Source organism: Clinocottus analis, unplaced genomic scaffold, assembly GCF_023055335.1.
Source record: "Clinocottus analis isolate CAN_PGR_092001 unplaced genomic scaffold, fCliAna1.0.p SCAF_1, whole genome shotgun sequence".
Taxonomy (NCBI): Eukaryota; Metazoa; Chordata; class Actinopteri; order Perciformes; family Cottidae; genus Clinocottus; species Clinocottus analis.
The window spans coordinates 5282945-5355033 of record NW_027175820.1 but is presented as its reverse complement, the minus strand read 5'-3'; the positions used below and the strand labels follow the sequence as shown (position 1 = coordinate 5355033).

At 43.4% G+C, this 72089-nt stretch overlaps 1 protein-coding gene across 1 annotated transcript; it reads right to left on the bottom strand.

Annotated features, from left to right (window-relative positions):
- Window positions 1-32206: 32206 nt before the first annotated feature.
- Window positions 32207-71499, bottom strand: kcna4 (potassium voltage-gated channel, shaker-related subfamily, member 4). Its single transcript, XM_068577456.1, has 2 exons — window positions 67698-71499; window positions 32207-32909 (listed from the first exon to the last, which is right to left on the bottom strand). The coding sequence occupies exon 1, from the start codon at window positions 70916-70918 to the stop codon at window positions 68867-68869; it is 2052 nt and encodes a 683-aa protein (XP_068433557.1). The 5' UTR covers window positions 70919-71499; the 3' UTR covers window positions 32207-32909; window positions 67698-68866.
- Between the last annotated feature and the right edge of the window lie 590 nt (window positions 71500-72089).

The window sequence follows — 72089 nt, the reverse complement described above, 5'->3', positions numbered from 1 at the left end:
TGGAACTTTAGGATTGTTTGGTGAATCTAGAAGAAACACCTTTGTGATGACAAAGATTTGCGTTCTACCTCAAGTGATCTACAAGAAATGGACTCAAATATGCAAAAGAAATCGTACGGTCCATTTATTTTTATAATGCAAGAACAAATGGACCAAAGACGGATACAAAATCACTCATTGACCGTCCAAGAGCATTACAGAACCACTTTGAATGTATTTATTAACTCTCTTTGCAATCAGAAGTCTGGTTCTGATTATGAGGAATACTGAGATTTGCTTTATTGATCGCCTCACAAGCGTCTTTGAAATGTTGCAGGTATTCAGACGAAAAGTAATGAGAGCATGATACGTAAACACGTAACTGAAACAGAAGACGGAGTCGGCGTTTAGTTTCATCAAATCTCCACTTTGAGACATGAGTCCGTTCTAAGACGACCTGTGGGGGTTCTGAGATGCTTGTCAGATGACGCTGCTCGCACGTTGATGAAGCTTCTCACTGGCGGACATCCTCCTCCTCTCGATGAAGTGCCTCGCCTTCTCCTCGCCGACCACGTGGGGTCGAACCTCATGTCAAACACAATGTTACAGCCCCATTACAGCCCGATGGACCATTTTTATCCCGCTGTGATCAAATTAATCTGGATGGGCCCCGAAACAATGAGTGATGATATAACAATCTGGGCGCCGGCCACTTGTACGTTCCAAAAATCAATTGGTCTTTGGCCAGAACAAACGCCTGCACAGAGAATCCAATGTGGTGTGACGGGACACTTCTGAGTGAGCGAGCTACCGAAGCAGCGAAGAAAATAGTGTTGACTGTAGTTTTGTGTTTTTAAAAGGACTTCGCGAGATTTTATGGACATGTGACATGTTTGCAGTTCATGGGTTTAACGGTGGCATTCACTCAATTTTCAATTCAATTCAGTTTATTTTCTACAGCCTAAAATCACAAATACAAGATTTTCCCCGTTGGGCTTTACAATCTGTACACATAACATCCCTGTCCCAGGACCTCACGTCGGATCAGGCAAAACTCCCCCAAATAAAGATAGTAAAAACCCTTTTGCAGGAAAAAAAAACAGTCCATTGTAGCATGCAGGTCCAGCTCCAGACAGCCATGATCCATGGAAACTTGGGGCGAGGAAGCACAGCGGCTCCTGGAAAGGAGTAGAGTTAGTAATGTGCATTGAAAGACCATAATTTATCCAGAAGGAGAGAAAAAAAAAGAGGAGAAAGCAGAAGGGAGATGAGAAAAAGAAGAGGAGACGAGGAGCCCAGTGTATCCTAAGATGTCCCCCAGCAGTCTATGATGTGATGCATCTTGCAATTTTTGGACATTTGGAGCTTTTCACAAAGGATGACTGCAACGCATAGATGCAGCTGTTCATAAGTACATGTGAGTGTGAAATCCTCCACTCAGGTCTAACAGTAACCAGATCCAGTGTTGTCCCCCCCCCCCCTCTCCACCCCCTCCAGCTTCCCGTCTCCTCAGCTGATGAGCACTGACTTGTGCTGAGTTACACGCGTGTTTAGTTATAATTTTAGGTGAATGTTTTTTTTTCTTATGCGCGCTGACTCACAGTGTCTGAGGGGGGAAGTGTGAGTGTTTTGTGCAGCATTTCTCCAAAGCCTCTTCGGCTTTCTGATTGTTCCGACAGTTCTAACCTATTTACATGTCGCGAGAACGCAAAACATGAGAATGAACGCGTGTTCCATTTTTACAGTTGCTATTTCTAGATCACAGCGGTGGAGGCATTGGTTGTTTTTTTTACTCTTTTCTTCGTTTTTCACTTGTGTATGGCAAAGAGCACACATAGGTGTATTGACTGCCCATTACAATGACGGGTAGGGCATGACTTTGTCTGTCAAGTTCCCTATACGTCCGGTTCTTGCATTACTGTAGAAAAAACGAGTGCCGCCAAGAGTTTTTGCATCGACTTGGTACTGAAGTGTTGTTTCCGCTGACATCTCCACTGCAGTTCACTTTTGCTCAGATTTGTCTCAAATCGCGTCCACATTTTTTGCAAATTCCCCTATATTCCATATTTTGTTGCCGATTACATTTTTGGCATCAAATCCCGTGGTGTTTTTTCTTCTTCTCGCATCACGACAAACCACAGTGTCCCGAGGTAAGGTCCTTGCGCCACAAATACATCAATGTCTGGGAAGCACGAAAGTTAATCCTCCTGGTTTATTTCAAATTTGCCAAACCCTAATTTCATCTAATCTAATCTGAGATTCAGGATACTAAACAAATTGGAGCATTTACTTTATAGATGCAAAGCTCTTGGCCCACTGCACCGCTTTGTTTGTGTCTGCAAAAACGGACTTTTGGGGTAGAAAAAGCCACAGTGCTGAGGCTGCCGCATAAAGTTTGCAGAATGAAAGAGGAAGGGCTGCTTCGTGACTTGTCTCTGAGACACCGGCAGCTGGAGGGGGCTGTGTGACGGCGTCGTGACGGAAAATGTCCGTCCTCTCTTTCGGGCCGGGCGGGCCGTGACGGATAAGTGACCGGACGCAGTTAGTGGCTCGCCACGCCGATTCCGGGGGCCGTGCAGGAACACCTCCAGCACTTTAATGCGACACGAGTCGGCTCCAGACTTGGCGAACGTTTCCAATTTGACCGAAACCCTACGGGGAACCACTTGTTTTCGAGCAAGTTGCAAGAATCTGTGCCACGTTTTGACCCCGGCATCGTCATATCCAGACACTCTTCATCTTTAAGCTGTTTTTTTTTTCTTCTTCCCTGCGGTAAATCCTCACTTTGTGTGCTTTCGGATCAATATTTTCTTCAGGGTGTTTATACTTTTTGTTTTGGACTTCATTAATCCAGATTTCATGAAACATCTAGCTGTACCTCAGCTTTAACGTCATCATCTGTCACTTAATGGACTGTGTGCAGATCAGCTGTCAGCTCTCCAGCTGGTTGCTCCCCTTTTTTTTTTTTACCTTTCGTTTCTAAGTGTTGAAAGCCATCGGCTTCATTCCTGAGCGTGCAACCAGATCGGGCAAAGAGCCAAACCTCAGCTGCCAGAGTGAACAAACTTCCGAGCACTGTCACAATTCATTGTGCATGTGAGCTATTTGGGGCGTTTTTACAGCATTTGGAGCGTTTTTACAGCATTTGGAGTGGTTTTGTTTGCGTGAGGAAAAGTTGCAGCAGTGCATTCACATGTTTACAGATGTGGCTGAATGACGTCAAACTACCGTCACCCCCCCACCCCCACCCCACACACCCCCAAACACACACACACACACACACAACTACGACTGAAAAAGAAAATGTATTTTTCTATTTGTATTCCGTAAACTTTGAATTCATCAGACTTCTCTAATCTGTGACGTATCTGTGCAGCAGACACTTCAAAGCTGTGATGCTGCATTTCAAAGTATGATTTGATTTGCTGAGGGATGGATCGTGTTTGTGTGCGTGTGTGTGTGTGTGTGTTACCGAGATTTTAATAGTTATTTTTGTTAAATGGCTGTAGACAAATGAAAACATCCACCCCTGCATCTGTTGTCATTTTAGGAGCTTTGCTTTTTACATGTCACCCACACATAGAGCCAAAAGATAAGGAAGGGGGTCGGGGGGGCGGGGGAAGGGGGAAGCGTTACAACCAGCCGCAGGCGAACCCTCAATCATCCCACTGTCACTATACACTAGTTTCTTTGGTGTTTCTTTTCTTTCTGTTTGTTCAAAACAGCACACGAATGCTGATATTGTTGTAGTTCGGGGGTCTTAGTCACGCTGCAGAAGAAGCCCCTCAGGGGGACTCCACTTCATCCAACAGGCAGTCGGCTTCAGTGTGTTAAGAGATGAGGAGATTGAGTAACTTTGATGGGCTTTCACAGTAAATTCCTTTTAGTTCTCTTTCTGCAAATATATCCTCAAAACATTTAGTTTATGTCCAACTCTTCGGTAAACCTTTTCCCGGCTTTGTGCCAGAGATCCGGCACCCCGACGTTACGAAGAGCCAAGTGGAACCAGAACTTGTGAGGATCAGGAAGCAAGAAAAACCTCAATTTAAAATCCCACTGACATAACCTTCGTACGGTGTTCTGGTCTGTGCAACCCGTTTTCATTTTTTAGCAAAGCAAAAATAATATGATTTATTATTTTTTCAAACATAGACTCATTGGCCTCGGCTCATATTTTGCGAAGAACATATATCAGATAAAATTTTCATCGACCGCACACTGTAACCCTCCCTACACATTTGCATTACAGACAAGGTGCTCGGGTCCAAATTGTGTACCTGAATTAAATTATTAACCATATTTGCTGTTTCTATTGCTTCTAATTGGGATAAACAAAACATCTGTTGAGTATTTTAACATACAATTGTTTGATTGTGTTGAATTAAAACCCCCAAAATACAGCGGGTCCAACAGACCCACAACACATTCTAAGTAAAAAAAAAAAAAGAACATACGAGGGTTAATAATGAAAAAAATAAAGCCATGGACCATATAGTAGCTGTTTGCCTCCACGTGGGACGCTAATGAAGAAAATCTAATACCATTGATGAAATATTAAGGCCATCAGTTTGATTATCTTATAAGATTTTGCATGAATATAAATATTCTCACAATTGTAAGGAGATAACTATAGCCGGGCTCTTGTAATATCACTCTTAAAATGATTTAGAGTTAAGTCAAATTCTGAATAATGGATATGTTTTGTCAAATGCATAAATTGATTAATATCCTTGAATTTAAATCTAAAGACAGCAAACAGAAAAGTTCATGAGCAAATCGTTGAATCCGGCTCTTTATATTGAACACGGTCAAAATTGAACATTCTGGGTCACCCTGAGAAGATTATTGGAGATACAAGATGTACTCTACTGAACATCAGCATAAGTTTGAGTTTTCTTTCAGGTTGGATAGAAAGTCTTAATCTGCAAACTGATGCGATGAATGCAGTAAAAGTAAAAGTCTTTCCTCAATGGAAATGTAGACACGTGTACTACTTCCCTCTTCCCTCCCGGCTCACATCCAAAAGCCTCCACTTCACTTCATTCCACCTCCATTCACCGATCCAGTTGTTGTTTCCACCACGTTGAAAGTGGCGGCCGTCAGAGTCGTTTTGCCCCGACGAGTCGGCGAGCTCGCCGGCCTCGGTCCAGCCGGGGAGGCGGGTCCATCCATCACCGGCTGCTGCAGTTTCGCTCAGCAGATGAAACATTGGCAGCTGACAGATGTGGGTCAGCCTCATCGGCCAGAACGATAATTGCCGTCTGCGACACTATGAATCTGACGTTGGGGGGACGACTGAAGAACGGGCCCCCTCGGTGCTGAGGCCCCGCCCCCGAATCAAAGTCACATTGTATAGATAGTAACCGAGGAGCCTCATATCTCTTAACAATAGGCCCCTTCAGACATTTTGACATATTAATATATGTTATTTTCAAAAATAACATTAACGATGCTTTTGTTCTTGGTTCATCCCCTCCTCTGACACATTAAAATGTCTGCCGCTTTGTTAACGGCTATTCTTCAATAAAATAACAGCCTATGCCAATGCTGTAGGGAGGACAAGTACGAGCAGCGTATATAACGGGGGACCTTTATTCTGCCGAATATAGAAAATGAAATATTTTTTTCCAGCTGCTCATCTGACCGCTGGAGTCACGGCCAAGGTTGTAAACCTTCTGGCCGGTAGCGGACGGCTAACGGATGCTTTTAGACCAAAATAATTCCCCCACCCTGACAGGAAGACGCAGAGCAGTGATGAGCGGCAAAGGGATGGAGGATCGTGAACATATTTCATCGTCAACAGATCTTCCATCGCACATGGCTAGGATGGCAGGATGATGTCATTTAAGCTTTCAGGTGATGTCGAGGAAGCTGAGTTGTCAAGTTTATTTAATTTGGACAAACCGTTGGTCATTCTGAAGACAAAATGTAATCAAAGGGTTCCACGTTACCACGAGCAAAGCTGAATGTGGATATTTGTTTCTTTTTTGATCTGCACATTCAAAAAAAATAGATGCAATTCTTACTTTGTGGGTGGGTTTATTAATAATATTAAAACAAAGTTTTTAAAAACTATTTAATTGGACCGACAAAACAAAACAAGGAAATATAACAGAAAAACAAACAAACCTGATTACACAGTAAAATCAAAACCAATAGATACTATTAGAACAAACTGAGAAATACACAGTAAAAAAGACGACATCACATAGACAACAATCTGTAAAAAGAATGTGTCTTAAGTGATCCATAAGAGATTACCGATTGTGCCACGATTCTGTCGCGGGAGCATTATTTAATGAGGAATATCAGTCTGAGGTCGGCGGTGTCGGCGCGTTGGCCTCAACATGTTCTGGTCGGGTGAGCGCTGGAGGTTTGCCGGTGGGTTCTGAGCGAATGAGCAAGGGGAGGTTTTGCGGTGTGGACAAGCACGGAGGGAGAACGGGCGCCGTTCAGCTGCATTTAGCACCCACACTGCGGTGACACACAGCTGGTTGGCAACCTTTCCCCTCAAACACTTAGCGGACAGACAACTGTATGGCTTTCTGACCAGCTACAAGGGCAAACATATTTATTATCAAAACATGCAGCCTGACTCATTGCAATGAGCATGACTCAGTTGAGAAATAGGGAGTGGAAATAAACTTTAAAGAATGTGGTTCACTTTCTGGGAAGAATAAGGTATTTTTGACCGGTTAAAAAAGAAAAACCATGCAGCAAATTTAAAACCAAAGTTAAGGAAATGATTGTCGGCCATTTTGTTGTTGGACATTTTGTAGAAGCCCGGGGAGCTAGATTTAGTTATTTCAATAAAATAAAGTTCAATTTAGCTCACATTGTTGCTCGTTCCGACCATTTTACCTGCCTTTCTATTGCCTCGCCACTGGGAAGGAGCTGCTGTTCCGTGTTGCGCGTCGGGCTGCAGTGAGTTGATGATGTCAGACGTAACAGAGACTGATGAGCAGCACTGATGGAGTTCAGAGTTTGGTTTGCGTCCCGGGTTGGCTAACAGTTCTGTTCTGTTTGGTTTCACTTAGCGCTTGTAAATTCACAGAATATTTTGTTTAATTTTATGCATTTTGAGCTGCAACTTTAGAGGCCTTTAGAGGTATCTTTTTTTTTTTTTTAATCACACAGAGGATGTGGATGTTGACTTCTACAACAATAAAGGCTGTGCTGTATATTGATACATTTTCTGCTGGATGAAGTGACGTCAACGTTTGTGTGGGAAAGCCGGGCCATTCCAACCCAAACTTAAAAGCCTATTAGTGATGTCACATTTCCCCCATTGGCAAGTTCTGGCTCTTGTTAACTGCAACTAATTAATCTTTTGTGTGCCGGCCAAAGACAAGCAAGTAGGCAACGTACACAATGCTCCCAGATTATCCCTCATTTACACAGGATAACATGTCTCTTTACACCCCCCCAAAAGCCCTTACTGAGGGATTTGATGGAGGACTATGGGTTTTTTTTCAGTTTCAGAAAAGTTGTTCCGTATTGGCCTTGAACAAATGAAGAAGGGAACATTTATAAAAGCAAACGTACGTGTGCGAACCAGCCAGCAGCCTTCACAAAGGTTTGTGAGTCAGACTATTTACTGAGCAGCTTCATAGAGTCTGCTTGTATTGTAGGAGGTGGAGGAGGTTCTTTGGATGCAGAGGGATGTAGAGTATATGCCTGGACTTAGACATGACGCAACCTTGAAACTCAGTGAGTGCTGCTTTGAAAAAAAGACAACATTCCAGATTTATATTCACATGATTCTGTGACGGAGATGTTTGAGATGTGAAACACAAGGATTTTAATGGCCTTGGTAATACAAAGAGGGGATGAATCGTCTGGTCCGATCCTCCGTGTGCTGGAGCGAGGCCGCAAAGTGAATGTCCGCTGTGGGTTATGACTGATGAGTTAGCGCCATGGCAGGGTTATTACACTCACTGCTTAATGCTCCCTTGAGAATTGAGGCGTCAAAAGAGCTGAGCAGCATTTCGGTATGACAAAAGTCTTCATTTACCCGGCGTTCATTGCAAAGGCCTGATTAGAATTGTCAACTCGACACAGTTCTGTGCACTGGATGCATTTTACTTCATTGTGACGCGTTCGTAACTTGGGTTAGCTCAAAAACAGAAACATTAGCTCCTGTTGCCGTGTCAATGCTCGTTCTGCTGGTTACCGGAGGATAACTGAGTAGCTTGCAAATTAGATATATAGATATACAAAGTGCATTATGTAACTCTGTGGCACACAATGAGTTTATGGTGTCCAGTTAAAAAGAAGCAGGGCGAGGCCCACTGGGAGTTTTGCCTGAAAGCATCATAAGGAGGATTTATTTGACCATAACTCTCTTTTTTTCCGTCTATTTTCAATGAAATGGCTCAAAGGCAAAATTTTATAAACTATATTTCCGAGCTTATTTTGCGGGTGTGGTGGCGTTGGCTTCTCAATGCAGGAAAAAGGACGCTGTTTAAGGAAATGGGCCCATTTTAGACCTGCTGCACCGCTCGGCCTGATCCACAACGGTAGTTTAAAATGTGCAGTCCAAAGTACTTTACGTACACCATTTCCATTTCCATTGTGTACAATGTGCAGTCCAAAGTACTTTACATATACCGTAAGCCTTCTCATTGTTTAAAATGTGCAGTCCAAAGTACTTTACGTATACCATATGCCTTTTCATTGTGTGAAATGTGCAGTCCAAAGTGATTTATGTACACCGTGCCACACTTTATCATACAGTTTAAATTAAATATATCATACTTATTGCTTGTGCACCACTGTAAGTGCATTTTACCCCCAATCATTTAATACTTCAATGTTTTTATGACTTACCTATTTAATAAAATGTACTACACAGTATATCAGAAGTCTCTGGCGTGTGCTCTATTATTACCAGATGAAGCATTGCAATTTGAATTGTGAGCAGTCACGCACACCAGGTGAGAAGGCAACAAAAAGCTGAAGCTTCGAGCACATACAGAACTTTTACGAGCAGACCCGGTCCAGAACTCATTAGAATGAAGCAGCGGAGACGTTGACTCTTCTGGTGAGCCGGTCCGGGGTCCTGGACCGGCTCACCAGCTCTACATCCTGCCAGCCCGGCTCCTCTGATGATCAATAGCGGGGGACAGAAGGCAGCTGGAGGCTCGCTCCTCAGAACGGTTGCAGCGTGCCAGCTCATTTCAGTTGGCACTGCTCGATTAGTCTTTAATCTCGCTGGCCTTCGCTAAAGCCTATTCATCGTTGATCAAGTAAACTGTCAGCTGAGAGACGTTAAGCCTGCACAAAAACAACCCCGGACACTGTGGAGGCCTCTGCAGGTTGTTTATACTTAAATGCAGAAATACAGCTTAAGGAGTCTAAAGCACGCAGGCTGGTGTGGTCAGGTGCTTTATTTCTGGTCGGTGTTTTTAAACAAAGGGCAAAATTATTGTTTAATTTGAGTGTGTTTGTGTTACAATTGTATGCAAAAAGACATCTCATGTCCCCATATGGTGGTATTAAAGATAACAGATAAAACATAATTACATCATGGGTGATAATGTGTTCATAATCGAGGGCCTCTCCAATCACACTTTGTCACAGTGAAGGAAACTCATATTTTTTTTGTTTGAATTAGTTTGAATTTATAAAAGGCAAAAGATGAATTTGACTGACAGCATTATTGTTTGTTTGTTTGTTCTGTTTGTCTCGAAATTGCAATAATATTGTTAATATTAATTCTTTTTTTAACTAGTACAAACCTCAGTATACAACATTCTGTTATTTTTGTTTAAATTTATTCATTGTATTCACAATGAAGGAGCATAATCAGACTAGTGTTTCCCAAACTTTTTTTTTCTTTTTTTTATACTTGGAACCCACTTTTTATAAATGACAAACCATTAACAACAAGCCTCATCTATAAATCACAAGAAGAGAGAATTTATAAGTTTCTCACCATCTTTATTGCCATTCCTGCAACAGCTGTATAACATCTAGAATGTAGTCATTTAGGAGAGATGTATGTTGGATGAATGACAACTTTGTTTAAAGCTGGCGTTATTGAACACCTGCAGTCCCGTCCGTGTCTAGTAATGGAGGATTATAAAGAGCGTTTAGGGGCTCAGCCTGCAGGTCCAGATGTGAGCTGTGTAACAGGAAGACGCTCGCCACTTGTTCTGCCGCTGAAACGTCATCTAAACAGATTGTATATGTAGAAATTAGCATAACGATAAATATAAGCCCCGCGTTTGCCACTTTTGCAGTAGCTCCGGTTATATATATGTATATATATATATATATATATATATATATATATATATATATATATATATATATATATATATATATATGTATTAGTGCTGTCATATTAGCGCGTTATTATCGACGTTGACGTAAACCAATTTTAATGCCGTCAATTTTAATGCCGTCAATTTTATTAACGGTGTTAACGCATTTTCATTTTTCAACGGCGGCTGTAGCTCAACCGGAAGCAAAACAATAGGCACGCGGTTTGCTCTTGGAAGCTAGGCTAACGTTACGGTTTGAAGTGAATGAATGGTGAGCGCGATACAGTAAAATGAATGATAAGACGCTAATAAATGGAAAGTTTACTTTCAAAGAGTTGTCAGACGGTTCCCTTGACAAGACCAAAGTGGTATGAGCCGTTTGTCACTGTGAACTGAGCTATCATCGTAGCTATCCAGTCTGAAATACCACTCGATGGCCGAGCACACAGCTGATGCTAGCTCTGCGCCCCCTCGTCATAGCCAGACACGAACGGATGACTTCAGACAGAAACACATGGACCCCACAACGAAGAACAAACTCACTGCAGCCAAAGCTAAATGGATGCTACTGCGTGTAGCCTGTTAGCGTTATGGAGGACGAGGATCTAGCTGATATAATACACATAGCATCCAACGACAGGACCTGAGAAGCCTGATCTCTCTCTCTCTCTCTCTCTCTCTCTCTCTCTCTCTCTCTCTCTCCCTCATTGGCAAGAATGTTGCAACAACAATATCGCCAAAGCATCAAAACACATCAGAAAAACATGGAAATATAAAACTTATACAGATCACAAAAATAACAACAATGATAATAATACCTCTCGCTCACCCTTGTTTACCTGAAGTGTGCACTTTATAATTCTATTTTGAACCGCCCTGTTTGGCAGTTGTTTTTCATTAAAGTAAAACATTTACATGAAGCAAGCCAATCCACTTTCTCATGTTAAGAGCATTAAAATGAAAAAAAATTAATTGCAATTTATCGCAAGTTAACTATGACAAAAATGCATATATATATATATATATATATATATATATATATATATATATATATATATGTATATATATATATATATATATATATATATATGTATATATATATATATATATATATATATATATATATATATGTATATATATATATATATATATATATATATATATATATATATATATACATCCATATACGGTATATCCGTTTCCCCGGCCTCACAATCATCGTGTCTTTTTGTTTTGCCCCCGCTCACGAATTCATAAAAGATAAGATGAGATGAAACTTTATTGATCCCTGTGGGGAAATTCTGTCACTGCAGCAGCAGAGAAACGGCTTTCAGCGAGTGGGGAAAGAAAAGGAGACAGAACTCGACAAGAACGCAACTCGAATATATATAAACGAGTAAGTAAAACGATGAAAACCAATTGAGAATTCATGAAGAGAACATACACTCGTGGGGTTATGAAAACATACTCTGCCATTTTAACAGCCTCTTACAGTGGGACGTATAGGTGAGAGAGACGGATATATTTTTAGTTGATCCAGAAGCCTGTCTGCTGACAGAAATAATGATTCGTTTGAAATAAAAGATTTATTTAAGAGACATTTCTTTTCAGACATTTTGTTCCTACTGTTAAATCAAGTTCCCCATATAAAAAAACTTTCATTAGAGTTTGACAGCCTTGTAAAAAAGGGCACAAATGCTGTGAGGAATAAAGAATAATAAAATAAATATGCACTCTGCAAGAAGATCCTAGCGTCGCCCGACAACCAGTGAATGAACCATTTGTCTTTGTGCATGATTTAAAGCTTCCAGGCAGCGGGAACTTGGTGTGTACTGGTGTTTGCTTTTGTCTAGACGGGGAGGGTCACGTTGGCTGCAGGCGCACAGCTCACTGCAACACCCCCTCCATCTCCGCCTGTCTCACTGCTTCCGTCTTGTCTGTCTCTCTCTCTGTTTCGCAACACTGTCTGAACAAGGGGAGGATGACTGAGTACGCCACCTTCTCTCGGCCTGTGTTATCTCTTTGGGGAAAAGAAAGCTCTGTATCACATGCCGACGTTGAAGTGACACACTGAGCTTAATGAAAGCTGTGAAGGAGCGGACGTGTTTGTTTTCCAGGACTCTGTGGTGACCGGAGACGTGTTCATGGGGCTTTGGCTGCAAACTCTGGATCCTCATCCTGTGTAGGGCTCTCCTCTTAGAAAATAAAGGCAGATCCCATTGTCATGTGCTTTTATTGCAGTTTGGGAGTTGGCTGGAGCCCAACAGGTGCTGGATTTCGATACTGATTTTGAGTTTTTGTCAGTCGGAATACATCAGCACTGCTGTTTGTGCTTGAGTTTAATACCAATGAATCCTCATACAAAGATTTTTTGTCAATTTCCGTTCGTTACAAGGATGCGGTAAAAATAGCTTTATTGGGAACCACTTAGTTAGGTTGAGACAACAAATAAACTTAGTTAGGTTAAGACAACAAACGTACTTAGTTAGGTTAAGACAACAAACGTACTTAGTTAGGTTAAGACAACAACCGTACTTAGTTAGGTTGAGACAACAAATAAACTCAGTTAGGTTAAGACAACAAACGTACTTAGTTAGGTTAAGACAACAAACGTACTTAGTTAGGTTAAGACAACAAACGTACTTAGTTAGGTTGAGACAACAAATAAACTCAGTTAGGTTAAGACAACAAACATACTTAGTTAGGTTAAGACAACAAATGTACTTAGTTAGGTTGAGACGACAAACAAAACTTAGGTAGGTTAAGACAACAAACATACTTAGGTAGGTTAAGACAACAAACGTACTTAGTTAGGTTAAAACAACAAACGTACTTAGTTAGGTTAAGACAACAAACGTACTTAGTTAGGTTGAGACGACAAACAAAACTTAGTTACGTTTTTAATTTTCTAAGTATAGCCGCAAATCAGTGGCAGCTGGTGGAATTGTTTTAGGTAGAGCCATCTCATTAGGTTAAGACAACAAACGTACTTAGTTAGGTTAAGACAACAACCGTACTTAGTTAGGTTGAGACAACAAATAAACTCAGTTAGGTTAAGACAACAAACGTACTTAGTTAGGTTAAGACAACAAACGTACTTAGTTAGGTTAAGACAACAAACGTACTTAGTTAGGTTGAGACAACAAATAAACTCAGTTAGGTTAAGACAACAAACATACTTAGTTAGGTTAAGACAACAAATGTACTTAGTTAGGTTGAGACGACAAACAAAACTTAGGTAGGTTAAGACAACAAACATACTTAGGTAGGTTAAGACAACAAACGTACTTAGTTAGGTTAAGACAACAAACGTACTTAGTTAGGTTAAGACAACAAACGTACTTAGTTAGGTTGAGACGACAAACAAAACTTAGTTACGTTTTTAATTTTCTAAGTATAGCCGCAAATCAGTGGCAGCTGGTGGAATTGTTTTAGGTAGAGCCATCTCATTAATTTTAGCAAACATCCCAGTATGATTTATTGCCAAACATTAGTATCAAAATACTACTTTGCAGTTAAATATTTAACACTTATTCCAACACTTTGACATAATGAGGACATCTTGTGAATATAATTCAGCATATTAATATGTATATATACATATATATCATTTGGCATATAGATATGTGGTCCTGCACTTGACTGATGATTTCAAATGTATTGATAAATTCCCAAAACCAACGTAAGAGCTGTGTACAAAAACACAAAAACAATATTTATATTTGCTTTCTCTTTGTTTGCATTTATAAAATACACAAACAGCGCCAATACTCACGCAAATTTAAAATATACATAGGTATTATATTTATTATAACTTTAACTAACCGTGTGCCTCTTCGGGGGAGTGCTAGTACTATACTGTTTATAATTTGTATACAAAATTGAACATATTTGCCGTACAATGCCACTTCCTTTCTAAGTTTGCGAGCCGCCTTCAAAAATAAAAGCATCTCATCTTAAAACACGAGAGACAAGAACGTGCATCTTTGGGCCAAATCATTTTTGACCCCAAGCTGAATCTATTTTAGGGTGTATGTCACTCATTTATATCTTTAATCAGTATTTGGCTAAACTGCTTCTTCGACCCGCCTCTTTTGGGCCAAAACAGACAGGTGGAGAGGACGTGCAGGAAAAGCATATATTTTGTGCAGATATCCTATTTAACAAATATTACTGGGTATTTTCAATATTTCAAAAACACATATATTGACCATTTGTTTAATGTATTATTATTATAATAGTATTAATGTTGTTATTATTATTTTTTGTGGCTCAAGATGGGCCCAGGGCCCCATGGCCCTCTATTGGCCGGCCGCCACTATCGCGAATGCTGGAGGAGAACAGCCTGATGATATTTGCCAGGCCAGTTGGACGTTTGCACTTGTTCTGCTAAGTTAAAGAAGGACTTTAATGAAGAGGTCGGCTGACCCTGGACTCCATGTTTGTGTCAGGCTTTGTTTTGACCTGACTAGCAGTGTTTGGGGACAGGCGGTGCATTGAACAAGTGTTCTGTTTCTCTCTCTCTCAAACCTCTCAGCATCCATATTCACATAGCCACTGTTCAACGGCTCTCTGCAGCACCTCCTGCATTAGTAATTTGGTACACAGTGGATCACTTGTAAACATTAAAATTTCAGAACCTCTAACGTTTTGGCCATGGTGTTCTTGACAAATATTTGGCATGCATGTGCACAGGAGACCAAATAATGTACATATATTTTGAAAAAGTTTGAACAATTCCCGGGGAGTGTCTAACAACGCATGAAGTCGATTGGATTCTCCTCATGGAGTTTAACAGATGTGTATCTTGTCTGAACCACTTCCAGCTCAAATATTGTAATTTCTGCATGAATTAAACAACACCTCATCTTCAATACACAATAATACAATTCTCTGGTCATTTCACACCGCCGCTCCGTGTTAGACCTAATATAAGAAATGGACGTAGTCGTCTATTTATTTGTGGAATGTGGTTTCGAAGCCTTGAGTTCTGCATTTTGCCCTTTTGATATTTGGCAACCAGTGAAGGAAAGTGACCATATTTGGACTGTGGAGGAGAGCGCAGAGACGCCGTGTACAACTTTGTCCCTGTAGCCCCGCCCTGAAGCATTTCCTGCTTTATGGTCCGCATTTCCTGCTTTATGGTCCACATTTCCTGCTTTATGGTCCGTCTGCCTCTAAATGGACCACAAAATGTATTAAATGAACATCATGCTGTACTGAAGAAGACTTGAAACTCGCGATGTACAATGTTTACTGAGGGAATGAATCAAGTAAAAAGTAGAGTAATTTTATCATAGACTTCTTTACAACGAGGAGTTGCCCCCTGGTGGAAATAGAGAGAATGCAAGTTTGAAGACATGAAGCACAGACTTCTATACAACCGGAGGAGTCACCCCCTGATAGTCAGAAGAGAGAATGCAAATTTGAAGATACTTCTGCATCGGCTGAACCGGAAGTCGCCACCTTGTTAAAATCGGCAGAAGAAGAATTAGTCAACTGTTAGCTGCTTCTTGCTATAACAACGAGCTAACTCAACAGAGGTTGCATGGAGGTACCTCACAATACGTTCAATTACAGGGAACATCCAACATCCAATATGATAAATAATTAGCAATAGACTAAACTTGGAGTCGGCCCCTGGTGGTCAGAGGAGAGAATGCAGCTTTAACATATGAAGCACAAGAAGTCCCGTGGACCGGTACCAGGCCGCGGGTCGGGGGTTGGGGACCGCTGTTCTATACAACCAGAGGAGCCGCCCCCTGGTGGTCAGAAGAGATAATGCAGATTCAACACGAGAAAAAAAAATTATCAATCTAAACTCATTCAAACTGTTAAATATAATCTGATCTCTGCAACGCATCACTATACTTTATCTTCCATTAAAGGAAAGCCACATAATGTTAAGCGTGCTTCTTACTGAAATGAACCTTATAAGTCGTGTTTTCTCTCCTCCTTTTTTTTCAGTATGTATCAAACGCCCAGATATGTTTTCTACCTCTTTGTACTGACGATACAACAGTTTCATGCCTCCCCGAGCCTTGGAAGCACTCCAACTGACGGTCACCTGCCATTGTATTTGTAGAAAATTAAAAAGGGACTTTTGATTCAGGAACACCCAAAAATAACTCCTACCATCATAGTGAAGGAAATGCCACTCTTCACCTCCATCTGGTCTGTTATTTTTGTCAGGCACCGGCCTACTTAATCTCTGGAACCTGACGCACTTACAATCCCTTTACCTGCGGATATATGTTGTAGCGACAGCTCACGTCTCTGCCGATCATTTAGCGCGTGATTGGTATTTCTAGAAGAGGGAAGGATGTGAAAACTGCCTCTTCTTATGACTCGCACCGCAATTATTACCTGAATCCATGAACAGTGTGTTATTAGATAAACCACTTAACTTTGGGCCGTGTAAACATCGTGATCGATAAAACAACTGATTTAGGTGATTTCTGCTGGTAATTGGTGCGGCGGTGCGCGAGTAGATACCCTCCATGAGAAAGCTCCTCAGTAATTCGAACCCCCTCTGGCCTGTTGGCATTTCATATTTGAAAGAGCATTGTGATAACCGGAGAAGAGCCGCAGCGCTCTCTTTTTTTTTAATTCTCTCCATCGTGCACGACATGCAGCAAGCGAAACCGCCTCGTGTCAGTTTGGAAACGGCATCTGCGGAAGCTAGAGGTCAGTAGTCTTGTGTACCCAAACATGTGGCGAAAAATAGCTGAGGGGAGGCGGATTTTTTTTTTTTTTTTAACATCACATATCATCAGAGCATAATTAGTAAAGTGGGCTGAAGGGACCGCGCTTCCCATCTGTCTGTCTTTGACATACCTCGTCCTTCACTCCTCATCCAGAGGAAGAAAAGTAAGGGTGCATGAAATTCATCAGAATCAGTTTTATTGGCAATGTGTACACATAGGTGGTGGGCCGTCAGGCATTACAGTTATAGTTGTTTTATTATAAATATATTTATTTTTAAATAAATAAATAAATACAATTTAAAGTTATAGCTATTGTATGATACACTAAATATTTACTGTATTATAATTTTTTTTCCCTATTAGCTTATTTTCTCATTGCACAGCTGCCTTAACCTGTTCCTCTGCTGCTTCAGGCTTCTTGGAACCTGTTTAACAGCATTTTTCATCCAGTCCCCGCGTGACATGCAATGTGATTGGTCAGTGTAACTCGGGTCTCACCGAGAATCTGGCTGCAGTCAAATAGTCAAATAATCACCTCCTAACGGCTAACCCTAAGTACTTTTCCTTGACCTCTGTTAAAAAGCCAAGGGGTCAAGGAAAGATGGGAAGGAGAATTAACGAGGACTTAGGAAAAGACAACCGCGGTGTTTAGAGAACCGACTCCACTTTCACTAAGCGATGTAGTTACGACGCGACGGCAGGCGCATGTTAGTGACGTCAGTCTGTCGGCAGCGGTGAAACTACAACGTCGTCGTCCATCTCGGAGCGCAATGAAGCATCTTAAATACTTCATCTGTGTTCTTACAGTGTTGCGTCATGCAGACGATTTAAACAACCCGGTTCATGGTTTTACTTTATCAACGAGGTTGGAATAGAAACTAACGAAGGAATATGAAAGTGAAACCAAGTAATTTTACACAAAGTACAAAGCTACTAAACTGTTTCTGTTCAGTTTTCAAACCTGCTGAATTAAATACGTTATCTCACTAACGATGTCATATATGTGTCAGCAACAGCAACATAACGTTCGTAGTTTGCCAGACGCCGGTTTAGCAGATTATTGAAAATATTTCCAAGTTACGCTACTTACTATTTACATGATCTGCATTTGTCGGTCATGATCGTTTGTTTTCGTGAACGGCCGAATGAAACGTCACTTTAAATGTTGCCGCCGCAAAGGATTGTGGGTCGGCATTATCTCCTTTCCTTCCGTTAAGGAAGTTCCAGTGGCTCCTAAGCTAAAGGAGCTAAGTTAGGAGGCATGAAGCTCCTTTCCTTTCTGTTTAGAGAATCTGACCAGCACTTATCGTGGCGGCCACTCGGGTACTTCCAGGTCATTTCCTTCAGTTAGGAAGGTTCCTAACTGCTGCTGCAGTGCGCTGCACTGGTGCCTCTTCCCACAGCCTCTCCCAGCGGCCTCTCCCTGCAACAAGGTGCACTACTGCTGCCAGCGCAGCTGTGCTGCAATATCTTGTCTGTGCATTGTGCAGGGTGTCAGTGCCGCGGTTTTGTTGGATTGATTTGGACAACATGCATTGTTGTTGACCCGCTGGGGTTGGGCTCTCCACTTGCTGAGCTGGCGCTTACTGTGCTGGCCCTCTACTAACTAAACTAGGTGACTTCAGGATTGTCTACATCCTCTACGGACTATTCTTTGAGAATATGTTGCACAACGCGGTATTCAAAGCTCTGTAAGCGAAGTACCCGCTGCCTCCACCAGAGCGTCCGCTCACGTCGGACAAAATGAACAGACAGAAGAGGATTCAAAAGCTGGCACTGGCATTGCATTACCCAGAATTCCTTCCGCCTGTGCTATGCCCATCTCTATCTCTCTCTCTCTCTCTCTCTCTCTCTCTCTCTCTCTCTCTCTCGCTCCTCATCCACGTTTGGCATGGCTGGATGGTCATTGTGCCAGTGGAGAATTGGACGAGATTATGTGCAGGCCTTCCGTATGTTCTCCCTTCAAGTCCTCTGGATGGGTCCGCCTAGCCGAGAGGCGGCTAAGCAACGGCCTCTAGAGGGGTGATTGCTTCCCGGTGATGAGGGGAATTGACATTCACTTTGTCGTCCTGTTTATTCCCCCCCCTCCAGCCTCCTGAAACGCATCGTCTCTCTCTCTCAAATCAACACAAGAGGTGGGTCCGTGACCGTGCTATTCAGATGGACTCAGAATCGTCCATCCAAAGTGAAGGAGGGTGGTTTCTCCTCGGCTAACGCGTCCATCGATGGTGTCTCTTACCGCCACACGCTTCGGTGCGTCTGAGCATTTTGTTGCCTCCAGACGCAGTGAAGGGAAAAGAACACACATCCTGCACAACTGACAGGGTTTATTCTTCTTGCTGGCGGAGCTGTTTGTAAAACAACAACTTGGCGACAATTGTTTAGAATATTAACATTTCTTTTTTGTGTGAAATCTCTCCCCTTTTATTCGATATCGTGGAAGTCGAATGCAGCACCAAAACAGACCGACAGCCTCTCTGCGGCTGCAGGTTGGAGGTGGATGGGTAACTTCTAACAGACATGTCGATGGCATTACTATCACAGCTCGTATAAAACATTCCTCAGCTTAGTGATTTGTCAAGCGCTGCTGTTGCATGTTTGTTTTTTTGCGCATAATGCAAGCTGGAAGGAGAAGAAAAAAGAAATAATAATAATAAAAAGCTGTCTTTTTCTGCCTCATCAGTAAGATTCAAAGTGAGTGTGCGTTACGTAAGCGCTGCTAAATTTATCAATGCTCATTTTATGCAAAGCCTGAGCTTCCAGGCGCAGACTGTGTGATGTTCAGAGCAGGGGAGTGTGTGTGTGTGTGTGTGTGTGTGTGTGTGTGTGTGTGTGCGTGTGTGTGCGTGTGTGTGTGTGTGTGGGAGGTTTTTGTTTCCCTGAGAGCCATTTGTGTTCTATTTTTGTGCCTGAAAAAACAAGATTTTTTTTTTTTTAAAAGAGGAAAAAATAAGAAGTTGATGCTAATTTTAGCTCCATTTCCTTGAAGCGGAGCGAGAACGTGTGTCTTTACGCTCAGAGGCGTACAGACAATCAAAGCTAGCTCCTGACAGTTTACAGCAGGGGATTACAGTGAGGAGTGAATGGCAGGCGCACACTCCGTCTGCGCACGCCGCCGTCGCCAGTCGCTCACTTCTTGTGTGTGTGAGGGTGTGTGTGTGCGTGAGTGAACGAGGCGCATAGTGTGTTGTTCCTGGCGTGTGCCTTGAAGGGAAAAGTGTGTGTCTGTGGATGTGTATGTGTGAGAAAGGGCAGGTGTCTCTCAGTCTCTCTGTTCGCTGCATCCACACTGAGGTGTTGCCAGATTCAAAAGTGGCGAGTTCAAGATCTTCGTCGACTAATACGGCGTCTCTCACCTCCTCCATGACAATACGCACACACACAGACACACAGACACACAGACACACACACACACACACACACACACACACACACACACACACACACACACGTCTGACAACCCCCACTGACAACATTCGCTCTTTAAACCGTAACCTAAACCCCCTGTATGTTTCTAATTCCACACTTTAATCCCTTCCTATCCTAAAGTTAATCCTAATTCTGTCAGTTGGCAGGTTATTTTCTTAAAATTTCAAGACTCTATATGAGTGGTGTGTGTTTTTTTTGTTCTCGCATCAGTCTATCCATCCGTTATATCCTGTTCAGGCAGGAGGTAGGGTGAACGCGCAACATCTAGTTTTACTTGTGTCATTTGTAAAAGAATGTGTTTTCCACTTGATAATTCTATTCAGGACTATACAAAGAAGATTTCTGGTATTTATAGAAAATGTAATGGTCAACATTAAGACCATATCTATGTAAATTTCTGCATTAAAACCCGTAGACGTCGACAAGAATTGGACGTCACCATGTTGCTTTTTTTGCAGCCAATGAGGAAGTGACCATATTTGGAGTGACGTAGAGACACCACATACGTCTCTGTTAGGGGCAGCGGCCTGTCAATCACAGTAAGCCCCGCCCTGAATCATACTCCACTTCATGGTCGATTCCACTTTAAATGGGCCAAAATTTACTGAATGAGATCAATTGAGAGCGAGTAAGACCACAAATCTTTACTAATCACTAATCACTTCCTAATTGTCTGGTAAGGAGTTGTTACATATATTATATTTCATTGCACTCAGATTTACATTTTAACAGATAACACAATGTAAATGCCTCCATTATTTCCTGACACTTCTATTCACGTCCTTACTGTTCAGGTCAGCAGAGCCTCCGAAAAGCATAACAATCAGCAGTATAAAGGTTTGGATGCGGCTGATTTGAGTCCTGCCGGGTTTAACCAGGCCTGCAGAGACACGGTGTTTATTCTGCAGAACTGACGACTGCCACAGTTTACATGGCCGGAGGAAAACATTTCTTGGAGTAGTATCTGTAATCAGAATACATGATGGTCAGAATACAAGCCACAGAAGCTGTTCGAGATCCACCCGGCGGTGTTGGAGGGTCGGATCTCCTCCTGTGCACTAAATGTTAATATTGTTGACTGTTTTTTAACTCCCGTCTCTCACCTTCACACACGGTCGCACTAAAATCCCTCACGCTACAAAAAGAAAGCGTGTTCCTCCCCGCAACCATTCAGTGACTCACCTCTCATTAGTGAAGCCTCCGTGCGCACACACCCTGATAGTACTACAGCAAGGGTTTACATGTGAACACCCCCTCACGGCTCCTACCCCGTCTGCCCCCCCCTCCCCACCCCCTCCCTCGATGATCTGTGTGTGTGTGTCATTACGTGTCGCTGAACATTTGCAATGCAAATCGGCGTTCCCATGTTCAAAATGGAGGAGAAGAGCTGGTGCTGTGAGGAGCGCTGGATCCCAAGTCTCTGATATGTTATACAGACCACACTGCCTGTTACCATGACAACAAACTGAAGCCCCCCGCCCCTCCTCCCGTTTTCATTCACTTCACTCAAGTGCCTCTCAACACTGAAACCATCCTCCCCTCTTCTCCTCTCCTCCTCTCATCACCATCCAAAGGTACCACCTCTCCTCTCTGCTCCAAGCATCCTCAGGAGTTTAGGGAATACACTTCCGATCACATGACCGATTCAGATGTCAGTGACATCACCGCCTCCTTTCTTCTCTCTTTCCAGACGGTAATCTGCCTTCGTTTTTGTTTTGTTTTTGTGTTCTCTGAAGCTACACCCGGGTGACTGAAGCGCACAAATCTGCAGTGGAAGGACTTGAGGCTGCTGTTTGGGCTCTTGAGGGTCGTTGAGCTGGGAGATGCCTTGTCTGGGTCTGGGTGAGCGAGGTGGGGCGAGGGAACTCCCTCAGCCACCTGGTCCTCACCCCCCGCCTCCCCTCCCTCCCGCGCACACATACACACACACACACACACACACACACACACACAACCTTACCTTGGAGACAACAGCGATGACGGACCTTGACCCCTTGATCCTCCTTCCAGTCTCACACCTGTCAGAGATGGATGGAGATCTGGCAGAGGCTCTATTCTGGGTGAACTTCATCTTGGATTTGACATTCTGACGACGCCTGGCACTTTCTGTCTTTTTAAAAAAAAATATTGAATATGTGGATGAGACAGTTTCTAAACCATAGAGGAATGTCTGACAGCATCCACTTCTTTACTGCTTGTTTGAAGAGAGCTGTGAGAAGTGAAGCGCATTAGGATTGAATCCACACTCAGGACAGTCTTATCAGATTAATAAAACCTTATCCTGACAACCCAAACCCTGATTTCTTCTCACTTTTTGTGTGCAGGAAGATTTGGAAACTAACAAGCTGCTTAAGCCTCCCAACTTCAAAGCAGCTGTTGGGCTGTGAGAAATCCAATCCAATGGAAATCACTGATGTTTTCATGTAACTATTTGGATTTGTGCTGCTGTTTCTTGTTTCTTTTCCAGCTCACACTTCCTGAGAATTGATCTAATAATGGGATTTGTTTGAGTCTATCTATCTATCTATCTATCTATCTATCTATCTATCTATCTATCTATCTATCTATCTATCTATCTATCTATCTATCTATCCGTCTATCTGTCTGTCCGTCTCACTCTCTGTCTGTCTGTCTGTCTATCTGTCTGTCTGTCTGTCTGTCTGTCTGTCTGTCTGTCTGTCTGTCTGTCTGTCTGTCTGTCTGTCTGTCTACCTCACTGTCTATCAGTCGATATATCTGTCTGTCTCTCGTCGACATATTTAAATATCCCAGCAGAACTGTAAAATGCTCTCCATCCGTGACAACAATGACGTTGACTGTCAAATCCAATAAATTGAGAAGTGAAAGCAGTTCGCCCGGGGAGTGAGTCCAAGGTCAGCGCTACTGGATCTAAGTGCAGAAGCTGGTAAATGTTCCCGTGGGGAGGTCACTGGCCCGAGTCCTGCTGTACTTGTCTGACGGACGGCCCGTCGACATTTTCCGGATGTATAAGAGCGGAATTGAGGCCGAGGACTCTTCCGATTGTTTGTAAAGAAACGACGAAGGGAGTAGGTGTGTGTGTGGGGGGGAGGGTACCTTTTGGGATTTGACCGATTGGGTTTCATGGGCCGGCGGCATGCAGTGCGGCGGCGTTGGCTTTCCTCGCAATGGGGGTAACAGCGGACGGCAAACCCACTGGCATGAAGGTACGAGAAGCAGCCTCTGGCCGCGTGGCGAGATATTGTTCCCCGTCAGGTGTTGTCTTGCACCTCTGAGTCATGGCGGCCTCTTCCTGGTCGACAGCAGCAGGCGACGACTGAGGCAATGGGAAGTGCGGAGCGAGAACACTCGGACTCGTTTTCTATCTGTGTGGAAGATTTATGGTTACATTAAGAATATTAGGCGTTTAGTTCACTCTTAGCATTTTGCTGAAAAGAATCTCAAGGAAAAAGCTCACTGGAGCTAATCTGTTCAAACATTTGTCGCATCCCGCACTTCTATTGTGTAGAACGACGTACCAGTCGTGCACACGGCACCACTCAGGGTCTCTGGGTTTGCTCGATCGATTCTAAACAATACAAGTACAGAAACATTTCAGAACACGGTGTAAAATCACAATAACACCGTTAACAATGCAAAGAAAACACATACAGTGAGGATAATGGTCCCCATCCCTCCCCCGGTGCATGCTGGGAGGTTTGTTTTCATGCCCACCTCAGAATGTTACAATGGAAACACATCGAAAAAAATACTCGTGACAAAGAAAAGAATACTGAATGATCATTTAGAACAGAGCACACAGAGAAAGCCAAAGAGGTATTTGAATCTCTTTTGGTTCACATTCACAGTTCATGCAAGCGCTCAACCACGTTGCCGCGTTCCGCACCGCCGCTCCTTCGGGGTCGCTCGCGACGAGGAAGCAGTCGTCCGGACGAGTCGCGGCCGGCCTTGTGGCGAACATTTAGCGCGCGCTTCTGTGATCGTGTCGGGGTGGACCTTGTGTACCTTGCTGTGTGGAGACAGCTGTAAAGGCTGAACTACTACAGACAGTATATACATATATATCTATATATTTATATATAGATATATATTTCTCCAACGCTGGTGTGATCCCAGAGCCATGTGTTGACCTTCCGGGGTCGCTGTCGTGTACAACAAACCCAAAGCGTGTGCAGCATTACAGATGATATTGTTTATTCTGTCTGTTCTCGGCTCTGTGGAGGTTCGTGTCACAGGCTGCACCCTCACAGGACGTTGTCCGTGTGTGTTTGTGCGGCACAATCCGGTCGCCGCGTGCGTGTCCCCCGTCCGTCAAGCAGCGCGATGCACGAACGGCCGTTTGTCCAAGAGTCAAGTCGGCGGACCCCGTTTTAAATATTTAAACGCTGTAGAAAGCAAACGGCCCGGGCATCGGGTTTCAAGAAGGCAAACACCGTAACAGAAAAAAAACGCTCCACCACACTGTGACCCTGCACAGGGATGAACGCGATGTCACGTCCATCAACAGTTCAGCTAACGTAAATGAAGGTGTAAAAAGTAAGCGTGTGTGTTACAGTACGAGTGGCCCCCAAGCTGGTTTCATGTATCAAAGCAAAAGCAGATCATTTCAACAACAACCAAAACGCTTCTGTTTTCTGAATTTTTATTGAATATATTATATTTTTCTTTAATCAACATTGCACATATTCCATTTTTCAATCACATCTCATATTGCTGTCTACAAAATGTTATGAATGTAGAAAATCCAGAAGTTTTGGAAGGTTTACCAAAAAATAAAAACAAAGAAAACCAAAAGATAAGAGAAAAAAAAGAATAGAGAAGTGACGAGCTCCAAAGACAGAGAGAGAGAGACATGGAGAGAGAGAGAGAGAGAGAGAGAGAGAGAGAGAGAGACTATAAACGTACCTTGGATTAGGATGCATTTTTCTCAAAACAAAACATCATGCAGAATAAAAGCAAGGCTGGCCAAACAACTCACATGGATATTTCTCAACACCTGAACTGTAGAAATATTTTACATGTTCATTAATAGTAACCGTCAGCTTTCCCTCCGTTTCCTTTGTCTCTCTTTCTTTTGTGTTATTTTTTTCGCGACGAGGCGGCGGCAAAAGAACATACACAGACGTGAAAGCAGTAACGTTAAAACAAATGCCATCCCCCTTTTCCCGCCACTGCCATCGTCACCCCGCCCCCAACCAAAAAACCCCCAAAACAAACAAGTATGCAGACTACCCACGATGCATCTGTGCAGCAGCGACTTCTCTGCTGGCCGCATGTAGATCGATAAACTCTCCGCAGGTGAGATGAGGGTGAGAATCATAATGACTGATGGAGATAATCTGGACTATAATCGCCGTATAAATGTGACCGTGGCCTTGGCTGACCAAACTGCACCAGCTTGCATAGACACCTGATTTTAAATGGGTTCGATTCCCATCGCCGTCCCGTCAAACTCGCGTGCTAACATGTTCTTCGTTTGTATGCGTTGTCCTTCCTTGTATACTTCGCCCTCCTTCATCACGTCCACAGATCCCATGACCAGACAGATTGATGAAGCGGAGACATCTCGAGTAGAAAACACAACAAAAACAACAACAAAAAACACGTCCGTTTACACATCGTATAAGTCAGAAACATACACGCTAATGATTCCCGACCTTTACATTGAGATGCTGGTCGCGGGAGGATGTGCTGTTCCCCACATGACAATGCAGGCTAAAGTACTGTGCTCTCCAGAAGGAGCGTGTGCATCTTTAGGGATGTCAGCAGGTTGTCGGATCACACGTTTTGATGCGAGATCCACGATCGAGACCCTGAGAGCTCAACGCGCCGCGATTGAAGGAGACGAATGAAAACAGACAAAAGCAACAAGATTGAAACAAACAACCGTGTTCTGCGTTACAATTGTGTTTTATTTCTTTGCACCAGTTTTTCCTCGATGCTGTGTTGACGGATTGGTCGAATTGATCATTTTTCTTCATGCGCTCGTGCGTATTTTTCAGTTGTGTTCCCGCGTGTATTGTTACGCTGCGGCGTGCGGAGCTCCCAGGGCGTTGGAATGTTTTTACCCCCCACCCCTAAAAAAGAAAAAAGACATTTCACAGAGCAACACACATTTATCACACAGCATGAAGAGATTACATAATGTCCTACAAATCCTGCTGCTTTCCCGTTAGGGCTGCAACTAACAATGGTTTATGTTGTTGATTAATCTGACAATTATCTCATCGATTAATTGCCAGTAAAGTGTCAACATTTTTTGGAAAATATAATTTACTTATCCTAATATCCCATAGCAGATGTATATGTATGATGTATGAGCTTGTTTTATTCGAATAACAATCTGTCTGTGTGTTTGTAACTCTTGTTATTTTTTTGTAATTCAAACCACACACCTACACTGTGTCAACTGTGCAGTCGCTATTCAATAATTGAACATGCTAATTCCCTTCTAGCAATAAGCACTGCAGCAAAAAGAATGTGTCTTCTTTATTCAGAAAAAATGATGTATAAAATGTTCTGGCTCTTCGCTGCTCTGGAACACTGACAAAGTCATGTTTAAAGCTCGTGAAGACTATTATCAATACTATAATCTCACGAAAGAATGTACCGTCTTCTAGTCATTATCAAAAGGACGACGAGCGCTGATCCTGTTATTAATGGAGTAATTTCCGCCGACGTTATCTGTGGAGGCCTTTTTTAGATCATTTAAATTTCAGTCCCATCTGAGACGTAACCGGGCAAAAAACCCCCGTGATCGGTGTGCATTCGTTCTTGCAGGAGGCAGATGGTGCTCAACAACCAATAAAAGTCAAGTCAGTCACATGATATCCTGCGAGGGCACGAACACAAACTGTGTCACCGGTCCAACAGTTTTTGCAGCGCCGCTCATAAGCCACCTTGTTTACGAGGAGATTATAGGACATAAAACGGGTTCCTGGTGTTTATTTAACACTGCGTTGATGTTGCAATAAACACGCAAGTTTTCATCCTCCAGACTGACGCGTTACTTTTCTTTTATGTGCGCGTCTGCGGGACGTGATGCGGGACAGTGCTGCCTGTGTGCACTGTGGAGATATTGGGCTTAGCCAGTTTTTTTTTCTTCTTTTTTTAAGATGTCCTTCAGCTGATGTTTTATTAATTGGTTTTGTGTCAGCATATTCATCCTGATCACTAAAGGCAGTCAGTGTTGCCAGATTTGGGCAGACTTCAATCGAGTTTGGCCACTTTTTTTCTTTTTAATTGGGCAGATAACAAACTGTCTTGGGCAGCTCTGAATGATTTGGGACACTCTGTACCATCTGGACATTTTCCTGTTTTCCAAAACAAAAAAGTGCCTATTTTACTTCAGTCGTGATGGATAACCGTTGAATATGAACAAAATACATTTCTGTTTAGTACAGATAACTTTAGATTCCCAAGTTTAGATACTAATCTTTGTAATTTTCATTTAGATACATGTCTGTTAAGTCACTTTCTAACACTGAATGAGGGAACAATAGAAGTCGGCCCAAACCATCGCCCTTACAACCGTTGTGGTCATATTTCCTGTGACCAGAGTTGCATAAAAGCACGATGGCATTAAGCAGCAAAATAGATAACTAGCGGACAGCTGACTAGTTAGCCAACTTGCTGATTCCACCGTGCTTTAACGCTACACTAGTGACATGAAACGAGCCAAAGAGCAGGCTGGAGATCAGCTAGGTATCAATGTCCCTTCACCTCACTGCCCCGTCCCTGTTGAAAACGAGCTACGTAGCTACATAGCTAGCTAGCGAGTTATGCTCTGGGAGACAGATCGCTAGCTAGCTAGCGAACTGTCTCCCAGAGCTGCACACATTTCCATGCTCCTGTTCTATTTTCGACGAAGGCAACACGATGATTGTTGAGCATTTGCAGTTTTCCGAACGTGGGTGTCTGTTGCCCATCATTCCCAGGAGTTCCCGAAATGGTTTTAACTTCAATCACCGCTCACCGCCATTGGTGCCATCAAAGAGTACCTTCAAGCTTGTGCCTTTAAGTTACTATCTGGTTGTTGCTCGGTGATAAATGACTTGCAAAAGCTTCAGACTGTTCTTTAAAGGTAGTATTTAAATGTTCGATCACAGCTTTGTTCTTATTGTCACCTCGTTCTGGCTGCTTTGGGGTTTGCCTAATTGTACAAATACAACCCTGAGGCTCCATCCCAGCATTAAAAAAAAAAAAAAAGACGAAGAGCCGGCTTTGGGACTGTTTAGTGTCAAATTTAGCAACACTGAAAGCAGCATTAAATTGAGTACATTACTAAATCACACTGAGCTGTTGCACTCTGCGTGGTCAGTTGATTTTTTTTTTCGGAAGGAAGGAATCCCTTTTGCTATTGATTCAGGGAGGCATTCATCTTAAAGTTAATCTTGCCACACAGAGGATTTGAGTCTCAGAATCATTTTGGCTTCAGGAATATACATGAGCTTCAATGGAGGGACTGCTTCTCACCATGTGAACACAGAGATAGCGCTTCTTAGCGTGATAGGAATCTCTAACAAGAATTTCCTTTTTAAATCTTTTTTTTTACTTCACAACTGAAAACGGGTTGAACAGTTCTCCTCTGGTCAGCGTTGTGACCCTGAGGTGATCACACTGAAACACTTTTTCACCTGGTTTTGTGTATTTATCTCATGTTAACCTCTCGGCAGCTCATTGGCTGAATCTCAACTGCAAGGCAGAAGTTATTACTTACTATCTAGCAGCACTAAGTCAGAGAACATTTTGATTTGTTGTGTTACTCTTCTTACGTTATATATCTCATACTAATCCTTTCCCACTCATATCAACTGGATGACCTCGTGAGAAACATCCGTGTGGATGAATGTGGATTAAAACCTTTTTATTCCGTCTCATTCTGCTGACACACAAGGATAAATTACTTTTTTTTTCCTGTAATATTCAATCTGCTTAAAAATCGACCTTTATTATCTTCCCGCTTCCAACATTACAGCATGCGGGCCTCCTCTGGGTGAAAGCAGTTTTAAGTGAACTTGACATAATTGCAGCCGCTAATCAAATAAATGATTATTTCATTTACAGATTGAGGAAATGGGTTAGAGCCTGTCCAGTTCAACAGATTTTTTTTCAGTCTCCTTTGGTGCTTGTTTGTTTCTGCATGATTGGACGTGTTTCCTCAAGGATCAATCGGCCTGATCCTGTTCTCATTCTTTCCAGCAACCCGTGGGCATATATTACTCTTTGGCTTAGCCTCTTCTGTGCTGCTTTGGGATAAAACCAAACTTTAGCTGAACGTATGGCCAAATTGATTAAATTTGCCTCCCACAAATTTATCATCGACGTTGCAGCAGCACGGCTTCTGGCTACCGTTGGCTGTTGGTCGGATAGTTGTGCGTCTGGACTACATCTCAGATCTTTGTTCCCAAATCAGACTTCCAGGTCAGAAGTGAGATGTCTGCCAGCCCGAGCCCCTTAGGTCCTGGAACAGCTTGTGCTTGAGGCTCATGATCTGACAAGATTAGTGTAATAAAATTACTTCTGAAAATATATAAATACAGACTGTTATATAGGTTATATTGTCATTTAAATCAGCTGATAAAAGTCCAGTGGGAAAGATTCAGGTAGGGTCTTTTTGCAGAAATGCAGCAGAAATATATAATATTACCATTCATTGCAAATCTATGTTTTCATAAGTGTATATTCACCTGACTTAAGGCCCCTATGAAATCTGTTTCATTTGTTTCCACATTTGTTTAATTTTGTCCTCAAGTTCAAGTTTTTGTTTTTTATTGTGTTTTAAAATGTTAACACATTTTGGCATCAGGAAAAAAAAGTGTCTAATCAGTGGATGAAGAAACAAATCAAATACATTTAATGTAATACGATATTGCGCTATTTTCTTTAATCAAAGACACGGTTATAAAGCAAAGTGTTCCAATCTTTTGTAAAATTAATTGCTCTAAATATAGCTTTTTGGATGCCGAACAGGCAGTGATTGTGTGCGTGTGTTTCTAACATAATAATGAGTACATCAAGTCTACTTAGGAAGTGAATCCTCTTTAAGGGCTCCGCCATGTTTCTACAGAAGCCCAGAACGAACAAACCAAACGCCGGCTCGAGAGAGAGAGAGAGAGAGAGAGAGAGAGAGAGAGAGAGAGAGAGAGAGAGAGCCTTGCATGTTTTTACGTTAACCTGAAGGCCACCGTAGTTCTTCAACACGCTCTCTCCCAGGTCCTGAACAACATCACAGTTCACGTTGCCGCAGTCTTGGAAAGGGAGGAGTTGAGAGTGCAGGGTTTTTCAGTTGGTTGCAATCTGCATCCTCACCTCTAGATGCCGCCTAAATCCCCCACACTGGAACTTTTAAAGGAATAATCCTACATCTTGGTCAACGCTTGTTCTCTGTTTTACTGACAGTCGGCCAACAAAAACCGCCCCACTTCATGTCTGTACAGTAAGTATGCATCTATAGCCAGCAGCTCATTAGCTGAGCTTAGCATAGAGACTGGAAACGTGCAGATTTTGTTGGAGTATTCTGGTATTCCCAATTAAACTTTTAGTGGGGGGAGATGAAACAGTTAATTTGTATCTACTCCTTCCCAATAAAAACATCCGCTATTGACGTCTATTTTAAAACTCTTGTGGTTATTTTTATGGTGACACGTTTTTTTTTTTTTTTTTCTGACACGAAGGAAACATCTAGAACATTCAGTAAACAGCTTTTCTGAGGGATACTATTATTGAGGTAATTACGGATACGAATATTCGGAAAAAGAAAAAAAAAATGAACTTTGGATTTTCTTGAGGGGGTTAGACGGAAAAGACACGTAGACCAAGAGCTCTAAATTCAAGTGCCATTAATAGCAAACACAGTATGTAAAGTTTTTTTTTTCTTTTTAGGGAAATGTAGGAAAATAAAACATTGTTTTCATTAAAATATGTGATATATCTACGACTTCCAAATGCTAAAATACTGGCAACCTCTAATCATTTCATTCACTGGGCAACATCACAGGTCCAAGAGAGGTAACACAATCCACTGCTTCTCTGGCAAAACTGCACAAACCCCATGTTTCAGTTTGCCAAATGAATGAGTAGGTGGACTTTCAATGTGCAGCGTGTAAAAAAAAAAGAAAAAGAAAAGAAGAATCAAAAAAACGGCCAAAATGGATGAAGAATGTTGGAGCAGCATTCACAACAACATGATTGCATCAGCGAGGACAAGCCGAACACAGATGACGATGGCTGATGGTCGTAACAGTCAAAGAAAGTATAAAGTCTCAAATTACTCTTATCTGCAACACATCGTTAGGACACACAAGTATAAATGTCGGCTATTTACATTTTTTTTTTTCCTATTCAAGTGTGCATCTATCACAACATTTTCCAGAAGTCCACAACATACAATAAATTCAGGGTTTCACCTTTGGTTATGTAATTATCAAGGCTAGGTTTAAAAAAATATATAACACACGTCCATGTTACTTTTGCATACAGTTAAAGTGAAAACATATCAACAAAGCAGCTGGTCAGCTCTAAATTTGCATCTGAGGAAAGAAACCTAAGGTATTTCGTCTTGACGGTGAAAAGCCCGGCGAGTTTCCCCCCGCCGCTGCTGTTCTGATAGAAAGTGAGTGTGGCAGATATTTATGATGGTGTTTATGTGCCTGACATCTTTGCTTTAGTGTAAGTGGATCTTAATGTAAGAGGATATTCTTCTGATGTATTTCAGTGTGTTGCATTGAGCCAGTCTATATATATATATATATATATACATATATATATATATATATATATATATATATATATATATTTATATATATATATATATATATATATATATATATATATGTCTTGTATTTCTCTCCCAGCCCTCTACATTTTCTGAATGAGGATTTTTTTGTTTCACGTGTTATGACACCATGTGAATTCAGAGTTTGTCGCCAGCGTTTGAGTGAGCGACTCAGGCCAGCCTTGTTTGGTCGACAATATGAAACGAGATAAAAAATAGATTAAGTCGCACTGCCGACTGCAGACAAGCAGCGGGCCAACTGACCATTTAGTAACCGATGACACCTACGAAGCCGACCCAACTAAAACATTATGTCGACGTTACAACCAAACGTTATCTCTATCATATTAAAATATTCACATCTGTTTTCCTTACAAGACACTTTTTTTTCACATGTAAAAGAAAAAAAAAACATCTTCGAACTCTGAACTATAAGTCTCTTAGTTTCATCACTTCGTACATCTGTATATGCGTAGTAATTAAGGCAATCATTTTGGGCCACGACTTACTCATTTAGCCAACCCCAGTCTCAATCCTCCAGGGTTTGTTTACTGATGTCACACAGCAGCTCCCTCTGCTTCCAAGTGCCGAGGTCCTGTCCGGTCATTGTTGCTTTTTTCCTTCTTCTTCTTGCTCTTCTTCTTCTTCCCAGTCTCACGCTCGTGCTGGAGGTGAACCAGTCACAATGTTTTGCTTGCTCTCTGCGATTTCCAGAGATGAGGGGTCGTGGGGGTGGGGGGTTGATACTCCTTCTCCCTGTAACCGGGAGCGCTGCAGCAGAGAGAGAGAGAGAGAGAGAGAGAGAGAGAGAGAGAGAGAGAGAGAGAGAGAGAGAGGGGATGCAAATCTGTCATCATTCTTGAGAAAATAGCACCCTGAAGACGGAGCAGACGGAACGATTCTGTGCATGTTTTCCTCTCCCAGCCAGAGGTTGGGCCAAGATGCATCACACTTAAGATAATCATCAGGGTCATTAGGCAGCAACTCCCTCTGAAGAAGCACCCAGAGGGAGGAGGGGTCCGTTATTCACAGCAGAATACCACAGTACTTTAAAACAAGTTTACTTAATCACTTATCCATATTGTACACAGTTTCCCCGTCTGTTAGTCGCTCAAAGGGTTGTTTAAAGAATCGCGTTTCACTTGCTCTGACGGCCTCGTATTCACCCAACAGCTTGTTCAAGTATATTAGTGATGATTTACGAACGGATAGTTGACTTGTTTTCTCTGGTCTTTTGACTCGCGCGGTATGAAAAGGCGATTGTAGTCAAGAGCCCGCTGTTCAGCGCATCTTCTAAAACCAGTGTCGCGGCAAACCGCGGTGGAATTAGCAAGAGGGCTAACAAGCCAGCTCGTTAGTTAGCTCGCGGGTTAGCTCACTAGTTAGCTCGCTAGTTTGCAACTTTTGCCGTGATTTAAAGGACGAAGGACAAAGAAGGTTGCTCTCTGCTGGCGATGGCAACACGCCTTAGTTGTTAAATGTTCCTCATTTACTCCGGCGCTCTCTTCACTTCATAACGTCACTGCTCCACTGCATGCTGTGTGTCGTACTTCAGTCAGTAAGTTAGCCGCAGTTATCGCTAGTCCTTTTTTAATTTGAAAGGAAATTCAACCGTTGGACTACTCCTCTATTTCTATGAATATATAAAATAAATATTTGAGCCAAACGCTCCATTTTTTTAAATTTTTTTTTACGGCTGCATCATTCTGTCAAATGTACTTATTCCAGATGTTGTCTGTTTTGGGCACTTAGATTGTTCCTTGTAACTGTTGTTCCTCTACGCCAGTTGAATGCACGGACAGGAGGTTGAATGAGGCCAAGCGACTGTGTGCGTCATTGTTTCATGGACACATTTGGTGTCTTTGGGATCTCAATGGAAACAGGGCGTAGAGTTTGTCCTGAGTCTACTGGCGGGCAGCTGGGGTGAATGGGATGCCAGTTCACTCCAACACAGCTGCATCCATCGGACTCATCGTGTTGCCATCCAGGTCAACAAACACACACATAATGCACTGAAGAACACTTCCTCACTTACAGCTGTTGTTGACATTCCTATAACTTATGAGAGTAGGACCTCCTTAGTGTTTCATATTTATTGGTTGTTTGGTTTTTAGCACATTTAGTGTCATTTCATTATCTTGTTGTTGTTGTGTTAAATGTTTTGTCTAATTGAGTTAGAATACAATTTACTGACTTTCACTATTCATATAAACATTCAACATGCTCAGGCATCTTGTGTAATGGATTTGAAAATCATATGGAAATGTTTATTGAACCGACGGCGACGCACATCAAAAAGCCGTCTCCAAAAACACAATTGGTAGACCGGAAAAAAACAACAACTTTAAATTTGAAATAATTTAATGACACTTGCGATCTCTGCTTCGGCGTTGAGCGTCACGTTCGGCTAAACACAAATAAGCAGCATATGCCGGCTGCACAAGCAATGCTCCGAGCGCACAGACAAAAACCATCTGTGCCCAAAAAGCGGAAAGAAATGATTTAATTTGTCAAATCGGTAAAAAGCCTGGGGAATCATGGGAAATTCCTGCCAAGCGCGGGCAAACTGCAGGTGTGCCGGTCCTGGGAAGAAAAAAAAAAGGAAAAAGGAAGAGAGAAGGAGGCAAACTGCAGTGGCGAGGAGAAAAAGTGGTCAAGTTTGAAAACAAAAAATAAACGAGCACAACACAGGCGGCCGCTCGGTGGCACCCGGCCCGGCATCCCCCCCCACCTCCTCCCTCTCTAGCTGTGTTTGTAATGCTGATTTAGGCCAAATTAAAATTCCTACATCACATTTATGTTATTCTGGCTTTTATCCCCCCCCCCCCTCCTGTCCTCCCCCCCCCCTCCCCCCCCCCCCCCGCAGGGTGAAACATGTCACAGAATAACGACTCTGTGTTGCCGCCATTTGCGCTGATTAAGACGCAGACTATTAGAGACAAGCGTCCCCTTTTTTTTTAAAACCGAGCAGCTGTCGTATAATTCTCCACCTCGATAATTTGAGGATTTCCACAAAGTCTCCGAGGACTCGGAGGCATTATGTATGCAATCAGAGCTGCAGCCGGCACAAGGCAATTACAACCAACATAGTGAGTGTTTTCTTTTTATATCTAATTCCCTTATTAAGACTTAAAAGCTGAACCTGCGGTTGTTTACATTACAACACTCTGTACCTGTAACGATAAGAGGACAAATATAGAACACACTCTAACGGTGTTCGAGATACATTTACTGAAGTGCAGCCATGGGGTGGATTCACGAGAGATTGGAGGATGTGCTCAGTATTAACACACGACTTTTATATACATCACCAGAACGCATTGCCCCGTGTGTTAATACCTCTTTTTAGGCTCAAATAAAGTGTGTTAAAATGGTCATCAAGACAGGAAGCTCCTGTGAATAACTCCTGGAACATAGAACAGGATGGAGAGGACCAGTGAGGCTGAATATATCCAGACGATGCAGAGCAAAATCACTTCATTTTTAAGATTGAAACTGTTTGTACGTTATGTATGCCCGTCAGCTGCGCGCACACCTTTCACGTTTGTCGCCCGGCAGGAGGCCGGACTGTTTTCAGTGTCATGTGGCGCTCCATTTATCTCCCCCTCATCGTCACTTTGGGGCAGCGCCTCCTCCAGGAGAAGCCTAAAGCACCGAGGTCACCCTGTTCAGATCTACAAAACAATCTGCCACCCCGGAAGCCGCCGCTATTCACCGTCTAAAAGCCCGGCAGTTAGATTGGATTTAAAATCTTCATGAAATCATTATGAATGTTTGCAGGAAAAGCGTTCAGTTGAGACCGGAGCCTGCAGGTACGATGTTGCATGTGGGAAGACTTTTAGCAGCCCCAGAGCTGGAAGCGATATCAACATAACTGCAGGGGGTTGATCAGAGTTAATAAATCCAAATGACTCAACAGTTAGTTCACAGGAGTTCTTCCTTTCACTGTTTCTGTAACAAACACCAGAACTCTGAATCCCATTTTAGATTTGTTCAGCGTTTACTATACTGCAGGTTTGTTGTCGTGACCCCTTGATTAAAGAGGTCATATCAAGCGCATGTTTTTGGGTTGAACTCAAACCTGTTTTCCATTCTTTTAATGTTCAAAAACACATCCTTTTTTCTCATACCATCTGGTGAGTTGGTATAGGTGTCCCCAGATACCAAAATGCATGTGCACAAGCGCTGAAACGGTGTGTTTAGATGCCTTTGTCTCCTTTAACAGCTGATTTCAGCTACCAGAGAAAACAAATGATGACCAATCAAGGCATAGCAGGGTGGGATTAAAAATGAGGACGTCATCTTTTTTGTATCGCTCTATCCCGAAAAATAGCAACAAAACTATGATAAGCATGGATTACATCAATGCATAATGTGCCATTTGTAAGCTAATTTACAGAAATTATTCTTCAATTGAATGTAGAACAAAATGATAAAATGTTCTTTACAAACATCTACTGTAAACCTGAAATGTCCCCACTGTGGAACAAATACAGAAATATCTAATCTAATCTAATTCACAAGATTGTCTGCGTGAACAAACCTTGTGTCAGTGAGCTTACTTTTTAAAATGTTGTCATCATCTTTCTGACTTTTTGATGGTGACCATTAAGGCCACACAATGGCAGACGAGTGATAAATTGATGGCAATATGGCGGCTATAAATAACCACAGCGGAGCATAATGTCAGTGGAAAGGGACAGACGCTCAGGCGTTCGTGGACGACCTCTGCGCTGCAGACAGCGGATGAAAATGTGCTCCTTTTCTTTTTGTCGTCCCACCGCCTTAATCTTACTGTTTCTGTATTCGTGGCTGCGAGCCGGCGGGCATCAGGCTCATGCATCTGCACCTGGCTTCACAATGATGGAGAGGCACGCAGCAGAACGTCACCTAGCGCAGCTTTAGCTTTGCAGGGTCGCGGAGGTGAGGACTCTGGCAGTAAACACTGTGGCAGCTGAATCAAGTTGGGGAAACGAGACGTAACAGCTTCTCATTACTCGTCATCGTTATCGTCGGCATCGACCCCCCGGTCTCCTGCGACCTCTGAGGTGCCATCTTTTCTGCAAGGCAGTTAAAGGACAAGTGTGTTTATATACATCACAGGTCCTATTGTCTCCGAGCAGTGTGTGTGTGTGTGTGTGTGTGATGGTTAATGTGATGTTGTTTAGTTAACAACTTCCTCTGCTTGATAGAATTGCTCTCAAAATAAATTGTATCTTTTTTTTTGCACAATAAATATTGCTGGTTGTAGATATATATATATATATATATATATATATATATATATATATATATATATATATATAAAATATTGTTTTTTATCTTGTATAACTGTGTTCCCGTGGCAACAAGGTGGTAATTAGCGCATTAACTTGTGTGTTGAGATGTGAACATACGGTGACACGAGAATGTCGGCTTAAGGGGGAATAAACCTGCTCCCATCCAGATGTTCAGGTGCAATAGGACACGTCTTTGTCATCCGGGCTTCACTACGAGCTCTAGATGTCGGGACTGACGTCTGAGCCACTAGTTCTTCTTGGTTGGCCACAGGTAGAACTCACCTACCTGTCAGCTCACCCTCGCCCTCTTTAACTAAAACCGCATGATTATGACAGTTTGCTCTTAAGCTCTCTCTTGAGAACACACCCTTCCCGACACCGAAGTGTTTTTGTTAATACTCTCGTCTAAATCTCCTCGTGATCCGTGTGTCACGAGCGCTTTTAAAACCCACCACCGTCAAAGCGCCAGCGAGAGCCTCGCGGGCCGATCACCTGTTCATTCCTCTTCATTAAGACGCCTTAACGCTGTCTGAGGGCAACGGAGCGCGGGCCTCAGATGGCGTTATCACAGACATGACTTTGACTGTCCTTTGTGTGTGTGTGTGTGCGTGTGTGTGTGTGGCCTGTTGGAGGACGAGGAGTCACAGTCGGCAAATGTTTACAGGCCCCCCGGGAAGTTTTTTTTAAATAACCCCAATGCTGATTTTGCAGGATTAACAAATCGCTGCAGGTTTGAAGTTTGAACCATGTCAAATGTACATGTTGTGTGTGTGTGTGTGTGTGTGTGTGTGTGTCTCCACAGCTCACAGTCATTTTACAGCATTTACCAATCTGATCAAATGACTCGCATCAACAAATCCTTTTGTTGATAATTGTCACTAATCATTTCAGGCTATATAAAAAAAAAAGAAACACAACTAAATGAAACCTGGACATAAAAATAAATAAAATGATCCTGCGGGGAGTGACTTTAGGAGAGTGCACATGGAGCACGGTGCCTGGCTTCCTGCTCGCTGACACTAATCCAAAGGCAGCGGGGATTTTCTGCCTCTTGCTGCTTCTTGCCTCACACCCCTGCGGGGCTCGCAGATCCACACTGACTTTCCCGTTCACACACACACACACACGCGATAGACTATAAATATTCAGGCCGGGATCGGCGGTATACGTGCAACAACACGCACTGTGCTCGTTTCAACGATGCCACCGAGCTCACCATCGGCGCTCTTCTGTGGAAAAGCTCACACGTCTGCTCATCCGACGCTGTTTGTTTTAGCCGGACCACCTCGAGCCCCGTCAGCGTTTCCTTGCTCATCAGGTGTGTTAGGTGCCAAGCTTCAGGTGTCCGCGTGGTTTTGTTGATGTTGGTGCCTGAGGGGTGAGAGGCGCCGCTTGGAGAGCTACATGTAGCAACACATCGAGTCACATTACACCACGACAGGCTGCCACGGCGTATCAGAGGCAGGACCAGAACAGACGGAGGCCGTGGCGGTGGTGGTCAGGGACCTTTGCTTCACTAAGAACACGGTGACGAATGGAGGCCTCCTGAATGTATTCACACATCGCACCTTCCCCCAGTTGTTGTTATAGTCAAGCCGTCCCTGAACGAGGAGATATCCACCATCAAAGTGTACTGTTCCATCTTTGTGTTACATAACCGCCGTACAGTAATAAGTAGCATGATACGAGACACAGAAGCAGCTGAAAACGGGGCTAGCGCCAATTACTTCCATGCCAGCAGGCAAACGTTCTATACGTTTGGATGTTTTTTTTCTCCCCCCTTCTTTTTCCCCGTGACACTGATGGCGAGAGACAACATCTCTTATCTAATCTTTCAGCCCCACAGTTCACTGACACAACCAAAGCGTCGGAGTCCAAAATGCCAAAGTCGAGACGTCTTGAAAAACACGTCTCGACTGATGAAATTAAAAGGGTTGGAAGTGGAGAAGAGGAAAACGCAAATGCAGCTGAAATACGATGTTGGTCGCAGATTTTGGGCCACTGTGTCACTGTACGCGTCCAGTTATTGCTGCACTGTATGTGCATTCTAATGCAGAGTATTTAATGAATCTGCTCAAGAGGTTACGTTCGAGTCATGTATTTATAGCCGTCACTATGGAGGCGGCGATGACTGTGGTTCAGACTGAAATATCTCAACAACTACTACTGAATGGATTTGCCGTGACGTTTTACACTTGTGGTCCCCAGAGGATGAATTATAAGAATCGCGCTGATGATCCATAAATGTTTCATGCACAGCTATCGTCAGCTCTACTACTGTGTTCAGTGTTCATGATGCCCGCTGAACATCACCGTTAGCCATCGGTCAAACTGTCAACACTATTATTGAATATTTGAAAAGTGTCTATTCTTACAATTGTGTCTTCATGCATGAGAAATGATTATTGTCATTTCCATATGGAGTTGCAGAAACTGGACCTTTTCGTTTATACTTGTATTCTGAGTTTCACCTAGAACATGTTTTAATGTTTGAATAAAACTCGTTATTTTTTCCCGTATTGTGTCTGAAAAACACCTGCATCCAAGCTATGCAACAGCTCGGGTCCATGTTTACTTCCTGTCAGCTGATAATGTTCACACACACACACACACACACACACACACACACTGCAACTGGAAATGAACTAGGACACATTTAGAAAGTGTCAAACTGCAAAGTGGTCTTTATATGTTTTAGAGTTGTAACATCACAACCACAAAGGATCAGTTTCTGAATAAGTGCCGTCACCGTATTCATACAGCAACCAGACTTGCTTTATAATCATAATATTTGACCTTTAAGTAGTGACATGTATACATTGTGTTGTATGCTGTCAAACTCAAATTATACATATAAATCAGTACCTCTGGTTGAGAATTTTTTTTTTTTTAAGGCTTTCATGATACAGATGCATAAACTGTAATCTCTTCCACTTTATCTGTTATTTATTTCACCTACAGATCTTAACTGTGGCCGTGGTACATTAAGCACAGTTTCATAATTTGTGTGAACAAAAGCGCAGAGCCGTTTCCCCAAAATGAAAACTGTCATTATCTGCTCATCACCGTCAGTCCCGTCGTCCCACTTCCAAACCGTCCTCCTCTATCTGGGGCCCCCGCAGGCGTTTCTCGCATGTGCACCTCAGCACTGACTTAATGAAACAAACGCCTCCATCACTTACCAACCGCAGATTCAGACGCCTCTCTGTGTTGTTTCCCCTGATAATGAGAGCTTGGAATATATCCTAAATCTCATTTTGCATAACTGTCCCACATATTAAAACACCTATCTGACATACATACATAACAACCATATGTATGGCAATATTTTTGGCACGCTACGTAGATATGTTGTTATATGGTGCTGCTTTATGTGCACTTTCACTCAGTGCGTTTACATGATGGCATTAATTCGAATCTTGCTTTAGTCGGACTATGCTCTCTTTCGGGGCAACTCCTGTTATCCGAATATACATGGCAGTGAATAAATCGAATCATTGGCCGAATGCATGTCATATCCGATACGCTAGGTGGCGCTGTTTTCATTACATGTAGTGGTGATACAGCCATCTCCGCTTGACCTCTTCACTCTTCATAATGGAGAGAACCCCGCTAGCTTCGGTGGTTGTCGGGGAGCTAGCGGAGAGCAAACGGGGAACTAGCAGCAGCGCTAGCTGGCTACATCAGGGAGCTAGCAGAGACACCCACCGAAGGTCCTATCGGCTCGTAACCCGACTTTTACGTTTGTTTGTTTCTGCCGGCCGTGACAACTTATCGTCTCTTTCGACTTCCGGGTCACGACCTGGGAGGGAGGGAGGGAGGAGGCGGCGGGATCTTGAGCATGCGCACAAACGCATTGTCCAGTTCCGATCCGATTCAGCGTTTACATGCAGCGTTATTCGAATTATCAATCGAGTCGAATCGAGTTATCCAGGGGTGTTAATCGGATCGTAGTCGGACCGCAGTCATTCGAATAAAGGTGTTTACATGAATGGGATAATTCGATTTTAGTCGGACTAAGCCAGTAATTCGAATCCATGTAACCGCACTGACTGAGCAGCACCGCCACTTCAAACGGTGATATTTCATGGGAGATTTTAATGTGATGTCACAGGGCAGAGGAGGCATTTAACAGCAGAGGACAAGCAGAGTTTAATAGAGCGACCGTGCACCAAACAACTCAAAAGTCGTGTTCTTAACGCACCACCCTGCCAAAGGACTCACACTTTTTATTCAGATTGTTTAGTCACTGCCAACCCCTCTGTTGGCCAGACCACGGCTAACCATGGGAGCGGACGTCATGTTCGCCCACGTTTACGGCGATTGAAGGGGGAGGAAATAAATCATCTGCATCCACAGCTTCATGATGTGAAGCACACGCCTCTCTTGGTGGATACTTTCACTCGGGAACTCGCATCGACTGCAGGTCTTCTGCAGCGGTGCAGATCAGCTGAGTGTCACAAAAAAAGCCTGTTTGGTAACTCTCTCTGGGCCATTGAGCAACAGTGCTGAGCTGTGCTCGAGCACGATTTGATGCTTTTGCCCTTGTTTTGTAACCAACCTCCCAGTGGACTTGGTGTGAGCAGAGGTGTGGCTTTATGAGACCAGACTTCACATTCAACCCACTCAACATCTGCTCTCGCTGAGACATTTTGAGAGCAGCAGCTCAACTGAACTAACAAACAAGCAAACTGGTGGACAAGGACACGTCTGCCAAAGAGGACAAGCGGGGGTGTAGGAGGGCGGGGGGGGGCAAGCAAATATAGACTCAGCTCTGGACATTAGACGACACGTTGCTCTGACTCTGGAATGACTCCAGACCAGCCATTAGCCCCCCAAAAAAGCCTTTTTTTTACCGACATAAACTGCTGTATGATCCAGTCGGTGGTTCATAATTGTTCAGAAAAGAACCACGCGTGAGTCAAAACAACAAACTGTATGCTCCAAAGTACACTCTGAGGCTGCGATAGTGCCGGGGTCCGACAAACACGTCGTAGATTCACGGTGGAGGAAGGGCGGGATTTTGAAGAGCCTCCCTCAAAGACGTGGTCAAATGTGCTTAATTATGAGTACGTTGTGGTCTCGTTATGTCGGTTATGCTACTGATTTATTGTTCTTACTGTCTGACTTCATATCGTCATATCTGGAGCACTGGACCAAACGATAGTACTCGCTGGGATTTTACTCACCCACATCTCATAGACCATCCTCTCTCTCTCTCTCTCTCTCTCTCTCTCTCTCTCTCTCTCTCTCTCTCTCTCTCTCTCTCTCTCTCTCTCTCTCTCTCTGTCTCTCGCTCCATGCTTCAACCAGAGCAAGTACTCTACTTTGAGTCGTATTTTCTGAATCATAGCAACCAGATGCAAAAAAAAAAAGCTGCGCATTCAAAATGTGTTTTCAACCGGGGGAAAAACCCACTTTGGTGGACGCGGCCCCTGAGCTGCAGTATATAAAAAACTCAATGTGTTGACTGTAAAACACGACGAACCAGCAGAAGACAGCCCACGCTGGCAGGCTTCGGCTCTGGTTGGTGGTTTCCTGAGACCACAATACAGGTTCTTAGAAATCTTAACTTTCTATCTTTCACAAGGCATCTTAATGTCTGAACTTGATATTCGTAATAAGTTAAATAATTGTAAGCTTCTCTTTCTGCCTCTTCATTTGCTGCAAATGTAAAAATGCAGCACCTGGAAATACTGTATAATCGAGGGCCATGGTCGGACATCTTGAGAGGAAACATGGCATCCCCTCTCCTTTTCGAACAAATCCCTCACACAAGTCTTTCCCACAACTGCTGGCTCTTCCCCAGATGGCCGGCTTCTTTGGGCCTCCTCTCCAACTGGCCACTTTTGCGCTTGTAATTTATTTATTTTCCTAAACGGTCACGCATCACGCAGCCATCCCCATTGGCACGGAAAAAAAAAACCCGGAACATTTGCTGTTTCCTACCCCTCCCAGTTGGAAAGCATATACATACGAGCGTTACCTCGGTGTGTAACAGGATGTGCAAAGCCCAAACTTGGCATATTTCAGTTATTACGAATGTGTAAAGCTGCCCAGCATGAACACGAGCGCAGTGAGTCACACATTGGCCTCGTTCACCTGTTTGGTGTGACTCAGCTCAACTCGACACAGCGCTGGTTATTTGGGATAAATAATGAAGCAATAATCCACGGCAAGCCACAGTGCAGCGATATTAAATCTGTGACAGAGTAACACTGGCACAGTGAGTTGTTTAGCTGGTGAACATTGTGTTACAGCTGCATCTTCAGGCTGTTCTCATGCACCGTTCGTGCCTATGAGAAGTAATGCTCTGTATTTCGTTTGGACGCCACAAAATCAAATGGTATTTATTCCGCTTTACCACGATCAAAGTTCAGAGCAAAACGCCGCAGAGGGAGGAGCTCAGGGTGGAGTAACAACGCTTTAGTCATGGAGCGCAACATCCGAAGGTATTTTAACCCAAACCACAATATTTTCCTCAACCTTAAAGAGTAGTAGTGAACTATTTAAACCTGATCTATCTACGCTGCAAAAATTCAGCTTCCAAAAACAAGAAAAAAAAGTAATAAAATGAGGGAAATATTACTTGAAATAAGACAAATTATCTGCCAACAGAACAGGAAAATTTGACTTGCCAAGACTTCTTGAAACAAGTGAAATGCTGTAACATAAAAACTGCCTGATAAGAAGAAATATCTTGTCAATCAAAAAACAAGCGTATAATGCCTTGATTTAAGATATTTTATCTTACTTAGATTTAAATTTTTGCAGTGTATCTATCTATCTATCTGTCTATCTATCTATCTATCTATCTATCTATCTATCTATCTATCTATCTATCTATCTATCTATCTATCTATCTATCTATCTATCTATCTATCTATCTATCTATCTATCTATGTGGAGACGGAAGTTTATTTTGAAAAGCCTGTATCCATGTCACAGCTGGTTTAATATGTTGGTGTCTGCTGCGTGGATTAGACAAATTGAACGTGATGTTGGTATCAGGAATAAAACCTTGAAAAGAGATATGAAGGTGGCTCCATCTTAAAATATTTTTTCTTGCACAAAAACATCTCCACTCATAAGAGCAGATTTTTAAATTGAAAAGAAAAGAGGAACTAGTTTGTTCCTCTTTATTCGCTGGTACCCGGACAATTGTCTTTGGAGCCCCAGGTGTGCAGTCAGTGCGCTGTAGTGTTGTCCACCTGTAATAATAGTGATGTCGTGCTCCTATTTCATCTGTTCACAATCATTTCTACTTGTTTTAAAGTAAAGGTGGTTCCTGCTTAAATCAGGAGAAACACTTTCCCCCATAAACTAATGCATAAACTGCAAAAATTAAGCCGTTTGTTAGAAAAAGAGAGAGAGAGAGAGAGAGAGAGAGAGAGAGAGAGAGAGAGAGTGTGTGTGTAAATAAAGTATCAGTCTGCTTTGGCTGAATAAATTAAGGAGGTGACATTTTGAAAATCGTTTAGTTTTTTTGACAACAGGTTCAGGTGAGGATGCTCCATTGTGTCGGCTGGTAACGGGTTCTTCATTGTGTGAGCAGAGGACAGTCAATTATCCCCATCGCTCTCTTTCAATGTCAAACCTCTGTCTCCCTCCTTCACATAATCCTTTCATGCTTTTAGAATAAAGTGTTTTTCTGACTTTCCGTACACAGAGCACATACTGTATGTTTGCGTTGAAGGCATCGCGGTGCTTTCATGAAACCCAGGGAGATGCGGCTCCTCGCAAACACCTCCGTCTCTTTGAACTGTTCTCTCGTGGAGCTCCTTCTGCTCTCCTTTCAAAAATACTTTTTTTTTGGTTTGATTTAGGGGACGCACTGATCCCATTTTTACAGTTCCTGATACCGATAGCGATACCTTCGGGCTTTGGGTACCAGCCGATCTGATACCGGTGTTTAATTAATAAGATGAATGCCTCACCGTGCAGAGGTGACGGGGATCATTCTTTTAGGAGGAAGGCAACGTCGGGCTCAACTTAAACATTTCTTTCCTAACTCTTTAAAAGAAAATGTAACAAATAAATATATATGTAAATAAACTAAATTGTCATTTATCATTTAAATAACATCGTACAACAGCAACTTTGAGAACAGGCATTACATTTCAAGCGTAAACATTTTATAATGCAGCAACAAATTCCAGTATATCATGTAGTATGTAAAGATACAAAGCATCCTCATACAAGGGTTCTATTGTATATTGCATGCTTTTTCATATATAAAAGTCTCTTCTCGTTACATGCATCAAGTCCTTTGAAAATAAAGAACTCAGTTGGGTTGAGGCAACACAACTCCTTGGTTAGGTTCAGGCAACACAACTCCTTAGTTAGGTTCAGGCAACACAACTACTTGGTTAGGTTCAGGCAACACAACTCCTTGGTTAGGTTGAGGCAACACAACTACTTGGTGAGGTTCAGGCAACACAACTACTTGGTTAGGTTCAGGCAACACAACTCCTTGGTTAGGTTGAGGCAACACAACTACTTGGTTAGGTTCAGGTAACACAACTCCTTGGTTAGGTTCAGGCAACACAACTCCTTGGTTAGGTTGAGGCAACACAACTACTCGGTTAGGTTGAGGCAACATTTGTGTTGTAATTACCACAGAAATGCCGTAACTACATTGCATGAGTTGCGTGACAAATAGATCAACAAACGACACGTCTTGTGGCCGAAGGATCACCATCTCTTGCACCCGCCCACCTGCAGTCCCCCTCTTCCTGTGTGTCTTTGTACTTCTTGATTTACGAATTACGGCACATTATTGTTTGTGGGTATAGATACAAATGCTGCATGAGACCAGCCTGGGGTATCTTTTAATCCAATAGATCTGCCCCCTTGTCACCGATACCCGACACAGGCATCCTAATTTACATCTTGGCTTTATTTTTATCCACAACCTCCTACTTCTTCGACTGCTTCTACCTCTTTCGCTGCTACCGCCACTTAAAGGGAGAAAATACCTGCATCAGCATAAAAGCCACACGGATATAATTCAATTGTACGGATACAATCAGTTTTTCAAAAAAACAAACAACACTCAGCAAATCTGTTCATGCTAATGTTGAAGCAAGCAAGCGGTACATTTGGTGCTTTAAAAGAGATAATCATTTAGCCATTCCATGTATTTACATTCTGTAATGACCTCTCTATATGATAGTTTTCATGGTTAGTGACGGAGTCCACTGTGGCTCACAAGCCAGGATGCAGAGCACCATCCTGCATTATTGTTTTCATTTTTATCTCGTGGATATCCGCCTTGCTGTTTATCGTTTTCTCTTCATCGGCTGTGTCAGATCAGCGATATCGCTGCAAATACAGAATTGAATTCAGCCGCTGCTTCACACTTAAAAGTGTTCATCTGGCGAAATGCCGTGACGTGTTTTTTTTGTGACGCCGTCACAGGAAGTGCAATGTGTTAGACACAGAGGTCAGCGCAGACAACAGTAGCTTTTGTTACTTTTTTTTAAAATCAGTCAATCGGTTCTTAAATGTGAAGTACATACATGCAGCACCGCAGCAGCTTCACCGTGTCCTGCTGTGGAAAACCGCTCATGGCACGCTGGAGAAAAAGCAAATTCTTTGACTGACGTCTTTATTAAAACAATGCAAGTTTGTTTGGCTGCTCTGAAACAGACACGCAGCTGCTCTTTTGTCACGTTTCTGACAAACTACCTGAAGTGTGTCGTGCAATGCATTCAGTCTGTTCATACTCTCAGGCAACTACATACAGATAATGTATGTTTGCTTGATTTTTTATACACCTGAATGGCAGATATGTGTGTATGTCTGAATAAAAGACATGTGATTATTTTCCTTCTGGCTTGAAATGCAAAAAGGGGAAGAATCGGTGAAGTCAGCGGATTCAAACATTTGGACTTCATTATCCCAAAAAAAGAAGGCGAACGAGTCGGGAGGAAAAGAATTGGCTTTATAAACAGCTGATTTTTTTCCGGCTTGATTGGACGCTTGAGGTTAATTGCAGCGATATAAAAGGTAAGCGCGATTATGACTTGATTGATAATGGGCCGGCTGTCATTAGGCCTCATTCTGGACTCGGACGTGGACCGCTCAGAGGAGAAAGACTTTATCTTTGTGCTGCAAAGTGTACATGGGAGGGAGGGAGGCCTCCATGGCTGCTGTGTTCATACCCGCACGTCTTTCCTGCTTCTTTTCTTGTTTCTTTTGGTGATTTGCTGTTGATATGATGATAAAACTGGTGTCCAGGTTTTTCCCTCACAACAAAATGTAATTTGTTGAAGCATCATCAAGTGAACTTCAGTCTTTTTTTGTTTCCAGATGGTTGGACCTGTTTTTTTCTACGTACGCTGATATACAGGTTTACAAATCACGCCTCATTTTACACTGTTTTTATTTACTCCTGGGCGGGCACTATCTGGTAACTGCACCATGACTGCTGTAAAAAGGGCTTTCACAGCAAAAGAGAAAGTTTGACCTTAAGCAAACACGGCCCAAGCCCCACAGCGCCTCTTTTTGCAAAAAAAAAAAAAAAGCGGAAGCTCCTGAACATCATCAAGACCCAGCATGCTTGAATCGGACAATGTTTTGCGATAAAATAAGTATTTTTTTTTCATTTTTGAACCGAACAACATATTTTTTTGACTGAAACTCCTTTCTAACATGTCAATGCTTTGTTGTATTGTTATACTTTAAGGCCTAACCTTTACAAAAAGGTGTCCTATTTAGTTTGTGGGTTGTTGTTAAGGCCCTTAATCCATACAGTTTGAAAAACCGGGGGACCGCTGGAGGAGGCATTTTTGGGGAATCTTGCTCAAATCATGGTGGATGTTCATAGTTATGATCAAAATATGTTATAAAAGGGATTTTTAGGAAAATTTACATTTTATTCCCAAGAAAATTCTGGAAAACAACCTGAGGGAAAGAGGCACAGACCCCATGGGGGTCTATCAAGCTTAAAAAGAAGCACAACAACATTTTTATTTTATCACGGTTTTGGGTTTCCTTCAATCCGTCTGTATGTTTGTCTGATGTCTCGGGCATAAATGTCCGCCTGGACCCAGCGATGAGCTGATATGATCTTTGAGGTCAAAGGTCACGATCCTTAAGTCCGATCTTGAACGCCTTGAGCGAATTCCTTCACTGTGATACCTTAACTTAACAATATATATTTGACAGCAAACTCTTGGATAAAATGACGGCATGACTGCTTGGGGGAGGCGGTAACAGTTTGTTTTTTTTGCAGTCAAAGTTGAACCAAACTGACCCCAAATCTGACCTCCACAACCCGTGTCCAGTGGGATTCAGACGTTAATTAATGAGAGACAGAAGCTATGGCAGCGGCAATCTTACTGGAAAGGCAAACATGAAAAAGTTGATTTTGTTCACGACTGAACTTCCACCCCACTGGGACGAGGACGGAACATATTGTTTTTGAGTACACTCTGATGTAAGTACAGTAGTCCTTAGCGTCTTCTTCAGTCTCTTCATTCTGCCCACTAGCTATTAGCTCCTCTGCTGTCACAGACACAGAAACCGGAGTGCAAGCATTTGTTTGAGCCAAAATCACCAAAGTCGGACAAAACATTTAAGTAAAATGTTTTTTATTGATTGGCACACTTTGACTCAAAGATGATTCTGCATTTTTTTTTCTCCGTCAGCACTCTTTCTCATCAGTCTGTTTCCGCCCGGCTTCACGCGTGCAATCTGATACTCGATAACTTTTCAGATAAACACCTCCGATTACACGAACACGGCTGGCACGGGCTCCCAGCGCTTGTCAATCTGCCTTCTGCGCACATGTAATCAAACCTCGCTGCGTGGCATACGAGGGGATCATAGGCAGCCGGCCGGATGACGTCACGCAGCACATTACAGGATCTCAAGCTGTTTTCTCGTCCACACATTATGGCACGTTTGCATCAAGAGCAACAGCAAACAATAAGCCATGGAGGACAATACTGATGCTAATTATGCTAATGGTGCTAATTACTGAAATCACATTACCCTTTATCTAGCAAGGGCAGGTAGTTTTATATATATATATATATATATATACATATTAAATGCATTATACATATATACGTGTGTGTCTTGTACATATTTATTATATGCAGATTTAACAAAAAATTAAAAGAAGGAAGGTGAGGATGCGTTGGAAAAGACGGGCCTATTTTCTCTTTCTGCTCACCCAGCATTGAGTCATTGGTCATCGGCCAAAAAAGGATCTCGAACCTCAGAGTAAAAAGGGTTAAAAAAGAAAGATAATCCCGAAGTAGCTGTTCTCTCTTCTGCTCGTGTGGCATCACAGCTGAGTAGCTGCAAAAACAATTGCAGACAGAGAAGACGGGGCAAGCGCTGCATTTAAATAGACACGGTGTAATATTCACAGTGTAATGCATAATTCAGCCCCGCGCTGTGGATTAAACCCCCCGCTCCCCAGCTGTGACAGAGAGACACTTAAAAACAGCATGCAGCACGACAGCGATATCATGAGCCACCTTGTTGCTGTTCAGCAGCCCAATTTCACTGCAGAATGTGCGTTCACATGAAAAGTCATTCATATATTAGTATTTTTTTTTATAGCCTTCCTGTTTGCCATTTTAAAAAGACGACGCTCTCCAAAAACACATATTTTCGAAATCGAGGGTGTGATATGGGAAGAAAAGTACAAATGGTCACAGACAGAGCACACATACACACACACGCACACACACACACACACACACACCTAGAGGGTAGTGTTTTCCACGGATAAGTAGAACCTACAAATAGAACCTATCAGAGATTCCTGTCCATGTCTCCATGATGGTGATTACATTCACCACAAACACACTTTTGTTTTTCATGACTTATTGTGCCCTCCACCCGCTCCGTGGGGAGAGTGTTTTCAACATAATGAATGCAACCCTGGAACAACATCACATGGAGGCAATTGATCAAGTCTGACACGCGGGGGCACGGGGGTTGTGAGCGTGGAGGGTACGTTGACACATACACCGAAATAAAGACACAGAAACGGAAAAAAAAATCAACTTTGACAATGTGAAGAAACTAAAGTCTCAACTGACGACATCATACCTGTCACTTAAATCTCAGGAATTCCTGAACCTGCATATATTTCATTGAAAGTCAATCAGTTTATCTGCTGCTGAAGCCTGCCGCAACCTGGCTCAACGCTATGCATAACCGTCTGGATCAAAGTAAAAATGAATGACATTTATGTGAAAGACAAGCAGAGCCGGCAGAGCGCTGAGGAGCTCTGTGTGTTCCCGAAAGATTGTTCTTTAAAAAATAATTCCTAACTTTACAGAACCTGCCTCAGTGTCTCCGGCGCACACTGATGATGTGTCTCAGCTGATGTCAAAGAATTGTACAGGGGTTTGTTTTAATCATGGCCTGTACATGTAAGAAGTTGACGTTGTCACCATGGCGCGTCCGTTGGTTTGTGGACTGATGTTGAAAGCCTTGAGTTCGGCCATCTTGAAATACGGCCGTCACCATGTTATTGTTTCCTGGACCAACGAACAGACGTTACCATATTTTGAATGCAGAGGAGTGACGTAGAGACGTTGTATGTGTATGAGGTAGAGGCAGTGATCTGTCAATCACCTTGTAGCCCGCCCTAAAGCATCCCCTGCTTTTTGGTCTCTTTGACTCTAAATGACCATAATTTACTAAATGAACATCATGCTGTAATGAAGAAGACTTGAAACTAGAGATTGAGACATAAACTCATGTTTACAATGTTTACTGAGGGACTAAATTAAGAGAGAAGTAGAGTCCTTTATATAGACTTCTATACAACCAGAAGAGTCTCCCCCTGGTGGTCAGTAGAGAGAATACAGGTTTTCAGACACTTCCTCATTGACTTTACTCGTCAGAACAGGTGGACTGGTCCTAGAATCAATTGTGATGCTTTAACAGTGTGAGATGCATCACCTTCAGTGTGTCAGACTTTCACTTCCAGATTGATAGAAAGTGATGCTTAAAACTGTTTTTTGACACCAAAAGAGCGTGGTGACATGTCAGTGTATATGAGGAGTTCCATTTTTAAGTTGTTCATTTCAATACAGTCCCCTCTGGGCCTCCATACCTACTGAGATTAAATTGACTATTCAGTCAACAGATTTTTGTTTTGCTGTCCCTTTTTTCTTCTTCTTCAGTATTTCAGTGCATAATGTTTTTTGTTCGCATTTTCACACGATCGCTCTATTTCAGACACAGCAGCCTCCACCAGAACTAGCCAGCGGGGTCGAGGTGGCTTTTTGTGAAACACAGCAGGAAATGCTGCACCTATTTTTAACCACAAACACACAGTTTTTTGTCCTTCTTCAGCCGGGACACATGGTAGGGCTCCAATTAGCTCACAGGAAACCCACAGAGGCAAACACGGAGATGACTAATCATACGTCTCTCCCCACATGCCGACACACTGCACCAGAAGGAAAGCTCATCGTGTGTGGAAAGATTACGAATTATATTCAGATTATAAGATGTTGAAGCGGTGACAGTGTGGTGACAGCAGAGTGCCATGTGTTGTACAGGATGCTGTGTGATCTCAGCATTCATGAGAAGATGGGCTGGTTGACTGATTGTTCCCGATCGGCTGATTCATAAACTAATATTTCACTCACAAACGGGAGTTCGGTGTGTCTGTCTCCACCGCTCACTCACGGAGGTGACAACATCATAGCCACTGCACAACACAGCTGCAGCTCCATCCACGAGTCAGTTCTGAGCTAAACGTGGATGCTCGACACAAAACCTCTGATTGTTGCATTCCTGTTGGTGATGAAGCAATTTTAGAAGAGATTAAGGTGAAGGGAGGATATTATCTGCACTGATGATAGATTTAGCTAATTGTCTGTAGTAGTTAAAGAGGCAGTTCAGAAGCAATAAAAGCCATCTGTAAATTATGAAGTACAGATGATGGCCTCAGATATATTCGACATGATATTAAAAAAAACAGGAGAGGTGAAGGAGCATGAACAAACGGACTTCTGTGAGTCGGTTGTCGAACATTTGAGCAAAACTTTTCTCATTCACTTTGATGTTTAATTCCGAGGCAGTTTTTTTTTTTGATATCGTGGGCAGAAGATCTCTGGCCCACACAAGGAGATAACGTGGCTGCGGGACAAATCAACAAATCAGCCATTTGTTCACAGTAGAAGAAAAAATTAAATGGAATTTTCCGTCGCTGCCGCGGTTGGCAATTTAAATCTGCCAACTGCATAGAGTCAACTGTCTAATGAAGAGGCAGAAAAGCGTGACTGTATGAAACCGGGAGCTGGCTGCAGGGAGAAAGGATTTACTGTTAGTGGCCTGAGAAGTAAAACAAAAAATCCTAAAAGAGGACGCTGTGGTTTCTCTGCATCATCCAACAGACGTCAGTGAGAGGCTTCCAAAATAGCTGCGTGGACCCGGCCCAAAAAAAATGAAACGGCAAAGTCCCTTGAACATAAAGACGTTCCTTTACCCGGGGAGGTGCGAGCGAAGCCAAAAAGCGGGAACATTATTTCCACGTCCTGTTTGGACAACATGGCGTGTCGCGTTTTGCAAAAAGCAACGACTGAATATTATGGAAACATAACTCTGCAACAAAACAGTCCAAGCTGCTCTGCTTGGGCCTCCTGCCTCCTCTTTAGCCGATGAGAGATCAACGAGAGGATGAAACCAAATAAACAAAACAGTCGGTTTATTATTGAAGTCACTTAAAATAGCTGATTCCAGCCCCACGTGGGCGTTCTACGTATCCGGCCACTTTAATCACTTAAAGGTTCAAATAACCCACAAGTATTTTATACACATTGAACAGCAGCGTGGTCCATACTGGCTCCTGCAGGGCCCGATGAAATGTAACCAAGAGGTGAGGGATTCTCCTACATCAGCACCGCAAAAGAAGACATCCAGAACTCACTAATTGGAGAGAAAGAGAGGAGAGAGAGAGAGAGAGAGAGAGAGAGAGAGAGAGAGAGAGAGAGAGAGAGAGAGAGAGAGAGTGAGAGAGAGAAGTGAGACAGAGAGAGGCGCGGTAACAAATTATCTGAACGAGAGGTGAAGGAGTGTAAATAAATTCAAACCGACCTACTGCCGTGAATGAATATAAACAGAGACCGTGGAAGCCAGTGGGAGGGTTGTTGTGTTGTGTTAAAGTGTGTGTGTGTGTGTGTGTGTTTACGAGTGTTTGTGTGATTAGGGGGGAGGCTGGGATGCGCCAGTGAGGGAACCGGCGGAGCGGTGTGGTTAATCTCACAGGTCTCTGGTTTACATTCAACAGGCGACAGAAGGAGTGTTTGAGCTAACGTGACATTTCCGGTCGGTACCAGAGACACGTGCGGGCCGACATTTAGAGGACCGGTCGCTCGACTCTTTTCTCTACGTTATCAATATTGCTCGCAATTTATTTTCCACTAGTTAAACTGCAAACTTTTTCAAGCAATATGTTCACATTGAAACGACCACCTACAGTCGGCTAACGTAGCTTAGCACAAAGACTGGAAACAGCCAGCCCTCTGTCCCAAAAAGTTAACCAAACACACCCACCAGCACCGTAGAAAGCTCACGAATTAACACATTCAGTCTTCTTGTTTTATTCCCGCACAAAAACCTTTGTGTTAAAAACATATTTACCTTTTTTTTCTGACCGTTATGTGCCGGATTGTTTCATGGCATGGACCAGACACAAGTGAGATCTCATTCTGCTCATTTCTTTGGTTATGTTTTGGTACTCAAATATTTTGGTCCTGGCTTCATAAATTATCAGTGATTTAAAGCTTGAGATGCAATGTGTTTGCTTTAAAGTTTAACCAAAAAAGGTGATCTTTGTGACCTCAACCAAAGTGCTCGGAGTCAAAGTGGCTAAGCATTATACGCCCAGCATGCACCTGAACATCCTCTCTATGGTTTCTGTGTGGCTCTTCCTCTATGTGGCAATTACTTCTCCTGACAAGTCATCCGTAAAACAAATACATCGTGTACAAAGACAAGGAAAAAGATAATGTGTGAGAGAATTGGTTGATTGATGATTCACCCGCAAGCCAGCTGCTTCTTTGACTTATTTTTCGTCTTTTTTTTTAATATAAAAATGCTCTTCCTTCCCCTTAGCTCTTTATTTCTCCTTACAGCAACAACGCCCTGAAGAGAGCGGCGGCGAGAACAATGATGGTCCTTTTTGATGGAGCTACTTTAACCGTTGCTAACCAATGAATAATTACCTTATTAAGGTGCAAAGCAAATATAAGGCTCCAGACATCGAACGCTACGTGATGTCATCAGTGAGAAACAGCAGGGACGCTGCAAGCGGCAACACAGATGACACGTGACCACGAGACGAAGGCCGCTTCGAATACAATACAAATTTCGGGCCCAAACGGTGATCTTGTGAGACGATGGTGCTGAAACGCTGAGCCACCGTGCACAATGTGCATCCACGTGCACCAGCCGGGAAACAGAGCGAAAAGGTTGTAAGACGTAACATTTCTTCATTCTACGATTACAACCAACATCTCACGTTTACTGCTAACGCTCCCAGGGGATGTTGAACAAATCTGCAGTACAGATTGTTTTTTCTTGTTTTGAGTTATTGATATCAGTGTTTTCTTCTTAATTCATGAGTGAATAGATACTGTCATCCAGAAAGATGTCTAAATTGATCATAAAAAGCAAATTGGAACTCATACAAATCTGAATTGTGTTTATGGAATTACCCCAGCGTAGTTAAATCTTTTCTTTATCGTCTGCGTTTGTGTGCATGTAAACATAGTCAAAGTGAAGATGGAAGTATTCATTCATTTTTCAGCTATAATTTCACTTGCAACTGTTTTTATTGTTCATAAGTTCTTCAAGACATAAGGAAGAAGTAAATACTTTTAATTTGTCAAGAATTTGATTCACACAGAAGTATAAAAAATAGGCTTTTTTTGTCAAATTACTACATAAACATGCTATATTGTGACGTTGTGATACGACTTGAACCCTCATGAGCGATAAGGGCGTTTTGGGGACAAGATAAAGACGACTCGTGCATCGTGATGCATGACTGCAGCGCACACGGAGATACCGTCCCCTCGTCTGATCGCGTGTCTCGAGAAGCCATTAACTTCCCACCGTTCCACACAATTTCCGAACTCCTTTGAGTCTAAAACAGGCACGCGGGCCCTCAGTGGACCTCTAACCCATATGTCCTTACACGCGTACGCATTAGCGCCGGGCATTACGCTCCGCGGTGACTCCTGTTCACGAGTACTAATCAAACCCATTTGCCTGGGTCGAGATGAAGCGTGTGTGCATGTGTGTGTGTGGGTGTGGGGGACCTCGGTCTTTGCAGACCACGAATCTGACTCATCTTCATGTAAGCGAGTCAAGACCCCGGCCTGCCGATTGGTTGCGTACAGCGTTCGCCCGTCCACACGTACATAGACTCACACACACAAATGCACACACATACACACACAGCGAGATACACCCCGGGCTCTTCAGAGCGAGCATTAGTCACTCCACATAAAAAGCATGTAGTCTCTCCAAAGCATGAGAGCAGAGAGAGAGACAAGAGAAGCGAGGTTCTGCAGAGGTCTGGTCATGGCAGGCATTCCTCCCCCCTGCACATACAATCATTGCTCGAGCAGAAAAGCTTGAACGTCGGAGAGCCGGGCTCAAGTTTACATCAGGGGGATCGATACGGGGAGGAGACGCCCCCCCCTCCCTCTGATCCAGGGCTCATCTAGGATTTGTGCTCCGCGTCCTCGCCGGCCTCGACCGAGCACGGGGTGAAAGTTGAGGTCGTCTGAGTCTAATACGTGTTGACTGCTCACGCGGACGCTTGCGTAACCAGATATTACCTATCGGCACTTAACATTAACGGTCGTCAGGCTGTCCAGAACTAGAAACAATAATAATAAATGGTGTCCGGTTGTGTACGTAGCAGTGAATAGCGCTCCGATTCGATCTGGATCTTGACGTTGCCTCTGGTTTAATAGCGCCACAAGTGAGGGATTTGCCGGGCGTCCGTATTGTCTGCTAGATAACGCCGGCGCACAGCGATCGCTGACAGTTGGGTGAGATGTAATCATTGAAAACATTTCGTCAAGCTGCTGCTATCTTGACAGACTTAGGAAGAAATGTGATAAAAACCCAAAATGGGTTTTGGAGCAACAACAAAAAAAGAAAAAGATAAGTAAGCAAAAGAGGTGGGTTGTTGCTAATGTGCATGTAGCAGGCATTTTCAGACTCCAGAAAAAGTTTTGGGATATCCAAAGATGGAGATTAAGTCACTGGCAATCAAACACTTTGATTGTGCTCTCCGCTCTTCTGCACTGAGAAGATCCTCAGAGGAAAAAACATGTTCCTCAGCGAGTTTGATGGCCGCGTGTGACGTCTCGCGTGTCCGCCGTCCTGCATGAGTCGCTTTGTCAACTGGAGACGATGATGATGCGCTGAATGATTCATCGGCTGACGTGTGTGTCACTTTCCCTCAACCTTTTTAGGAGAACTACCTCGTTGCTGCATTAATGTGTTTGAAGCCATTGAGGGACTCCTGAACAACACACATGATACACAACTCACTGATGTGTTAAATATGATATGATTAGTGCAGCGAATGTGTTGGCAAGAAGTTGACTTTTTTTTTTTCACATCCAGGAGTCAAGGTGCAACATTATCCACCTGTTAAGTATATATATATATATATATATATATATATATATATGATGCCGCTGCATCCAAAACAATGGCCGATGCCAATGGTCTGAATCAAACAACATTCATTTTAACGGACCTTTTAATTTTAGTTAAGAATATTCCTATTTATTAAATCTTACAGTAGAAGGCCCAGAAGAGATGTTGTACCGTCGGATGTAATGTTGCTAAAAGTTAAGGCTGCATGAGATGTCCGTATGCTGTGGCCTAATATAGCAGGCCTGCATTAATAATGTAATATGACTCATCATTAGTCAGGGCCTCTCTAAAGCCGACTCCTGTTATTTGGGCTGCATTATTCAGCAGCGTCCAAAGAGCAGATGTGTTGATTGAAAAGGGAAAAAAGAAAAAGCTCGATGGTTATAAACCTACAAGATCTTTGTGTGCCTTATAACGGCAATTGAAATGCACAGTTGCCATATCACTGATGCAGTGATGCCATGTCCACGCGGAGAGGTTTGGTCTGTCCTCAATGAGTCCTTTGTGCACGGAACGGGAAAATTTGTCTGTTGTCTAATTTCATCATGAGGTCATTAAAGGCAAACTGCTTTAACAGCACACGGTCGACAGGACCAGACTGAAGGTCTGATAGCTACTGAGAGGTTATGGAAACAAAAGTCTAATGAATCAATGATGAATTGATTCTTTTGACGGGCAAAGACATTGGGCAACAAACTAAGAAAGTGCCAAACAAAAGTCCCAACACAAACATTTGCATATGTTGGGTTATTTTACAGCATAAACTAATTTCAGCTTTGACAAAAACAAACTGGCCTCATCTGACGTCCCAAAAACAACAAAGCTAGACATGACCACATGTTTCCGAACAAAGTAAGAGTTTGTGTCACGTACTATCTCATGCCCAGACCCACAGACTTCCAAGTTGCTTCAACCATTTCAAAATAAGAGTGGTGTGCTGCATAGAGATCAAATACACCGCATGCTTATTGAGAGACGATGAGAGCACACGGGGGGCAAATTAACATCACGGACCTGCAAAATAAGTCACATCCAGACTTTTCATGTCAGAAAGGACGACCAGCGACAGAGCTCCCATTGACCCTGGCAGTCCGTCTGTAGCCAAAGCAACTGTAAGACATTTTAGATTGAGTTTCCTCTTAGCAAGTGGGAACTCCCCTCTGGTTTACAGCCACACAGTGAACTGGATTTGTCGAGGGCTTTTATTGTGAAAGGTAAGAACCTTCGTGAAGGTCAAAAGGAGGAATTGTGTGTTTGCTGTTTCGGAATCGGACAACATGGCGGCTGCGTTGTCGGACGCCATAGCGTCCGATACACGCAGCGTGATCGGTTTAATCAATGCTTTCCTCACTTTGTAAAATAAAAGATATAACAAATAAATACAGAAATATACCGTTATTTATCGTTAACAAATCATAAATATTAGTATGTTATTCCTTTGTTTAGTCTTTTTCTCTCATCCTCTTTTCAAACTTATATGATTGTTCTTGTTTATGGGTTAAATGATAAAATGCATGATTATATACGTTAGCCGATACGGAAACTGACACTCGATAAGCGTTTCAAAGTACTTCCTTCTGTCCAGGAAACCAGCGTTACCTGAAGAGGAAACTCAACACATGTACTTGATGGCGTTTAGAAAGCCAGGTCTTTACACTGTGCAACAGAGGACTCCTGAAGTGCAAGCCCGGCTATCAAGTTCACCCTCCCAATGACGCTGTGGACATGTGTAGGAGTGTGTAGGTGTGTGTGTGTATGTGTAGGTGTGTGTGTGTGTGCTTCTTTAGTCCCACAGCGTGATCAGCATCTGCGGCCCTTCAAAAGTTTACACTAAGCAGCGGGGTCACCAGCTCATCCTCACAGGTAGCGGGAGAGGAAAACTTTTTTATGGTTGAGCAGCTGCTCCATTTTAATCAAATCTCAAGCTGGTTCATAAAAAAATAAATAAAACATTTTAAAAAGCCGCAGCGCTGTGGGATTTTAGGTACCACTCTGGAAAATGAGGGGAGTAAAAAAAAAGAAGCCTAAACTTGATATGACAAATCTTTGAAATGCTTACCTTTCCCAATGCCATAACAAATCTGTAATCCTCTGTTGCCCCAGATTGACTGTGTGACGGCGAACTTAATCAACATTTTGACCACTCTACCTATGTGTCTACTGCAGGTAAACTGTCAGAGCATCGTACCTCATCATCATGAATATGGATCTCTATTTCACCTTACATCTGCCAGCAACTCTTGTTATAACTGTAAGGCAATATAGCGTGAGCACACAACAGCAGCAGATTTGTTTCCCGCGTGTGGAGAAACCCAACACGGAGGCACAAGTGTAATTAGCAATGCAATCTACACGTTCTGTAATGAAGTAACATAATAAAGATGGAGGGGGATACAGTGGAGTCGTGCAGAGACTCGGGTTGCTGTCCTTCAATAGATGGCCGTCATGCAGCAGCTGCATGGAAACCACCGGCTGGTTTAAACTTACACCGAGGCTTTCATCCCGACCAAGAACGTTTTGTTTACGTGGAAAACGGGAGGCGACAAACAAAAAGTCTTTGCACGCCAATGGTAGCGATTACGAGGTTGCCCAGTTGCCTTTTAGTTGGTCAACGAAAGGGCAAGTTGTCCGCCAACTGTTCATCAAAACTTTAATGGCGACTGTGTATCAGTGGTGTCCTTGGATCGGTGGTTCAATCTTTGGCTCCGCTAGCTGATGTGATGTGTTCTTGGGCAAGACACACTTAATCCAACATTGCTCCCATAGCTGTGTGTATGAATGTTATCTAATCTCCATCATATATGAATGAGTGAATGATGACCAGGAGTGTAAAAGTGCTTTGAGTGATCAGAAGACTAGAAAAGTGCTCGACAGGTCCCACGCAGCACATGTGTACGCGTTACCCTTATGACGGCAGCAGATTAACCAGAAAAATTATAGGTCATTTTTTTAAACAATCTTTGCAACATACACATCCTTATTGGACATACATATCCAACAAGGAAGCGGTCTAGAGTTCCCATTGCTCTGCTCCTCCTAGCCCTTGGTTCAGACTTAGTCCCTGGCTCAGTCAAAGAAAATAACATTTAGACTTTAAAGATTTAATTTAGGGCTATTCAAGTGTTCATATTGGGGAATTGATTTACCTCAAACAGTTGTCTTTTTGGGCCCAATGGCAACAAGTATTTGCGAAGTTTGAATACAACATTGAATTGGTTTCAAAGTCTGGCGCTCTTCCTGGAGGTGCATGGAAAAACACTTTCAGTGTTTTCAAAAAGGGAATCTTGACTATCGCGAAAGAAGCTCTGTTTGAAATGCAGTGTAGAGACGTTTGGTTTGAGAGTTATAAGTATGGCAAGGTAGCATGTAAGACATGAATTATTTAATTTTAACATTTTTTGGCTAGTCGGCGTACATTTTCAAACAGCAGGCCACGTTTTTCACATTTTCCAAAAATATTAAGAGTAAAGACAAGATTTCTGAAATGAAAACTGGGCTTTTACAAGTCTGCCGTCAATTGTTATTAAAAAGTCCAATGTTAGCACCTATGAAATAAAAACAGGCAAGAAGTGACTGGTAAAACTGGATACTAACTTTGTAAAGGGATATTCCTATTAACCTTATGTTTAAAAGGAATCTTAAACGTAGACTTTACAACTAGTGTAAAAGTTAAAAAAGGACACAAACAGAGGTCTCCTGGGTGAAAGTCTGTGTTTGTTTGACACATCCACCAACACTTCTACAAATTTAATCAAGTGTCTAATCCACATCTTAGTGAGTTCGGCGTGAAAACGGGTTGTTTAATCCATTCCCAACAAGTTTACTTTTGTGTACTTGGTTTTAGAAAGCCGATAGACACCATTCTCCAAACCCTTTAAACTTTCAGCTTGCCAGGCCTGTAATTGCTTGTTAAGATTGCAGAGCTTTGATTGGAAAATCTTTCTTTGGGGGCGGGTCTTCAACCTCGCCGCTTGCCGCTTCCGGCTCATGCCTTCTCTTAGCTTTCTCCTACCCAAGAGGTTTGGACGGCAGCTCGGCTTCTTGAGCTGAAAGTGATGAATGAGTCCCGTCCCCGTTAATGTCTCTACAAGAAGGTAACTCGAACCGGCTCATTTCTAAAAGGGAACAACAATTATCGTAAATACTCACTACAGCTGGGATCGTGTGTTGTGTGTGTTGGCAGCGAGCTGACAGGCCTGACAGGCCTTTATCAGGCCTGATTAATGAATTGGCCGGACAGATGAACGGAGAGACATTCCAGCCTCATGAAATTCCACTCTGTTTTCTGTTGTTGTTTTCTTTTTGTGTTGCTTTGGTTACTTCCCAGGGAAAAGATGTTATCATTGAGGTATGACGGCTCATCGACGGATCGATTATTGACAATAATGACTGAAAACAGTGCATTCTTTACTCAAACTAACAGGCATTATTATGCCATTTTGCTTGATTAATGTTTTGTTTTTCTCACAAAATCATGACTTTTTTGGAAAAAAGAAAAAATGACTGGCTGTATCTGTGGAAAAAAAAAGAGAAGGAAGAATGTTCCTGCTCAAATTGTTAACCCTCAACCTTTTTTTTTTTTTTTTTGAGGCAGCAATGTGCTGATACAACGTTTAAATCCCCCACACACACCTTTGGTGATTTCTCTTATCTGGACTGATTAGATCTGTCCTCAGGACTGTGTGAGGACATTCACAGTACACATCGTTTGACTGACATCTCCCTCTCTCGCTCTTCGGATGGCACACCTTTATAATACTGTTAAGAAATGAGGTAACACACATGATATTACAAAGCACAAAAGAAGACACACATTACCATTGTGAATGTGCATCCGCGTAGAAAACACGTCAATAACATTTCTTTTCACAATCAACACTTGAAATGAGGAAGGCACGTGCAAAGGACACGGTAGCACAACATGTAAACTATCCATGTTTCGTCTTTACCTCTTTACGAAACATGTCATTTTACAAAATGCACCAAAACACTGTCAACGAGGAAGAACTTGGGTAGCTTATGTCAAGAATAAATATGAATACAACATTAAATCATACCCTTTAAACTAAAAGGGCAATCTGGTTTAAATTGATATCAAACTCTATTAATAAGCTTGTTCACAAGATACTTAGCCACGGCTAGTCTATGAAGGAAACCCTTAAGTGCATCATTGGAGGCTCTGTTACATATCCTCATGTAGTGTACTTAAAGGAACGGTGTGCAGCATTTAGGGGGAATCTATTAGCAGAAATAGAATATCACATTATTGTGTATAATCTCCCTGAATAGTATGGTTGTGTTTTTGTTATCTGAGAATGAGCCGCTGATATCTACGTACGGAGTTGAACGCCATGTTTCTACAGTGGCCCAGAACGGACAAATCAAACACTGGCTCCAGATTGTGACGTTTGGTTCTAGGCGTCGGCCGCAGTAGTTCTGCTGCCAGCTTGTTCGCCTCGATACCGACGCACAACGAACCCTCTAAAGTCTGTATGAGACGTGCCGGGTTGCAGCATAAACTCAGACAGCGCAGACCGGAACAGTTCAAACTAACACAAACACAAACACAGGACTTTCAACTAGGTGTTCGTGTCCCGAGGTTGTTTTTGTGACGTGCTTGTATAAAGCTAACTAAGTGGCCTAAGCCTAAGCAAGTTGTTTTGTTTGAATTCTCAATGCCAATTGATTGATTGAAAGTGATGCCAGGAGGTTTGACAAAGTCATCTTAACCCCGACGCGCTCGGCACGCGAGAGACGTTTCAGTTGGTCCACAAGCGTGCAAGTGACGCAATGCACATTCCTGCCGATGGTTCGTGTTACGCTATTCACACTATTCCACTGATTGACGGCTGTTGATGACGACGAGGCAACAAAAGCAGAACCGCACCAGCAAAGGTTTCAAGTTAGTTTTTTTCAAAAGGATGAAGATTTTAATCTAATCCACCACAATAACTATAAAAAAATACATCAAATACTTTCCTAGTGCATATAGAAATATAAACTAATATAACAGGTTCCTTGTACAAGTAAAATAGAAAACACAGAGTCCACACATTATGCATTATTATTACAGGAACTACCTGCCAATTAATTTCACCGTCTATTCTCATGTCTGGAAATAGAAAAATACTTTTAACCACCATCTGGTTCCCCCTCACGTAAACACTATTAGTGGTAAAGTATGGGCAGGAGGAAGAGATCAGTGAAGTAAAATGATTCATCTCATTGCTGAAACATTCATGTACTAAGCTCAGAGCGGTCTGAAGACGAGGCTGAATGAATGAATGCATGAAGTCCATTTACCAATTATCAGCTCGAAGTGATGCAACAATATCTAATACAACACAACTGCAGAATTGTATAGATTAGTGATATTTACTGTACAGTATGAATACAATTAGCTTGGATTGACAACGTTCACAAAGGTTACAATGTTCAGTTATTTACTGAATCTGATTTAATAATGGTTATTTTGGAGGCTGTTTGTGGCGCTTTTTCATTGTCTAGTGTTTTAAAGAAAGGTTATAATATTTACTAGGGCATTCCTGAATGGAAATAAACTTGATAAACGCTCAGAATAAAGTTTCCCCAAATTATTATCGTTTTTTCCTTCTTTTTCTTCAGGCTGAGTTAAACCTGGTTTGTACAGTTGAGATCAATGAATAGCAGCATCATCGTCTTAACATAATATAAAGAGTTTCAGAAAAAGCTGAACATTACAAACTTCGTAAAGGTAGGATGTATTTCTGATCTGTTGAAGAGGTTGATGTCTTATCCATCATCGTATACTTTAAGGTCGCCATTTGTGGCCGAGTATCGTCTCAGGTCGGATTCATTGGAGACTTTAAATTCCCTTCAGGGGTGAAAATGAGAGTAAATGTGTCTGTCTGTCTTTATTTCGGTTCCATAAAGAACTGGCAACCCGTGCAGAGTGCTTCCTGCCTCTCGCCCAGTCCGTGCTGGGACGCGTCCAGCCGCCTGTGACCCTGAACAGGTTTCAGCAGTGGCAGAAGATGGATGGTTGTCTTGGCTGCAGGTAGGGAGTCGTTCTCTGAGCCCTTTGTCAGCGGGGCGAGCCGTGACTTTGACCCCTGGGTGTCAGCACAATTTGGCTTCAGTTATGCAGAGCAGGTTGTTTCAATCTAGCAGAGTCGGCTGTGGGACACGCAGCGGTAAATGCAGTAAAACATTGAGATGCCGCGGTGATCACCACAGTAGAGACCCCGAACACTGGCCTGTTGCATTTAATCGACACTGTGGGGAAATATTTCATTGACTCTGGGACATTTTCTCTCTGGAGATGTTCTGCCTTTCAGTCGTTGACCCCTTTTGCCAGCTTATGATCATTATAGCTCTGTAAACGGTAGCGTGGCATGCAGACACGTGCACTTCTGTTTTTCTTGGTAATTAAGGAAATGCTTTCCTCTTCAGCTCCAGATGTTATCGTGGGTCATGAGCTACACCAGAGGATTCCAAAACACAGCAGATAGCTGCACACTGGGGTGGAAATGCATTTTTGTTTACATTTTGAATTTGTGACTTTGTGCCATAGACTGTAAGATGTGGATGTGACGTCACCTATAAGTGGACTGATGAGTTTGACATTTTGGTGGTCGCCATCTTGTTTTTTTTTACACTGAATGAGACATTTTTAGGCAACCAAAATGTTAAAATTGAGGCGCTGTAAGATGCAAACATGGACAACTCCCAGACTCGACAACACCGAAGTAGCGACCTGTCCATCACCTTGTAGCCCCGCCCTAAAGCACCCTCTGGTTTATGGTCTGTTTGACTGTAAAGGACCATAAATTTACTAAATGAACATCATGCTGTATTGAAGAAGACTTGAAACTAGAGATTGAGAAATAAACTCATGTTTACAATGTTTACTGAGGGAATAAATCAAGAGAGAAGTCGAGTCATTTATATAGACTTTATACAACCAGAGGTGCCCCCTGGTGGTCAGGTGAGAGAATGCAGCTTCAACACATGAAGCATAGACTTCTATACAACCAGAGGAGTCGCCCATGTTGTTCAGGAGAGAGAATGCAGGTTTAAGGCACTTTAGCGTTGCCTTTACTTTATAGAACGGGAAGAGGCCGCCTTCTTTGAACTGATTGAACTCAACATTCTCCAGAAAACCTTAACAATTAAGGATGTTCTAACGTTTGTGATTTACATACTAATTAAAGGCACTTGTTTGAAGTTTAGTTGAGTCCAGCAGAGTAATATCCAACATGCCGGGCATGTTATTAGCTGGCATTTATTAGCTGGAATATAACCCTTAATCAGGTTTGCTGCAGGTCAATTAGTTTGTGTTATTGAGTGAAATATTAAATATATACTTAATGCCACTGATGTGAATACTCTACACTGCTATTTCCACCAGGATCAGGCGACACATTTCACGAGACGACCTGGTTAGATAATCTAAACAATAACACACAATTTGACAGTGGCCCAGCCAAGGGATCTTTACATTTTAAAGCTGCTCATTACCAAACAAATAAGTCATTATTTAAAGTATAACAATGTAATTGGCACAGAGAAAACCTGAGGCCTTTGTGGCAAGTTGCCCACTTTGCCTGGCTGGTAGTCCAGCTTTGGATCTGTGTTGTACGAGTGTGCCTCTGACCCTTAGAGTTCCCTCAACAAGACAACCTGAATCACTGTGTCACACAGTTGTTTTCGCTGTGTATAGAATGGAGTTTTGTAAACAACACTGCAAAAAACAACAGAAGTCTCCCTGTTATATCGGTACAAAATATCAACTCGGAGAAGCTACGACCGGCAAATGTTTGCCGTTTAATGACTCAAACTTTTGATTTATTTGCAAAAACAGCGGATAGACTTTCTGTCGATGGACCCGACTCCCTTGTGCCATGATTACATAACCTCTGTCTGACATTATGTACCGCACACTCCCCTTTCTTTCCACCTCCCCTCTCCGTCCTCTGACAGGCACGGAATACCTTTAGAGAAACGACCGCAAATAAACTCCCCCTTTGTCACGTGGCCAAGGCCGTACGGTCTAAATCTGCACTACAAAAGACTCAACGTGACGACGGGGCGCCACGAGACAGTCCAAAGCGCTCATCTCCGTCCGGCGGCTCAGGGCGACACGCGCTGTTTTCACAGTTGGCTCAAAGCGGCTACAGGCCTAAGAATACGCCTGACCCACGCACTTTGCTCGGGGAAAGAAATCCACATTGCTCTTGCCATAAGCCACATTATGTAAGTGCTAAGTGTGAGGTATCCAGAGGAGTTGGCGTCTTGCCACCATGGTGCGTTTGTGTGTGATTGGTTGAGGGGGCAGGTGTTGAAAATATCTTGTGTGAAGAGTTCCTCTGAGGGTATAAACACACAGTGCAATAACTTATATGCTGATGCAGGGATAATGTGCTGAGAAGCCCGATGGAGGGAGTGTTTGGAACTACTGTACGCATCTCTCTTTACTGTGACGGGAGTACAATACAAAGCATTTCATCCAAACACTGCAAAGCACTGCAAAGTATTGTTCAGAATTCTCATGACAGCAGCAGTTCAGAGGGTTTTAGTGGATGGATAAAGAAATGCTGAAAAATGTAAAAATATATATATATATAACACATCTATATTAGTTATTGCATTAGTTTCACATCTTTGTGATCTCATCTGTACTTTAACACCCTTCCATGCTTGTATTAGGCCATAAAATGCTCCGCTGTTGACTAATGATTTGTGTCTACTATCATTTTGGCACACTAAAGTTCAGCCATCCGAAAGGGACGTCTTCCTCCCTTGAAAATCAATCGTCAATGAACGTGCACACGTTTTACATTACACATGTTTAACTGCCGGACACAAGCTTCACCCCTTTATTCCATTTTTAAATCCACTGCCAATCTTTTTGTGCACTGAAGGCCTCACAGTTCCACGTCACACTTGGTCCACATTTGGACCGCGATTGGCTAACACATGAACATCACACACGTGACGTCACAAAAGCTGCTCGTGTGCACGCATTCTGAGGTTCAAAGATGATCGCAGAAGATAGAAACAACGTCCCGCCCGTCTTAGTGTCAATCACACTTGTCACTCTTCAGGGTGAAGCGGGAACATCCAATTTAGCGCGTTATTAATTACTTAGCCGTGTAATATCGGGAGGACACGTGGCAAATGTGGCGAGGCAATATGTTTCTGGGCTTCACGTGTCACAATGTTCAATGTGCTGCACCTGTGGAGACACACACCTCCCCTCATCTAAAAGGACGACTGCACAGCAGAGACAAAACAAGGAAAAATACAATAATAATTTTAAAAAAAAACTACAATCAATCGTCTTCTGATCTGAGTGTGAACTCTGCAGCAAAATAACAACAACCTTTACAGCAGGTTGACCTGATGTCTCCTTCTAATAACTCATATTATTATGAATGAGGATGTGTCAGTGATATTGTTTGGATGTATGAGACCCAAGTGTAGCATAAACATTGACTCATCGTCATCCATCACAGGATTTTTACGCACGCGGAACCATTTTTGTACCTGGGTGTTTGTGCAGAGACGGCAGCAGACTGAGGAGGAGTCGCTATACAACGGCTGTCACACACCAGTCTGCAAGGCTACATACCTTTTGGAAGACGTCCGCGTCCCGGAGGTCCTCTGAGCTCGTAGATAATCACATAAGTCCTCTTGAGTGGAAACAAAAACAAAAACAAAAAACTTTGTGCACGAAGTTCAAGCGGACAGGAGAGGACCCCTCCATCCATCCAATGAGCTTCCACAACAGAGTCGTTTTTGCTATAGCTTTCCATCTGCGTCCGTGTAAAGGGATATTGTCATTTTTGAGGTGGTTTAAATGAAGCTGGGGGAGGGAGGGTACAAAAAACCTGGCGGGCCAAAGTCCTTTATTTATGTATTGTTTTAATAAAACTCTGATGTTTCCTGTGCTTTGCTCTCATATTACTGGGTCAACGACAAAAGGCTTTGTGTGTGTGTGTGTGTGTGTGTGTGTGTGTGTGTGTGTGTGTGTGTGTGTGTGTGTGTGTGTGTGTGTGTGTGTGTAGATGTCACATAAATAATTCTAGCCCTGGTTTCATTTGATGTCTAAATGCTCTGTCTTTGTCAATGAGCTTGTCTAAGAGTTGGATCACTCACAAAAGTATGTTATCTGTCTCTGGCTTTTTTTCTCCTTTATTGGAGTCCAATGTTGTATTGGCAGCGCATGAGAGAGGTTATTAATATCCTTAGTTTGCTCTCTTGGAGGAAGTTACTCCAACATTCTTCTACTAAGTGGTCAGAGAATGACTCAATTATTGCCATTTGCACGGCCTACAGTTTCTGTCTCTGAAATTTAAAAAAGAAAATCAGCCAAACCCAGAGCAAAAATCTAGTATAGTGCAAATGAGTATTATTTTACCTTTATTGCATGACAGCAAAAAAAAAAAAAAAATCATCCCTACCCTTCCCTGTTATTGACAGTTGGAACTTATAAAGTGCGAATGCATAGCCATGTCTGGGTTGGCCTTTTGGCCCTTTGTATCAGATCGACTCATCTGGGCGAATATTGATCATAATTATTATTATTATTTTTGGGGGAGAACCCATTCTGAGATGGAGAGAATGAAACAAGCCAGTCGGTGACCTGTGACGTGTGTGCGTTTGTGCGTGGGTTGGAAGTCTGAGGCGCGTGCGTAAAACCACCTGCTGTTGGGCATACGGTATCTTTATCGGGCGTTGTCTTTTTTTTTTTTTTAAGAAAAAAAAGGGTGGTGGGGCTGGACGAAACTCTACTTGTAATCACACGTCAGTCTGAATGGATTTGGAGTTTGTACTGTTTTTCCTGCCTATGTCTGTGCCGTTTCCTTTACTGGGGCTCTTGTCCAGCCCGCACAGCGACTCCGTCACCCCCTCCTCCATCTCCATGTACTCCGCCTTGTCCCCCATGGAGGAGCCCGAGGGCGAGCCTCTAAACTTCCGTAAAAAGTCCGGGAAATACGGGCATCCTGGCGGCAGGCTCTCCACCACCGGCGCCGGGTCGTCGTTGTTGTCGGTCTCCCGGTGGTAGAAGTAGTTGAAGTTAGACACGATGACCGGCACCGGCAGCGCGATGGTCAACACGCCCGCGATGGCGCAGAGCGAGCCCACGATCTTCCCGCCCACGGTGATGGGCTTCATGTCCCCGTAGCCCACCGTGGTCATGGTCACCACGGCCCACCAGAAGGCGTCAGGGATGCTCGTGAACTGCGAGGTGGGCTCGTCCGCCTCGGCGAAGTACACCGCGCTGGAGAACAGGATGACGCCGATGACCAGGAAGAAGATGAGGAGAGCCAGCTCGCGCATGCTGGCGCGCAAGGTGTGACCCAGGATCTGCAGGCCCTTGGAGTGGCGGGACAGCTTGAAGATGCGGAACACGCGCACGAGGCGGATGATTCTCAGGATGGCGAAGCTCATCGCCTGCTGCCCGTTGTCTTGGTGCTGCGCCAGGTCCGTGCCCAGGGTGATGAAGTAAGGCAAAATGGATACAATGTCTATCGAGTTCATAATGTTCTTAAAGAAAGCCGTCTTGCTGGGACACGCGAAGAAGCGGACCACGAACTCGAAGGAGAACCAGATGATGCAGACCGTCTCCACGAGGAAAAACGGGTCGTTGAACGGCGTGAACCCGTGGTCCGGCTGCGTGGAGTTGCCCGGCGGCTGCAGGTACTCCTTTTCGTCCCTGAACTCCGGCAGCGTCTCCATGCAGAAGATGACAATGGAGATGACGATTACCAGCACGGACACCACCGCGATGCCTCTGGCGGGACTCGAGCTCTCCGGGTACTCGAACAGCAGCCAGATCTGCCGCTTGAACTCGTCCTCCGGCAGAGGCTTCTCCTCCTCCTTCACGAAGCCCTCGTCCTCCCGGAACTTGAGGATCGCCTCGTCCCCGAGCTCGTAGAACTTCACCTCCTCGGAGAAGATGTCGAACGGCACGTTCGCGGGTCTTTTCAAGCGGCCGCCCGACTGGTAGTAGTAGAGGATGGCGTCGAAGCTCGGCCGGTTCCGGTCGAAGAAGTACTCGTTCCTCAGCGGGTCAAAGTACCTGCTTCGCTTGTCCGGGTCCCCCAGCAGGGTGTCCGGGAACTGCGCGAGAGTCTTGAACTGAGTTTCAAACTTCAGCCCCGACACGTTGATGACGACTCTCTCGCAGCAGCCGCACTCGCTGTACACGTTCTCGTATCCGGAGTGCGGGCGCCGGTCCGTGAGCGAGCCGGTCTCCTCCTCATCATCCATGTTACACAGAAAGCTCGACCTCTTGCTTCCCCGGCCCCCCTCTTCCTCGTCCTCCTCTTCCTCCTCCTCCTCCTCCTCCCCCGCCTCCTCTTCCTCCTCCTCGGCTCCCTCGGCCTCCTCCTCTATCATCATGTCCTCCTCGGATCCGAGCAGCGCCAGCTCCGAGTGGCGCAGGTCCCCGCCGAGAGTCGTCCGGCTGCGTCTCCAGCGTCCGACGCCGCGCTGCTTTTTCCGCTCTCTGAGAACTCTGTGCTGCTGCTCGGGTTCCTGCTGGTGCTGCGAGGAAGAGGGGGAGGAGGAGGAGGAGGGGCGCGAGGCGGTGCCGCCGCTGCTGCTGATGTTGGCGTTCGCGGAGGAGGAGGAGGAGGCGCGAGACTGATGCTGGCGGTTGTTAAGGAGATGCGCGCCCGCGGAGGTGGAAGCCGCTCCGCCGCCTCCCTCCGCCCCGGTGCCAGCCTCAGCAGCGGCCGCCGCAGCCGCCGCTCGCGACTGGCGATCCCTCTCTCGTGCGCGGGCATACCCGTAAGGCAGGCGACTATTGCACCCGTTGTCCGCACCCACCATGGCAAACTCCATTTTTGTTTAGGTTTTTTAAGCAGTCAATGAGCGGGTTCGGACCGCCTCGGGGCGGCGCGCATGCAGCAGGCCAGAGGATAAAAGTTGCAGCTCGGCGCGCGCACGGAGAGAAAATGAGGCATGAACCGGTTCGACCAATGAGTTGTGGGTGCGAGGACGTCAGAACAACACACAGACACACACCTCAATCAGGTCCACGCCGAGAGCAGTCCACGTGACAGGAGACATCAATCAGCCTGTCTTCCCGTGTAGGCGCACAGGCCTCCGATATGTCATGTCATCGTTACCATAAACAAAACCACAACAAACAAAAAAGCGTGAGGGCCGGTGGCGTGCAGCCTGTTACGCATGCGCGCCGTGTCCAACTTGCAGCGCCCCTTCTATTTGTTGAGCATCATAAATCACCGAGTCAACAAGCTACGGCCGAAAGGGTCTCTGCTCGCGTCCCCGGGTGCCCATCAGGTGGTTATCTGCTCCAGCGCCTGGCGCCCGGGTGCGTCTTTTGATCCTCCGTGGTCACTCCTGGTTGCCATTTTATGTCATGAGATTTTTAAAAAAAGAAAGAAAGACAAAAAAAAAAAAAAAAAAACACAACAACTGTATCCGCGCTGCTGTGTTATGGAGCTCCGGTGAATCCGAGAGACTTTATTCCGCTGACGCTCTGAAAGACAAGAGGAACAACAGCAGCGTGTTTAGGCAGCAAAGAAAACATATATTAATATCCATGTCCATTGGGAATTCGTAAGAAGACGCCTCTTTTACAATACAAGGGCGGTAAAACTTCATTTGCATATTATTATTATTACTATAAGGCTCGGAAATAAATGCATGGCAGAGATGTTTGTTTAGATCAGACATTACGCACGACAACCTCTTCCTAGAGCCTCCCCTTCATTCTGACATTCAAATACTTACATGTGAAACGGGGCCAAACGAGATCGCCTCAGACCCCCTACAAACAAATCTGCTTCAGGAGGAAGAGGAAGAGGAGGAGGAGGCGGCGGAGGGGAGCTAGGCTAGGTGAGGATGCAGCTCTTCGCTCCTGCCCAAATTCCCGTCTTGATTTCGGGGAGGGTGGGGGGGGTAGTATCGCAAATCCCTCGTCGTATCCAACCAGCGGACACATCATCCACTATATCCATCCGTGCTCTGACGCACTCCCGAAGAGGAC

Bases quoted from the DNA above. Each gene is read 5' to 3' on its own strand.
- kcna4 (XM_068577456.1), bottom strand. From the start codon at position 70,918: ATGGAGTTTGCCATGGTGGGTGCGGACAACGGGTGCAATAGTCGCCTG.